The sequence below is a fragment of the Heptranchias perlo genome, unplaced genomic scaffold, assembly GCF_035084215.1.
Source record: "Heptranchias perlo isolate sHepPer1 unplaced genomic scaffold, sHepPer1.hap1 HAP1_SCAFFOLD_55, whole genome shotgun sequence".
Classification (NCBI taxonomy): Eukaryota; Metazoa; Chordata; class Chondrichthyes; order Hexanchiformes; family Hexanchidae; genus Heptranchias; species Heptranchias perlo.
The window spans coordinates 3,654,225-3,726,313 of NW_027139570.1; the positions used below are offsets into that span (position 1 = coordinate 3,654,225).

The following is a 72,089-nucleotide window of genomic DNA, read 5'->3' on the forward strand; positions in this document are numbered from 1 at the left end:
ATCTAACTCTTTCAGAATATCCTTCTGTTCCTCTCTCCCTCGTGTACTTATCCAGCTTCCCCTTAAATACATCTCTACTATTCGCCTCAACTACTCCAGGTTGGAGCAAGTTCCAAAATTCCATCCACTCTCATGGTTAAAAAGTTTCTCCTGAATTCCTTATTGGGTTTATTAGTGTCTATTTTATATTGATGACCCCAAGTTTTGGACTCCCCACAAGTGGAAACATCTTCCCGACCTCTAACATATCAAACCCCTTCCAAATTGTAAAGACCTCTATTAGGGCACTCCTCAGCCTTCTCTTCTCTAGAATAGAAATCCCCAGCCTGTTCAGTCTTTCCTGATATTTATAACCTCTCAGTTCTGGTATCATTCCAGTGAATCATTTTTTGCACCTTCTCCAGTGACCGTGTTTCGTTTTTATAATATGGAGACCAGAACTGTTCACAGACCTGAAATGTTAACACTGTTTCTCTCTCCACAGATGCTGCCTGACCTGTTATGTGTGTCCAGCATTATCTGATTTAATTACAGTTTACATAGACTGGTCTAACAAAGCTCCTGTACAAGTTCAACATAATATCTCTACTTTTCAATTCTATTCCTCGAGAAATGTTTGCATTTTTATGGCCTTCGCCCCTCAGCAGGATCGCCAGCTTGCCCCACAGTATGATGGCCACCTTGCCCCACAGTATGATGGCCGCATTGCCCCACAGTATGATGGCCACCTTGCCCCTCAGTAAGATGGCCGCCTTGCCCCACAGTATGATGGCCTCCTTGCCCCAAAGTAAGATGGCCACCTTGCCCCTCAGTAAGATGGCCGCCTTGCCCCTCAGTAAGATGGCCGCCTTGCCCCTCAGTGAGCCTTGCTGGCAGACAGTTTGTTTTCAGTTCAGGGCGGAAGTGAACGGTTCCCTGTTACCCACTGTGTACTGTACATGTCCAGGAGCTGTCACTGTTCCATACAAGGGCCGTAAAGTACAGAGAAGGAGAGACAAACTGAGAGAGGCATGTTGTTTAAATGTAAAGGCACTGATTTTTTTACAGGTGTATGTCTCAATTTTGTGTTTATTCAGGGCCACCATTTTGTGTCAACACACTGGGACATTTATTACAGAGTTCCTCTCCTCACTGGGAAAGAAACACACTGTACAGAGGGCAGGAAATATAAAGTGAAACATAGATACAGGTCTGAATGGAGATCAGAAATTGCACAGATAAAATACAGGTGCAGATCTCGTTGTTATGTTTAATAACTGTTTTTTTGATTCGTTCATAGGATGTGGGTGTCGTTTGCAAGGCTAGCCTTCATTGCCCATCCCTAATTGCCCTTCAGAAGTTGGTGCTGACCTGGCTTCTTGAACCGCTGCAGTCCGTGTGGTGACGGTTCTCCCACAGTGCTGTGAGGAAGGGAGATCCAGGATTTTGTCCCAGCGACGATGAAGTAAGATCGATATATTTCCAAGTCAGGATGGTGTGTGACTTGGAGGGGAACGTGCAGGTGGTATTGTTCCCATGTGCTTGCTGCTCTTGTCCTTCTAGTTGGAAGAGGTCGTGGGTTTGGGAGGTGCTGTCGAAGAAGCCTTGGCGAGTTGCTGCAGTGCATCCTGTGAATGGTACACACTGCAGCCACTGTGCGCCAGTGGTGAAGGGAGTGAATGTTAAGGGTGGTGGATGGGGTGCCAATCAAGCGGGCTGCTTTATCTTGGATGGTGTCGAGCTTCTTGAGTGTTTTGGAGCTGCACTCATCCAAGCAAGTGGAGAGTATTCCATCACACTCCTGACTTGTGCCTTGTAGATAGTGGAAAGGCTTTGGGGAGTCAGGAGGTGAGTCACTCGCCGCAGAATACCCAGCCTCTGACCTGCTCTCGTAGCCACAGTATTTATATGGCTGGTCCAGTTAAGTTTCTGGTCAATGGTGACCCCCAGGATGTTGATGGTGGGGGATTCGGCGATGGTAATGCCGTTGAATGTCAAGTGGAGGTGGTTAGACTCTCTCTTGTTGGAGATGGTCATTGCCTGGCACTTATCTGGCGCGAATGTTACTTGCCACTTATGAGCCCAAGCCTGGATATTGTCCATGTCTTGCTGCATGCGGGCTCGGACTTCTTCATTATTCGAGGGGTTGCGAATGGAACTGAACACTGTGCAATCATCAGCGAACATCCCCATTTCTGACCTTATAATGGAGGGAAGGTCATTGATGAAGCAGCTGAAGATGGTTGGGCCTCGGACACTGCCCTGAGGAACTCCTGCAGCAATGTCCTGGGGCTGAGATGATTGGCCTCCAACAACCACTACCATCTTCCTCTGTGCGAGGTATGACTTCAGCCACTGGAGAGTTTTCCCCCTGACTCCCATTGACTTCAATTTTACTTGGGCTCCTTGGTGCCACACTCGGTCAAATGCTGCTTTGATGTCAAGGGCAGTCACTCTCACCTCACCTCTGGAATTCAGCTCTTTTGTCCATGTTTGGACCAAGGCTGTAATGAGGTCTGGAGCCGAGTGGTCCTGGCGGAACCCAAACTGAGCATCGGTGAGCAGGTTATTGGTGAGTAAGTGCCACTTGATAGCACTGTCGACGACACCTTCCATCACTTTGCTGATGATTGAGAGTAGACTGATAGGGCGGTAATTGGCCGGATTGGATTTGTCCTGCTTTTTGTGTATGAGATTTTTGGACTGGTATGTAATGTGTATCTCAGTCTGCACTAATAGAATTAATACTCTATCTTTAAATCTCATTCTACGAGTACATTCTGAACAGGTATCTAATTTGTTTCTCAGGTTTACTATCATTCAATATTTCTCACTCTGATACTCTACCAGAGTTTTGGACTTGTATGCAATTTGTATCATATGATACACTTTTCGAATGGATATTGCATGTATTAAAGTCATGTGTGTGAGAGTTCTTGGCTAGTATTCAATTTGAATCTCGGAGTACATTATTGGGATTCATTCTGTCCCTTTGAATCGGGTACCATGTGTGATTTCTATCTGTATTTAATTCGTAGCTAATTTTGCCCTATTGTGAGATTGACACAGTGCCTTTCACTCTGAGAGTGTGATTTTGGACTGGGATTTTTGTATCTACCTGTCAGCGGGTCTGAGTTATGGGGAAATGGAACAGTGTCAGCCTCACCTACTCTGCTTGACTGTTGGATTGAAAATGTGTCTCTGGAAATTGTGATTAGTGTGGGACTGACTACTTCTGCTGTCTGAGACTGTGGAACTGATGACCTGTCTGTGTCTCTGTGCTCTGTGAGTGATAATATACTTACTGTGTGTGAGAAGGAGCTGGCTGCACTGTTCCTTCTGCCTCGGGTGGAGGAAGCATCACATTTATTCTGGATCGTTCAAGGGTTTGCCTGGAGAAAGAAAATTACCTCTTGTTACTCAGGAACATGTGAGGTCGAAAATACAGAAGTGATCAGTTTAATATCTCTGTTAATGATCATTTTGAATATCCACAAATGAAATCCAGTGATACAAACAGTGTCAGTGTCTGACTCCACTGCAGTACTGCAGCACTCAGCTTCTGCATACCAGGGGTGTTGGGCCGTTTTACAACAATTTAATGACATCCAGACACGGCCCAACCCCTGCACTGATCCATGAATGGGACTACCCGATGGAGCAGGGACCTTTGTACAGGTCAGGTTTCCAGTCCCCTCTCCCATGGGACTAACAGTTCAACCGAAACCAAACAGCCGCTGTTTAAAATGTGTCCTTCACACTTCTCACCTGATGCCTGCAATAGATGCTCTTTGTATAACTCCCCACATCCTTACTGTCCGGCTCTGTTTCCACTCTTCACTATCCAATAACAATAAACAGGGTGAGGCTGGAACTAAACCAGGACCATTCACTCCTGGTTTGGGGAGAGAAAGCAGCAATGATTTTAATAGCAGGTTCTTCCCATTCTCTCTCCCTTCCCCTGGACACACCCTGTACAAACACAGCCCGAGAATGACCTCTCCCTTCCCCCCTCTCACTCCATGTTCCGGGACCAGTTCCTGATCCACTCCGCCTCTTACAAACAGCCCCCGGACTCCCCCTGACCTTCCCCCTGACTCAATGCCGATGTCTGAGCCCATCTGCGGACACGGTCCCGAAGCGATGATCTGCTGTAACGAGGCTGCTCTTTGCTCCCTTCCCCCGGGGGCCGTGATCTCTCCATTCCCGGCTGTTTTAAACCATCTTCTTCCGCTCACTGAGGGAATGGCGCCCACAATTCCCAATCCAAAAATCGATGGAAACTTTCCCCAATTGGAATTTTTCCGAGTCTGAGCAAAGGAAGTGGGTCTGGGGGAAAGGTCAGAGGGAATAGGGTCCACAGGCAGTGCAGGAACAGGCACCAGAATGGGAAACAGATGGGATTCCACCAGTGCCTAACGCTGGAATCCAGACTGACTTTACAATCTCAAACTATGAAACTAGATGTTTCCATCCCTGCTGTTTCTCTCGGGGTCTTTTGATGGTAAAGAGCCTTTCAGAGATAAAGTGAGCGGCTGTGAAATCAGCCAATGATTCTCTTCATTAATGGCCCCTATAATGTGTGACTGAGAGAGGATTTCTCAAACCAATCCTGGAGAAACATGGGAGGAAAGTGGGAGTCGGTGTATTTGCTGGGACCGTGTAGGGTTAATATCAGGCAGCAACAGTCGCAGATTAATTTAACCGGAGTGAAACTGTAGGTCACTGAGAGTAATATCGAACAGCCCTGAGCTGTAAAACTGCAGATAGTACAACAGGCATTAGAGGGTTAAATGTGACCCATTGTTTCTGTCCCTCTCTGTACTGTCGCTGAGTGTGGGATTAATAGTGTTTCTGACCCTTGTACAATATCAGTGAGAGATGAGATTGCATCTTCTGTCTCTCCAACGCGATCTTTCTGGATAAAACGGCACTTTCCCGGTCAGTCTGGAACTAATACTGTTAACGTCTGTCTGTCACTGTGTCTCACCGCTCTCTCTGTCTCTCTCACAGTGTCTGCCTCCCTCTCTCTCTCTGGTGCTGTATATGAAGGTGGATACAGCTATTGAGCGTGATTTGGAGACAGATCGGAAGTGTAAGCCTCATACTGTCTCACTCTCTCTCTATTGCTGTACATGAAAGTGGGATACTGCCTGATATAAAATAGAGAGAATGAGATGTCCGGGCCGGGCCTCACTGTAACTGGGGATGTGTTCGGCTCCAGTCCCAGTTCATGGTCATAATCTTTTCACAGATTCAGGGCGAGAGTCTCTGTGAGACGGTAACACTGGCGGAGAAACTCCGCGTCATAACTCAAACCCCAACACATGAGATGCTCCAAATAAGCTGCAATAAGGTGTTTGTAAAACGCTGAACCCGTCTGGGAGGGGATGTGTGGGGAGATAGAACAGGGAAACAGACTGAAATGGAGGAGCCGAGTTGACTTGTTGTTGAATGGACTGTATTTAGGCAGGAATATTAACGATTTCTCATTGTAACGGGGCTTATTTGAAAGCTTCGGGTTTTGGGAACCCTTGAATATGAAGCCCGGGTCTGTCAGGGTTTGTGCGGAGCGCTGAGGTTCGGTTCTATTATCGATAAACGGTTTGAAACTGTCGGATAGAGAGAACTGGAGGTGGAGCTGGAAGATCAGAGGCCGCTCTCCGCTCTGTCACTCTGACTGTCTCCTCCCCTCCCGATTTCTCTGTTTAATCCCCCATATGGAACCAAAGCGGGTCGGTGGACTCTAAACACGGTTTACTCGTTAACAGGACGAAAGGCGAGTCATGTTCCTGATCTCCTGGGCACCAGGCAATTCACTGTTATTTGTTTCTGTACAGAGTTACATTTCAGTGATTCCCCAGTGAGTTTGATGCGTTATGTAAATAATCCAACAAAATAGAACAGAAACGGAGCGAAGCGCTGAATTCCACAGATGTGGAAAGTTTAGTCGAGCAGTTCTGCTGATTCTTTATGAGCACAGCATGGCAAGTAGTTTAAATAAATACAAGAAATCTGGTGATGTGTGGGTTGGGGTCTATAAGTCACCGTTCAAAGTCCCGGACTGTGGTCACTGCCCCGACTCCAGTCCCATTAATACCTCATCTCGTCCACAACGAGACAAAAGCAGCTCAAAACCACACTGGTAGCGTGATATCAGCGTCTCCCTTCAGACAGTAACCAGCCCTTTCACAGATACAGAGGTTGGCTCTGAAAAGAGCCTTTACATCGAGTTACATTGAAATTACAGTACAGAAACAGGCCATTCGGCTCAACTAGTCCATGCCGGCGTTTATGCTGCTCATGAGCCTCCTCCTTCCTTACTTCATCTAACCCTATCGGCATATCCTTCTATTCCTTTCTCCCTCATGTGCTGTTCTATCATCCCCTTAAATGCCCCGATGTTATTTGCCTCAGCTACTCCTCGTAGTTGCAAGTTCCACATTCTAACGACTCTCTGGGTAAAGCAATTTCTCCTGAATTCCCTATTTGATTAATTAGCGACTATTTTATATTTATTACCTGAAGTTTTGGACTCCCCACAAGTGGAAACATTTTCTCTACATCTATCCTAACAAACCCTATCATTATCTTAAAAACCTCGATCAGATCAACCCTCAGCCTTCTCTTTTCTAGTGAAACGAGACCCAGTCTGTTCAGTCTTTCCTGATAAGAATATCCTCTCATTTCTGGTATCATCCTTGTGAATCTTGTTTGCACCTTCTCCAATGCCCCTTTGTCTATAATATGGAGACGAGACCTGTTCACAGTATTCCAAGTCTGGTCTAAGCAAGGTTCTATACAAGTTTAACATAACTTCTTTGCTTTTCAACTCTATCCCTCTAGAAATGAATCCTAGTGTTTGATTTGTCTTTTTATGACCTGATTAACCTGGGTCGTTACTTTTAGTAATTTGTGTATCTGTACCACTAGATCCCTTTGCTCCTCTATCCCGTTTAGACTCTTATTATCCAAGCAGTGTGTGACCTCCTGATTCTTCATTCTGCAAGTTTATTAATGCATTCTTGCATTCTGATGCTTTCTTCCTTTGTATTAACTAAATCCCCCAAGTTGGTGTCGTCCACAAATTTTGGAATTGTACTTCCGATTCCCGAATCCAAATCGTTAATGTAAATTGTGAAGAACAGTGGTCCCAGCAACTGGAACTCCACTTCCCACCTTTTGCCAGTCTGAGTAGCGACTCTTCACCTCTATTCTCGGCTTTCAGTTTTGTAGCCAACTTACTATCCATTCTGCCACCTGATCCTGACTCCACGTGCTCTGAACTTTGCCATGAGTCTACAATGTGGTACATTATAGAAGGCCTTCGGAAAATCCAAATATATCACATCTACTGCATTAAACTTGTCTACACTTTCTGTTCCTTCTTCAAAGATTTCAATCAGGTTGGTCCTGTCCTTTGGGTTATCAGATTAAGCCTTGGCCGGTTTACTTGCTCTTGAAGCTCACAATGCTGGTTTTCTTCGGCATCAGCACGGCCTGGATATCAGACAACACCCTGAGCGATGGTCACCCGTCCCAGCAGCTTGTTGAGCTCCTCGTCGTTGCGGATGGCCAGCTGCAGGTGTCTGGGGATGATGCGGGTCTTCTTGTTTGTCCAGGGCCGCGTTGCCGGGCAGCTCGAGGATTTCAGCCGTCAGATACTTGATGCACAGCAGCCAGATAGACCGGGGCTCCGGCACCCACACGTTCAGCATAGTTCCCCTTTCTCAGGAGCCTGTGAACACGGGTAACAGGGAACTGCAGTCCGCCCCGGGATGAGCGAGACTTGGCCTTGGACAGAGCTTTACCGCCGGTTTTTCCTCTTCCAGACATTTCCACAATCTCACAAACACTTTCACAAAGAATGAAGAAATCCTCCCGCACTCGCCCTTCTTATACCTTCTGGAGGAGTGCAGTGGGGACACTTGTGATGGGTCTCTCTCAGAGTGTTTACACTGCCCGCTCACCCTCACTGATATTCTATCTTTGAATTGCTGTAATATTGACCTTTAGTCATATTGCTGCTCCTCCTCCTTTCCCTATTTCCCTGTTCTTTCTAAAGATCTGAAAGACTTGAATATTAAGCTGCCATTCCTGCCCAGTTGGTGGTCAGGTCTCTGTAATGATTTAATGTAATTATTTAACTTTACTCAAAGGCTGATGTGAGCTGTGGTAAAATGTATTTCCAGCTGGTCAAGTATTGCAGGGATCGACTGTCTCTTCAGTCCGATATCAGGTGAAGAATTACTGGCTGGTGTGGAATTTCCATTGATTGGGGGTTGGCGAAATCGACTGGGCGGAAACAGGAACTGCAACAGAGCGAGAAAGGATCCGTCAGAAACCAGTTCAAATGAAGAAAAAAATCCAACAGCCTGCAGTGTCTGTTCAGGATCTGATGTTTGGGAACTATTTTATTGTTGATTATTTTCAGCGGTGGTGGTATAGTGGTGAGCATAGCTGCCTTCCAAGCAGTTGACCCGGGTTCGATTCCCGGCCATCGCAATTAAGTGTTTTTATTAGTTTATTTCCATCAGAAACTCTTAAGTTTCCAATCGAATTTGATGCAGTTCAGTTGGATATTGTTTCCAAAACATAATCGGGTGTCATTATAGTAAAATGTTTTCAACCTTCATTTCTTTTCCCTATCGAAGGAAAAGAGGAAAAACATGCTGGAAATACTGAGTTACCAAGGGTCTAATGAGAGTGAGGAAGGGACATGATCTGTTAGCCTTTATTGGAAGGGTGTTGGAATATAAGAGTAAGGAGGTCTTGCTGCAATTGTAGTATGAGGAAATATTGTGCAAAATTGGCCAATATTGGTTGGAGTTTAGAAGAATGAGAGTTGATCGCATTGAAATGTATAAAATTCTTAGACGGCTTGACAGGGTCGATGCTGAGAGTCTGATTTCTCTGGCTGGAGAGTCAAGAACTAGAGCTCATAGTCTCAAGATAAGGGGTCGGCCATTTAGGACCGACATGAGGAAACATTTCTTCACTCAAAGGATTGTGAATCTTTGGAATTCTCTACACCCCAGAGGGCTGTGGATGCTCAGTCGTTGAGTTATATTCAAAGCTGAGATCGATAGATTGTTGGACTCGAGGGGAATCAAGGGATATGGGGATCGGCGGGAAAGTGGAGTTGAGATCGAAGATCAGCCATGATCATATTGAATGGCGGAGCAGGCTCGATGGGCCATATGGCCTATTCTGCTGCTATTTCTTATGTTCTTATGTAAAGAGCTTTATTTCCAAGTGTGCCGACGACAATAATTTAGGTAGCACAGTAAACATTGTAGATGGGAGCAGAAATTTGCAAAGGGACATTGATAGATTAAGTGAATGGGTGAAACTGTGGCAGATGGAGTTCAACGTGGGGAAGTGTGAGGTTATCCCTTTGGACCATAAAACGATAGATCAGTGTATTTTCTAAATGGCAAGAAGCTAGGAACTGTGGGGGAGGATAGAGATTTAGGGGGTCCAATACAGAAATCACTAAAAGTGATCACTAATTCACTAAAACAATGTTAAAATGGAGATTAAATTTTGATCTTTATCTCAATGGAATTGGAAAAAAAGCAGTGCTCTGGTTAGGCATCATTTAGAGTTCCGTGCTCAGTTCTGGGCACCGCACTCTCTCTAATGGCTTGGAATGAGAAGGGGTTTTTCATTAAAGGAAGCTCACTGAAATACAGGGTTTTTGAAGAGTTATGATCAGAAATGGGAGCGGAGCTCATTTCCTGCTTCACACTGTTACAACACATGGAGGAGAACAGCATCAATGAAGATAAAGGGAATGAAATGAAATGTGTCACACAGTTACATCTCGCTGCTCTGTCTGACCATTTTAGTCGCTACTTCCCTGTAGAGGGATTTGAAAATTTGAAGGAAAAGCGTTGGGTGAAAATCCTTTTGCTTTGGGAAATCCTGAATCAATAATGAGGCTAAACTTGATGCCTGAGCAAGAAAACGAGCCGGTGCGACTCACCTGTGAACACATTGAAAACACGCCACAAGTCATTCAGATTGTCATCTTTTTGGATCAGTGCTTTCAAAGAATATTCTCTGTTATGATTCGTGTTCTGTTGTTGCTGCCGTTCACAACAACCTACCTGTGCGAAATGGGATTTTCGACTTTGACAAGGTTAAAAACAAGAGAAAGAAACTCAACAGCGCACCTGAGATGCGTGAAGCACTTTCATCCTGTGATCCAGATTGGAACGAGATCATGACCAACTGACAGACCCACCCCTCACATTGAGGAAGTGAAACTCAACCTGATCTTCTTTTACTGTATTTATACTGTATTTAAAATGTTTTTCAAGCAACGTCGATGTCTAATTTTAATTATTACTTGAAGTGAATTGAAGAGCGAGCATGGACTCACCTTTATTGGGATTTGATGAAAACTCCAGTCTGAAGTTATTATTGTTTGAGGTCCCTGGGGGAAGTGTTTTTCTTCCACTGGGTCACGAGAAAAATAGTTTGATAAACTCTGTTCTACATTGTACGGTCAGTGTCTGTTCAGCAAACCCGCTCTGAATTCCTCAGTCTGTATTTCCAGAAACGGTCTGTGGGCGACGCGGACAATAGAACATTGACCCACAACCTGCGACTAATGGCGGCCGGAGAGCCCACAATCCAACGCGCCCCAGAAACCCCTTTATCTCTCCAAGGCGCTGATTTATCCGGCCGGCTGCCCCCTTCGAATGGAGATAGACCATATTCTACCGCGCGCGGCATAGTGGGTAAGGTCATCCGCCATTGTAAACCCATCTCGCTGATAATTCTGTGATGGGGTTGAGAAGGACGAGGTTCATCCAATCAAAAGCAAAATAATGCGGATGCTGGAAATGTGAAATATAAAGAGAAAATGCTGGAAATCCTCAGCAAGTGGAGAAAATCATCCTCAGGTTTCTGGTTGGAACTAGCAAACGTGCTTTTGGACGAAGCAGAAATTAGCTCAAGGCCGTTCTCCTAACTTTACAGACAGCCTACAGCTTAACATGTTGGTGCTGAGGCACAGGAAACCTCTTTTCCTTTCTCAAACCTAAAAGCTTTCTGTGTCTGCCCGAACACGGCTGTTTTGCTCGAGCACTTGCCTCTGCTCACCAGCAGGGAGTGCCTTTGAGTAACAACACGTCAAACCGCTTTCAGGACAAAAAGTCTTCCATCAGTCAACCAGACAGACAGGGCTCTCGCTGCTCCCTCAAGCTGGAGGCGGCTGTTCCTTCCCGGTGACCTCGTCTGCCTTCCGCAGGCTCGGGCTCTTCTCAGCATCATTCACGATTACTGTGGCTTCCCGTTCTGCTGTTGCTCACTTGCTGATGTACGATATCGCCGATTGGAGCAAAGTATTGATTGTATTCAGGGAGGGGCTAACCCAAGGCAAGATTTCTCTGCTGCCCATGGAGCTGCTTGGAGGCGAGTTCAAAGCAGCTACTGTGAAGGGCAGGGATCGAGTAAATCTCCGTCAGGCCCACGTGACTGCACGAGTCGGGGTGTTCAAAACGGTGAACAATCACGAAACAGAAGGATCTTTGCTGCTTCCCTTCGATCGCTCAGCTGGTAGAATAGAGGACTACAGTGGAAAACAAAGCAGAGTCACCCTTAGGTTGCTGGTTTAATTTCGGCTCCAAGCAGCGAATGTGATTTTGGAATAAGAAGCAGTGAGATCAAGGCCGCTCACTGTGGCTTCCCGTTCTGCTGTTGCTCACTTGCTGATGTTCGATACCGCCGATTGGAGCAAAGTATTGAATATATTCAGGGAGAGGGCAATTCGTGGCGCTGCTTGGAGGCGAGTGTGAGGCGATCATTGTGAAGGGCAATTTCCCCAACACAGGTGGGGAATTAGCTCCAATAGTAGAGAGTTCACTGAACATGCGAGAAGTAGCGGGATCGATACCCAATTCTCCACTCATTTTTTAACTTGGGGAATTGTCCCAAAACAAAAATGGTGTCAGTTTTCAGTAAATCCGCAACCCACGGAAATCCGAAGCTTCGATGAAGAGAGGTCAAGCGGCAGAAAATATTTTGGTGTGCTGCAGTCAGCAAAAGGTTTTGATTTTGGTGTTTAGCAAAGATGGAAAGATGAAGTGAGACATGGAAAAAAGCTTCACAGGTCCTGATATCATTTCTGTGGATTGAACTCAGGATTTACAAAGATAATAAAACTAATGGATTATTTGCTGTGTTCAGAGCGTACGAACCATGGAGACTGCCAGGCAGCAGTCACAGTTAGGACAGTTTGCAAGCTATCTAAAGTCATAAAGTAATGGGCAGTTTGCAAACACAATCCAGTCAGGCAGGAGTTGACCTGACAATCTTCTGATTTGTCATTAGACACGATATCCACTGCTCCACTGGTCTCGGGTGTGCAGAGATAGTAGCAGCTCACACTGCCACAGCGCTGCGGTCTGAGCAGGAAATGAGTCAGTCTCGGTCATGCACACGTGACTCCACGAGTCCTGGAGTGTCAAAAGGCGCACAGTGAATATTTACCAAAGAGAGCAATCTTGGCTGCTTCCCTTCGATCGTTCAACTGTTACAGCGGAGGACTGCAATACAATTAACAGATAAAAGTCATCCTTAGGTTTCTGTTTGGAACTAGCGAACGTGCTTTTGGAGTGAGCAGAAATTGGCTCAAGGCCGTTTTCTTTACTTCACAGACAGCCAAAAGCTTAACATGTTGGCGCTGAGGCACAGGAGACCTCCTTTCCTTTCTGAAACCAAAAGCTTTTTGTTTCCGCCCGAAAATGGCTGTTTTGCTTGAGCACTTGCCTCTGCTCAGCAGCAGGGCGTACCTTTGAGTAACAACACGTCAAACCGCACTCACTTTCAGGCAAATAAGCCTTCCATCAGTCAGTCAGACCGACAGACAGACAGAGCTCTTGCTGTTTCCTCAAGCTCGGGCTGCTGTTCTTGTCCGATGACCTCGTCTGCGTTCCGTAGGCTCGGGCTCTTCTCGGCATCATTCACGATTACTGTGCCTTCCCGTTCTGCGGTTGCTCACTTGCGATTACTCGATTGGAGCAAAGTGTTGAAAAAATTCAGTGAGGTGGCAATTCGTGGTGCTGTTTGGAGGCGAGTGTGAAGCGACTATTGTGAAGGGCAATTTGATTGGCCAAGCAGGGGAATTAGCTCAAATGGTAGAGTGCTCGCTTAGCATGTGAGAAGTAGCGGGATCGATGCCCGCATTCTCCACTCACTTTTTTGCCTTGGGGAATTGTGCCGAAACAAAAATGGTGTCAGTTTTCAGCAAATCCAGAAGCCACGTCAATCCGAAGCTTCGATAAAGAGAGGTCAAGGAGCAGCAAATCTTTTGGTGTGCTGCAGTAAGCAAAAGTTTGTGATTTTGGTGTTTAGCAAAGATGGAAAGATGAAGTGAGACATGGAAAAAAGCTTCACAGGTCCTGATATATTTTCTGTGGATTGAACTCAGGATTTACAAAGTTAACAAAACTAATGCACTCCCTGCTGTGTGAAAAGCACACGAACGGTGGAGACTGCCAGGCAGCACTGCCAATTAGGTTAGTTTGCAAGCTATCTAAAGTCATAAAGTAATGGACAGTTGGCAAAAACAATCCAGTCAGGTAGGAGTTGTCCAGACAATCTTCTGATTTGTCATTAGTCACGAAATCCACTGCTCCACTTGTCTCGGGTGTGCAGAGAAAGTAGCAGCTCACACTGCCACAGCGCTGCGGTCTGAGCAGCAAATGAGTCAGTCTCGGTCATGCACACGTGACTCCACGAGTCCGGGAGTGTCAAAAGGCGCACAGTGAATATTGACCAAAGAGAGCAATCTTGGCTGATTCCCTTCGATCCTTCAGCTGGTACAGCGGAGGACTGCAATACAATTAACAGAGAAAAGTCATCCTCAGGTTTCTGGTTGGAACAAGCGAACGTGCTTTTGGAGTGAGCAGAAATTAGCTCAAGGCCGTTTTCTTTACTTTACAGACAACCAAAAGCTTAACATGTTGGCGCTGAGGCACAGAAGACCTCCTTTCCTTTCTTAAACCTGAAAGTTTTTTGTGTCTGCCCGAAAACGGCTGTTTTGCTCGAGCACTTGCCTCTGCTCACCAGCAGGGCGTACCTTTGAATAACAATACGTCAAACCGCACTCACTTTCAGGCAAATAAGCCTTCCATCAGTCAGTCAGACCGACAGACAGACAGAGCTCTCGCTGTTTCCTCAAGCTCGGGCTGCTGTTCTTGTCCGATGACCTCGTCTGCGTTCCGCAGGCTCGGGCTCTTCTCGGCATCATTCACGATTACTGTGCCTTCCCGTTCTGCGGTTGCTCACTTGCGAATACTCGATACCGCGGATTGGAGCAAAGTATTGAGAAAATTCAGGGAGGTGGCAATTCGTGGCGCTGTTTGGAGGCGAGTGTGAAGCGACTATTGTGAAGGGCAATTGGTCCTGTTACGCAGGGGAATTAGCTCAAATGGTAGAGCGCTCGCTTAGCATGCGAGAAGTAGCGGGATCGATGCCCGTATTCTCCACTCACTTTTTTACCTTGGGGAATTGTCCAGAAATAAAAATGGTGTCAGTTTTCAGCAAATCCAGAACCCACGTCAATCCTCAGCTTCGATAAAGAGAGATCAAAGAGCAGCAAATCTTTTGGTGTGCTGCAGTAAGCAAAAGTTTTTGATTCTGGTATTTAGCAAAGATGGAAAGATGAAGTGAGACATGGAAAAAAGCTTCACAGGTCCTGGTATCTTTTCTGTGGATTGAACTCAGGATTTACAAAGTTAATAAAACTAATGCACCCCCTGCTGTGTGAAAAGCGCACGAACGGTGGAGACTGCCAGGCAACACTGCCAATTAGGTTAGTTTGCAAGCTAACTAAAGTCATAAACTAATGGACAGTTGGCAAAAACAATCCAGTCAGGTAGGAGTTGTCCAGACAATCTTCTGATTTTCATTGGACACGAAATCCACTGCTGCACTGGTCCAGGGTGTGCAGAGAGAGTTGCAGCTCACATTGCCACAGCGCTGCGGTTTGAGCAGGAAATGAGTCAGTGTCGGTCATGCACACGTGACTCCACGAGTCCGGGAGTGTCAAAAGGCGCACAGTGAATATTGACCAAAGAGAGCAATCTTGGCTGCTTCCCTTCGATCCTTCAGCTGGTACAGCGGAGGACTGCAATACAATTAATACATAAAAGTCTTCCTTAGTTTTCTGGTTGGAACTAGCGAACGTGCTTTTAGAGTAAGCAGAAATTAGCTCAAGGCCGTTTTCTTTACTTTACAGACAGCCAAAAGCTTAACATGTTGGCGCTGAGGCACAGGAGACCTCCTTTCCTTTCTGAAACCAAAAGCTTTTTGTGTCTGCCCGAAAACGGCTGTTTTGCTCCAGCACTTTCCTCTGCTCACCAGCAGGACGTACCTTTGAGTAACAACACGTCAAACCTCACTGACTTTCAGGCAAATAAGCCTTCCATCAGTCAGTCAGACAGACAGACAGACAGAGCTCTCGCTGTATCCTCCAACTCGGGCGGCTGTTCTTGTCCGATGACCTCGTCTGCGTTCCGCAGGCTCGGGCTCTTCTCAGCATCATTCACGATTCCTGTGCCTTCCCGTTCTGCGGTTGCTCACTTGCGAACACTCGATACCGCGGATTGGAGCATTGAATGCATTCAGGGAGGGGGCAATTCGTGGCACTGCCTCGAGACGACTGTTAAGCGATTATTGTGAAGGGCAATTGGCCCTGTTCCGCAGGGGAATTAGCTCAAATGGTAGAGTGCTCGCTTCGCATGCGAGAAGTAGCGGGATCGATGCCCGAATTTTCCACTCACTTTTTTACCTTGGGGAATTGTCCCGAAACAAAAATGGTTTCAGTTTTCAGCAAATCCATAACCCACGTGAATCCTGAGCTTCGATAAATCGAGGTCAAGGGGCAGTAAATCTTTTGGTGTGCTGCAGTCAGCAAAAGTTTTTGATTTTGGTGTTTCGCAAAGATGGAAAGATAAAGTGAGACATGGAAAAAAGCTTCACTGGTCCTGGTATCTTTTCTTTGGATTGAACTCAGGATTTACAAAGTGAATAAAACTAATGCATTTCCTGCTCTGTTAAGAGTGCACGAACGGTGGAGACTTCCAGGCAGCACTTCCAATTCGGGCAATTTGCAAGCTATTAAAAGTCATAAAGTAATGGACAGTTTGCAAAAACAATCCAGTCAGGTTGGAGTTGACCAGACAATCTTCTGATTTGTCATAAGACACGGTATCCACTGCTGCATTCGCCTCTCGGGTGTGCAGACAAAGTAACAGCTCACACTCCCACAACGATGCGGTATGAGCAGGAACCGAGTCAGTCTCGGTCATGCACATGTGACTCCACGAGTCGGGGAGTGTCAAAAGGCGCACAATGAACATTTACCAAAGAGAGCAATCTTTGCTGCTTCCCTTCGATCGTTCAGCTGGTACAGCGGAGGACTGTAATACAATTAACAGATAAAAGTCATCCTTAGGATTCTGGTTGGAACCAGCGAACGTGCTTTTGGAGTAAGCAGAAATTAGCTCAAAGCCGTTTTCTTTACTTTACAGACAGCCTACAGCTTAACATGTTGGCGCTGAGGCAGGAGACCTCCGTTCCTTTCTTCAACCTGAAAGCTTTGTGCATCTGCCCGAAAACGTCTGTTTTGCTCGAGCACTTGCCTCTGCTCACCAGCAGGGCAAGTGCACCTTTGAGTCACAACACGTCAAACCGCACTGACTTTATTACGAACAGAAGACAAACACACGTCTTCGTTCAAAAAACACCCTGCAGGTGGACACGGAGTGAGATAAACACAGGGCAGAGATGCAGACAGTTTCCGGAAACATCGGGAAGTAGACAAGAGAAATAGATTGAGCGCTTTGTTATCAGAAAAATGTCTGAACCTCCACGGTCAATGAAAGGGCTTTTGTTGGTCGGTTTCCCATTGAACCGGATAATTCGGGAGAACATGGTGGATGTTTGGTTAGGTTCCCTTGACCCCACCAGCGGAAAAGGTTTGTCGATCCCACCCGACAACTCATTTCAAAAGCCACTCTGTCCAAAGCAAATGTATCCTTCCAGATTAAAAGGGAATAAAACTTGAAAAGAGCGTCACTGTGGATCAGTTTTCTCTCACTCAAAGTAAACTGTTTAATGAAGTAAAAGATGCAGCTTCCAAAGAATCAGGGAACAGCCACTGTCTCCCTTTTTGGCAGGAGAAGAAAATCGATGTGGATGTTTATGGAGACCAAGTTCCAACATAATGTTCCTGCCCGGAATCGAACTGGGGACTTTTTGCGTACAAAGCAGACGTGATAACCGCTACACTACGGAAATGGATAATATTTCACTAAACAATGGGCAACTGAATGGTGTTCTCTCTCTGCTCGCAGTTGGAATGTGTTGTTTCAAGTGCAGCAAGAGATGCAGACAGTGGCTGTTCCCCCTTTGCTTTAAAAACTATCAGGGTGGTGGGTTTGAGCCCACGTTGGGCGAGTACCGTTTTAAACTTTTGTGCTGCTTCCACCGGTGAGCCCCAGCTCTGACACTTCCCCCACCCCCCTCTGTCTCACCGCTCACGATGGGGCCGCGCCCGGGCTGAATCTCTCCAATTAGGTTTCCGCCCCTGTCGCAGCATGAAATGTTCCTTATCAAAGTCACAAATGATACCGTATGTGACGACCACCATGATAAACTATCCCTCCTCATCCTTCTCAAATACAATATCTCACCGTGCTGTTATGCTGTTAGACGAGTTTCCTCTCTCTGCTCTTATTTGGAATGTGTTGCTTTTCCGTCTGACAACACTGAGTATCATCGTATTATGTTAGTCCACAAGAGGAGATCATTCGGCCCGTCGTGCCTGTGCCGGGTCAAACGCACATTTTCGTTCAAAATTCGTTCAGGAATAGATTGAGTGCTTTGTTATCAGAAAATTGCCTGAACCCCGACAGTCTGCAGCTTTCCACCTCTATATCAACCACACGGCCTATTTTTGTGTCACCCGCAAATTTCTTCATCATGCCCCCTACGTTTAAGTCCAAATCGTTAATGTGTACCACAAAAAGCAAAGGACCAAGTACCGAGCCCTGCGGCACCCCACTGGAAACAGCCTTCCAGCCGCAAAAACACCCATCGACCATTACCCTTTGCTTCCTGCCACTGAGCTGATTTTGGATCCAACAAGCCACATTCCCTTGGATCCCATGGGCCTTTAATTTTTCGACCAATCTGCCATTTGGGAATTTTTCAAAAGCCTTGCTAAAATCCATGTAGACTACATCAATTGCGCTATCCTCATCGATCCTCCTTGTCACCTCCTCGAAAAATTAAATCAGGTTAGTCAGACACGACCTCCCCTGAACAAATCCATGCTGACTGTCCTTGATGAGTCCGTGCCTTTCGAAGTGACAGTTTATCCGAGCCCTCAGAAATTATTCCAATAATTTGAAATGGAGTCTTTCTCCTGGTTGCTGCAATAACAGACAAGGCGATTAAAATAACCATGCCCGGCTAGCTCAGTCGGTAGAGCATGATATTCTTAATCTCAGGGTCGTGGGTTCGAGCCCCACGTTGGGCGAGTGCGATTTTCAACTTTTATGCTCAATTCACTGACCAACAGTGCAGAAATAATGCAGAATGGAACATGCATTCGTTAGTCAGGATGGCCGAGCGGTCTAAGGTGCTGCGTTCAGGTCGCAGTCTCTTCTGGAGGCGTGGGTTCGAATCCCACTTCTGACATTGCTTACTTTTACTAAGACGTGAAAATATTTTATTGGTGGATTGGGATGCAGCTGATTTTTCGACCAAGTTGAGTTGCTCCTCCCACAAAAGCAACTGGCTTTGTGATGGAAATGTGACTTGAGAAGTTTCAAACGGTGAAATGTTTGACATATTAATGACCTGGACAAAGAAATAGAACAGCAGTGTGAAACATTTAAAACGGTGATCAATAGAGTCCAGGAGAAATATATCCCACTGAAAAGCAAGAACAAACTGGCCAGAAATGACACACCAGGGATGAATAAAGAAATCAGGGTAAAATTGAAACTAAAGAAAAAGGCACACACTGGACAATAAAGGAGAGAGGGGAATGTGAAAAGACTGGGAAAGAAGTCTAAAGAACTATTAGAAAGGCAAAAAGGAATATAAAAAAAAGCAAAGTATTCGAGACACAACAACAGCCAAAGAAAATTTAGGATAGGAATAGGCTCACTTAGCGATACACACGACAAACTCACAGGCAATGACAGCGAAATGGCAGAAATATTAAATAATCACTTTGCTTCAGTATTTACCAGGGAGACTGGTATTGTCGGCATGGCAGCAGAAGAAGAGATCAAAAAATATGTAAAGACATTTAAGATGGAAAGTGGGGAGATAATTGATAAACTAATCAAACTCAGAGAGGAAATTTCCTGTTCGGAGACTAACCAGAGTTTCAAACCGCTCAGACACGCTAATTTCCGTATTACTGTTCAGGAGCTCATTTCACAGGGACGCGATTACTGCGCTCCATTTAGGGAGGATAAGTGAAAGGCGGAAATTGATCTATTAATCGAATCATAGAATAAGACAGCGCTATTCGGATACCATTCGGCCCATCGTGCCTGTGCCTGCTCTCTGAAAGAGCTGTCCAGTTAGTCCCACTGGCCTGCTGTTTCTCCATTGCCCTGAAAATGTTTCCATCCAAGCGTTTATCCAATTCCCTTTTGAAAACTGTGAGTTAAGAAAAACAATATTGAAAGGGGTGATGGGGTCTCTGCAGCGTCGATGTAGAGTGTGTGATGATTGAAGTTATCAAGATGGTTGCTTTACACATGGTATGTTGTGCAATCATCCTGAAATATCTTCAATATCCAATACAAATTGAATTGCAAACCTGACGGACAAACACTGGAAAACAAGTCACGAGTGAACGCAAATAATCTGGGACCCGTTTTCAGCCTCACGGCACTTTAAATAAAGTGAAATAACTTTGCATTGAAAATATTTGGAACTTGCATCTGTGCCTTCACCTGTTCCATTTGTAAAAGTTGCTGGCGTCTGAAGATGTGCACGCCTCTGCTCCCTCTATTGAACAAGAAAGGAGGTGTTTGACGTTGACGGGACCTGTTCCTTATGAGCTCATCCTTGACATTGAGTGGGTTCGCGTTTTTTAAACGGCGTCAGCTTTAGCCCAGCGGTGAACTTCGCAGTAAACAAGTTCATCACCGTCTCACCGCGGGCACTGACTGACATGTTTATTGTTATTTCTTTCAGACCAAAATGAATAGTGACCGTGGTTTTAAATTTGCACTAAGTGATTTTTAGATAGTCGCCTTTCAATGTTTCAAAGGTGACTCCTAATTTATGATTGTCCGGCCATTTCACCAGCCGTGTTGAAAACAAAACATGTCTCTGCTTTTCGCGTCTTTTTTCGAAAGGCAAAAGATATATTTCCCGTGGCCTCTGAAGGATGGACAAGTACATTTCAGAAAGCTGAAGCAAGTTCACCGAGCTTAAATCGTCTGACCACGTTAAAGGCAATGAAATAGAATCATAGAATCATAGAAGTTACAACATGGAAACAGGCCCTTCGGCCCAACATGTCCATGTCGCCCAGTTTATACCACTAAGCTAGTCCCAATTGCCTGCACTTGGCCCACATCCCTCGATACCCATCTTACCCATGTAACTGTCCAAATGCTTTGTAAAAGACAAAATTGTACCCGCCTCTACTACTGCCTCTGGCAGCTCGTTCCAGACACTCACCACCCTTTGAGTGAAAAAATTGCCCCTCTGGATCCTTTTGTATCTCTCCCCTCTCACCTTAAATCTGTGCCCCCTCGTTATAGACTCCCCTACCTTTGGGAAAAGATTTTGACTATCGACCTTATCTATGCCCCTCATTATTTTATAGACTTCTATAAGATCAACCCTTAACCTCCTACTCTCCAGGGAAAAAAGTCCCAGTCTGTCTAACCTCTCCCTGTAAGTCAAACCATCAAGTCGCGGTAGCATCCTCGTAAATCTTTTCTGCACTCTTTCTAGTTTAATAATATCCTTTCTATAATAGGGTGACCAGAACTGTACACAGTACTCCAAGTGTGGCCTCACCAATGCCCTGTGCAACTTCAACAAGACATCCCAACTCCTGCATTCAATGTTCTGACCAATGAAACCAAGCATGCTGAATGCCTTCTTCACCACCCTATCCACCTGTGACTCCACTTTCAAGGAGCTATGAATCTGTACTCCTCGATCTCTTTGTTCTATAACTCTCCCCAACGCCCTACCATTAACGGAGTAGGTCCTGGCCCGATTCGATCTACCAAAATGCATCACCTCACATTTATCTAAATTAAACTCCATCTGCCATTCATCGGCCCACTGGCCCAATTTATCAAGATCCCGTTGCAATCCTAGATAACCTTCTTCACTGTCCACAATGCCACCAATCTTGGTGTCATCTGCAAACTTACTAACCATGCCTCCTAAATTCTCATCCAAATCATTAATATAAATAACAAATAACAGCGGACCCAGCACCGATCCCTGAGGCACACCGCTGGACACAGGCATCCAGTTTGAAAAACAACCCTCGACAACCACCCTCTGTCTTCTGTCGTCAAGCCAATTTTGTATCCAATTGGCTACCTCACCTTGGATCCCATGAGATTTAACCTTATGTAACAACCTACCATGCGGTACCTTTTCAAATGCTTTGCTGAAGTCCATGTAGACCACGTCTACTGCACAGCCCTCATCTATCTTCTTGGTTACCCCTTCAAAAAACTCAATCAAATTCGTGAGACATGATTTTCCTCTCACAAAACCATGCTGACTGTTCCTAATTAGTCCCTGCCTCTCCAAATGCCTGTAGATCCTGTCCCTCAGAATACCCTCTAACAACTTACCCACTGTAGATGTCAGGCTCACTGGTCTGTAGTTCCCAGGCTTTTCCCTGCCGCCCTTCTTAAACAAAGGCACAACATTTGCTACCCTCCAATCTTCAGGCACCTCACCTGTAGCGGTGGATGATTCAAATATCTCTGCTAGGGGACCCGCAATTTCCTCCCTAACCTCCGATAACGTCCTGGGATACATTTCATCAGGTCCCGGAGATTTATCTACCTTGATGCGCGTTAAGACTTCCAGCACCTCCCTCTCTGTAATATGTACACTCCTCAACACATCACTATTTATTTCCCCAAGTTCCCTAACATCCTTGCCTTTCTCATATATATGTTTTCAGATATATATGCAAGTCGTTGCTGTCTGTTTCTGTGGTTCTCTTTCTTCTGTGCGTCCATCTGCAGGTCGATTTTGAATCAATACCAGTGTTCGTGTCAGTTTGTTGCATGAAATAAATGAGGGTATCAGGCGCTCCCCTCCCTGGCACTGGGTCGGTACTGAGTCAGGTTTTAGGCCAAACACCTGTTGCTTTTCTGTGAAAAAGCAATTAAAACCTTCATTCGGGAATTATCCAGTCTCATGTGAGCGGTGAAAGAAACTGTGACCCCGATGTGATGTGAACACCCAGACTTTTGATCTGGAGTCAGACCTTTGCGCCACGCACTCTGAAGACAGGATCCAGGATGTTATTATAAACATGAATGTTTCTCAAACACCGTTTCATTTATCCCACCTTGGTTGAATAGACAGGACTGACCAAATTTCCACCAGGTCCCACCGGGTGTGGGACAGTATTGGAAGCAGCCTTCACCCCCAATATCACAGGTCTTTCATCGCCTGCTCTCAGCGGGCTGCAAGTTATGGACTTTGTTCACATTTAATCAGCAGTGTGAATCGTTAAATATTTACTCATTTTTAATGGGAACAAGGTTTCTGCCCGGTTTCGAACTGGGGACTTTTCGCGTGTTCGGCGAACGTGATAACCACGACACGACGGAAACCTGAAGCTTGCAGTCCCGTGTTCGGGACATAACGCCTCAGCCAAGCTGATTTCACAGGGATACATTCACTGCGCTGTATTTCGGAAGGCTGCAGAGAAGGATCGGTGGCGATGGTCAGGCAGGGAATCCCAGAGCATCGCGCCCACACAAACATTTCACTGTTTTTTTCATGTGCCTGATATCCGACCGCAGTTTGAACTATAGCGAATCAGGCATGCTCAGACGACATTGTTCACAGAGTGTTTTCTTGTCGCCAAATCACACATTCGAAAACTTGAAATGAGATTACGAGATCGGAGCCAATTAAAGTGCTCCCAGTTACTGCAGATCAGGAATTAAAACCTGGCACCGGCTTCAGGACTATCAGAATGAGGCAATGAATCCGAAAGTGGGAAGAAAAAGGTGCAACTTTCGTCCCTGGGTGGGCTCAAACCACCAAAGCTTTTGATTAACATCCGAACGCGCTAACCGATTGCGCCACAGAGATCTCCCAATGCATGTGTTTGCAAGATACACTAAAGCAGCGTGTCACCTAGCCAAAGTTACAAGTTGCAGCCACAGAAATGCAATTGACAACTATCAGTGTTACTTTTCCAGAAACAACGGATGGGACATTGTTTGTGGAAACATGGAAACGGTCTGGTCTCGCTCACAGCATCGATATCACCGACAACCAGCTCTCCTGCAACCGGCGCGCCCACCGGTGCTTTGTCTGTCACTCAGTAGCACTGTGGGAGAACCTTCACCACACGGACTGCAGCGGTTCAAGAAGGCGGCTCACCACCACCTTCTCAAGGGCAATTCGGGATGGACAATAAATGCCGGCCTCGCCAGCGACGCCCACATCCCATGAACAAATAAAGAAAAAGTATTCTAAGCGTCCTGACGCTGATGTCAGGTTTTGATCCCTGATCTGCAGTAACTGGGAGCGCTTTAAATGGCTCCGACCTCTTAATTTCATCCACAACATCAGAGTAACTGTTCCAGGGGGACATGCCCGACTCAGCTGCGTCTTGGCCGCCTGTCTGGTCAGTCTTTTATTCGCCTCCAATTCCGTTTCCCAAAGCGTATCTATAGATTCACAAAGCTGTTTGTCATTTCGGTTCCTTTCGATTTGTCCAGCTCCCGACTGGCAATAATTTGCAAACCTGGTTGCAGCCCTCCGCCTTCCATCGTGTCCAGGGATGGGTTATGTGGAGAGACTGGACAATCTGGGATTGTTCTCCTTCGAGCAAAAAAAAAAGGTTAAGGGGAGATTTAATAGAGGTGTTCAAAATTATGAGGGGATTTTGATAGAATGGATGGGGAGAAGCTATTTCCATTGGCAGGAGGGTCGATAACCAGAGGACACAACCTGCATTTATATAGCACCTTTAATGCAGTAAAACCTCACAAAGTGCTTCACAGGAAGAGTTTTTGAACAAAACTTGACACTAAGCCACACAAGGAGATATTGGGACAGGTGACCAAAAGCTTAGTCGAAGAGGTAGGTTTTAAGCTATGTGTTAAAGGAGAGAGAGGCGGAGAGGTTTAAGGATGGAATTCCAGAGCTTAGGGCCTCGGCAGCTTAAGACACAGCCGCAAATGGTGGAGCGATTGAAATCGGGGATGCGCAAGAGGCAAGAATTGGAGGAGCACAGAGATTTTTTTTATTCGTTCATGGGATTTGGGCGTCGCTGGCGAGGCCGGCATTTATTACCCATCCCTAATTGCCCTTGAGAAGGTGGTGGTGAGCCGCCTTCTTGAAACGCTGCAGTCCGTGTGGTGAAGGTTCTCCCACAGTGCCGTTAGGAAGGGAGTTCCAGGATTTTGACCCAGCGACGATGAAGGAACGGCAATATATTTCCAAGTCTGGATGGTGTGTGACTTGGAGTGGAACGTGGAGGTGGTGTTGTTCCCATGTGCCTGCTGCCCTTGTCCTTCTAGGTGGTAGAGGTCGCGGATTTGGGAGGTGCTGTCGAAGAAGCATTGGCGAGTTGCTGCAGCTGCAGTGCATCCTGTGGATGGTGCACACTGCAACCACATTGTGCCAGTGGTGAAGGGAGTGAATGTTTAGGGTGGTGGATGGGGTGACAATCAAGCGGGCTGCTTTGTCCTGGATGGTGTCGAGCTTCTTGAGTGTTTTTGGAGCTGCACTCAACAAGGCAAGTGGAGAGTATTCCATCACACTCCTGACTTGTGCCTTGCAGATGGTGGAAAGGCTTTGGGGAGTCAGGAGGTGAGTCACTCGCCGCAGAATACCCAGCCTCTGACCTGCTCTTGTAGCTACATGATAGGGTGGGGTAGCGAGGTTCTGGTGGGATTTGAAAGCAAGGATGAGAATTTTAAAATCAAGGCGTTCCCCGACAGGCGGTTTGACTGGAGCGTCACACCGTCCCCTCCCGTCTTTACTTCCACATACGTACATTGGGACAGGGCTTGGGCGGATTTTTTTTCTGTGTCTCACTCGGGGCCGCTGAGTCTCCTGCAGTCCCCCCGATCACCAACTCACCCAGTTTGTAAATTTAAACGGGAACAAGTGCCTCGCAAAGGGCAAGAGATGAAGGCAAGGCTGGAACCTCTGACAAAAAAATCACTTGCCCACCAGCGAGGTTTGTGTATCTGAATCGCTAACTCTTCTTTTAAAGTTTTGACATTCATTGGACGCCACGCGGCACCTACAGACTTGTCTCTTGCACTCACAGTATAGCTGAGGGCCGTTTTCACTCGCACGCCAGCAATTGTGATATCAAGAAACAGGTGGCGGAGAAATTCTCCATTTCAGCGAAAATGGAGCGCTGGGGACTGTAAAAGTGCAGCGTAAAAGTTGAAACTCGCACCCACGATCATGAGGTGAATGCCTCTCCCGACTGAGCTGGCCAAACCTGAGGAAACTGCTACTTCCTTGTCCGTTGTTGCAGCGAGCCGGCTGTTGGCTCCGCTCCAAGGGTTCAGTGCAAACCATGAAACAGGTTCTCCTGAATTCCATGGTGTCGAAGGCAATCGAGTAACAAGTCGAGCAATGTATTCCGCTCAATCATTGATAATTCCATTCAGATCTTCTGCTTTTGCGCTGCACTTCCCCCAAACATTGCAATTAATTTTGCTCAGTATTTGTTTCGCTTGTTTAATATTTTGTTCGCCGGCTTTGCCAGATTAACATTTCATTTCAATTATCAATGACAGGGAGCAATGAACATCACTTGTAAAATTCCCTCGGGCCCATCAATGTGTCAGAATCAAGCACCCGGGCGTTCAAGCACCAACCAACAGAACGAAGACGGTTCACTCACTTGTCCCAACACCTGCTGTGCCTTAACTTGCTCACCGCTACCAGTAGTTTATTTTTAAATGACGCTTCCCTCCCTGACACCGCAGAACTTATGACCAAAGTTCCGTTTATTGTTAAAAAGCATTAATTCCGAAATTATCCAGGCTTACATGCATGGTAATGTTAATAGTGACTTCCACGTGATTTGACACCGCATATTCTTATTGATTTGGAATCAGATGCGCTACTATTGCGCTATGAGTTCGATTGAGAGCATAGATTATGCATGTATATAGAATTATTATATACTTAAATATATATGTTTGCTGCAGTGTTCCTTGGTGGTTGGGAATAGTTCATTGCACAAAAATAATTCAAGTCTGTGAGACACTGAATGTTTTTTTTATCACCATTAATACGTTCTGTTGCACACTGAAGAAAATGCTAACTTGTTTGCCATGTGACAATTAAAACGTTAATAAATCTTTGTGCTTTGCATGTCATGAACTTTTATCTCTTCCCATTTTACAAACTGTATTATAGGAGTCTGCTTAAAAATGTTTAGTGCTTATTATACCAGGAATCTGGTGCAGCCGCTCTTATATTTAAAAAGGTTTGTAGCCCCTTTCACGCATGAAGAAGCTCGTCTCTGGAGGTTTATGGGGAGCAAGTCCCAACAACATGCTTCCCTCCGAGGTCAAATCGGGAACATTCTGCGTGTAACTGGTGAACATGATAACCGCTTCACTACGGAAACGACAAACTTTTCGGTCTCAGGTCTGAAGGAAGTGTCTCGGGAAAACATGAACTGCTGACTCTCTTTGCACTGACTCTTTTCACGAACATTTCATCGATCGAAACCATACAAGTCACAGGGAAAAAATGTCAAAGTCATTAAACTCCCGAATTAGCCCCAAAATCTATCAATCTCTGTTTTGAAATTTTCAATTGACCCCTAGCCTCAACAGCTTTTTAGGGGAGAGAGTTCCAGATTTCCACTCCCCTTTATGTGAAGAAGTGCTTCCTGACATCACCCCTGAATGGCCCAGCTCTAATTTGAAGGTTATGCCCCCTTGTTCTGGACTCTCCCCACCAGAGGAAATAGTCTCTATCTGCCCTGGCAAATCCTTTAATCATCTTAAACAACTCAATTAATCTTCTATACTCAAGGGAATGAAAGTCTCGTCCATGCAACCTGTCCTCATAATTGCTGATCAAGGATAGCCACCAAAAAGGGTTTTACGATGGCTGGATCTTAAGTGCATTGCTCGTTGTTTTTGGTCTCGTTGGTCTCGGGGTATGATTCTCGTTTAGGGGTTTTTAGTCCAAATATGCGAGAGGTCCCGGATTGAAATCCCGGACGAGCCCTTATTTCACTTTTGATCTTGAACTTCCAAAGACAGAAAAGTACCCAAATCAGCCCACATGAGTGAAACAATACCTATGTTTCATACTATTACCTAACACAACTGCCCAACTTGGTTCTGATGAAAGGTCATTGACCTGAAACATTAACTCTGTTTCTCTCTCCACAGATGCTGCCTGACCTGCTGAGGGTTTCCAGCATTTTCCATGTTATCAGAGTATCACTTCCCTCATCACCTAACTACACTCCTCCACTAGATGTCGCCTTGTGGTGCAAACAGGCTCCTTCCACACAGCCAGGTGTTCTGCTTTAGGCATTAATTATAACTATAACTTTTGAACTTGTGAGTTAAAACATATGGCCTTGCCCATTGACCAGTGAGCAGAATGGTGTTTATCTCTCACCAGTGCAGCCCTTTCCCGCTGCGTCAGCTTGGAATGATACGGAGCAATCATACAGATGTCACACCTCTCCTGCTTCCCTGTGAAGCTGTTAAGACGAATAGCACACAATGCTGTCTGACACACAAACACACCAGCTGTGAATGATTTAAAGGCCTTGTTATGATTGTCAGAGAATTGTTTATATCAAAAGGATAATTAAACTTATGAGTATTATGATATCAGCTCCGATCGAAGAGTTGCTGGACTTCAGAATCTACTAGTCTCTATATTAAACATATGCATGCATATAAAATGAAGCAAATCTGTCTTATGATTGTAGTTTCATTCTCCCAACAGAGATTTATACTTCCTTACTTAAGAGGCAAAAGGTAAAGGTTAATATTAATTCAATATAAAGACTAACTCTTTCCTTACAATACAGATACCCCAAACTAATATAACACCTCAAACTGATAGAGCTTCTCAAATTAAAACAATACCTCAAACTAATACGGTACCTCAAGCTAATACAATACCTGAAACGGATAGAGAACCTGAAACTAATATAATACCTCAAGCTAATACATCATCTCAAACTAATAAAGTACCTCAAACTAATACAGTACCTCAATCAAATACAACACCTTAAACTAATACAGTACCTCAAACCGATACAGAACCTGAAACATAAATGAATACCTCAAACTAATACAGCATCTCAATCTAATACAGTATCTCAAAGCAATAAAGTACCTCAAACAAATACAACAGCTTAATCCAATACAGCACCTCAAACTGATGCAGAATCTGAAATTAATATTTTTTTTTATTCGTGAATGGGATGTGGGTGTCGCTGGCGAGGCCGGTATTTATTGCCCATCCCTAATTACCCTGGAGAAGGTGGTGGTGAGCCGCCTTGTTGAACCGCTGCAATCCGTGTGACGAATGCTCTCCCGCAGTGCTAATAAGTAACAGACAAAGCAGCGATTAGAGCGCCGGTTGCAGGAGAGCTGGTTGGCGGTGATATCGATGCTGTGAACGAGATCAGACCGTTTCCATGTTTCCACAAACAATGTTCCTTCCTTTATTTCTGGAAAAGTAACACTGATAATGGACAACTACATTTCTGTGGCTGCAACATGAAACTTTGGCCAGGTGACACGCTGCTTTCGTGTATCTTGCAAGAAACCACACCGGTTGGTCTCTGTGGCGCAATCGGTTATCGCGTTCGGCTGTTGAACCGTAAAGGCTGATGGTTCGAGCAAGAAAACACTCAATGAACAATATCATCTGAGCATGCCATTCGCAATAGTTTAAACTGCGGTCGGATAACAGGTACATGAAAAAAACAGTGAAATGTTTGTGTGGGCGCGATGCTCTGGGATTCCCTGCCTGACCATCGCTACCTGTCCTTCTCTGCAGCCTTCCGAAATACAGCGCAGTAAATGTATCCCTGTGAAATGAGCTCCTGGACAGTAATACGGAAATTAGTTTGGCTGAGGGGTGATATCCATATCACAGAGCTTGAAGCATCAGTTTTCCGTAGTGTAGTGGTTATCACGTTTGCCGAGAAAGCGAAAGGTCCCCGGTTCGAAACCGGGCGGAAGCATTTTGAAACCTTGTCCCCATTAAAAATGATTAAATATTTAACGATTCACATTGCTGAATGATGTGAACAAAGTCCATATCTCCCAGCCCTGTTCATGCAGTCCGCTGGGAGCAGGCGATGAATGCCAGCGTGATATTGGGGGTGAAGGCTGCTTCCAAGACTGTCTCACACCCGGTGGGATCTGGCGGAGATTTGATAAGCCAGATCCATTTAACCAATATATGAAACGGTGTTTGAGAAACATTCAAAAAATATAATAACATCCAGGATCCTGTCTTCAGAGCGCGTGGCGCAAAGGTCTGACTCCAGATCAAAAGGCTGCGTGTTCACATCACATCGGGGTCACTGTTTCTTTCACCGCTCACATGAGACTGGATAATTCCCGAATGAAGGTTTCAATTGCTTTTTCACACAAAACAAAACAGAAGTTTGGTCTGAACCCTGACTCAGTACCTACCCAGTGGCAGGGAGGGGAGCGCCTGATACCCTCATTTATTTCATGCAACAAACTGACACGAACACTGGTATTGATTCAAAATCGACCTGCAGATGGACACACACAGAAAAAAGACAACCACAGAAACAGACAGCAACTGCTTGTACATATATATATATATATATATGTATATATCGCCTTTAACGTGGTCAGACGATTTAAGCTCGGTGAACTTGCTTCTGGTTTCTGAACTGTACTTGTCCATCCTTCAGAGGTCACGGGAAATATATTTTTTGCCTTTCGAAAAAAGACGCGAAAAGCAGAGACATGTTTTGTTTTCAACACGGCTGGTGAAATGGCCGGACTATCATAAATTAGGGGTCGCCTTTGAAACACTGAAAGGAGACTGCCTAAAAATCACTGAGTGCAAATATAAAATCACGGTCACTATTTATTTAGGTCTGAAAGAAATAACAATAAACATGGCATGATGTGGAGATGGACTGGGGTTGACAATTGTAAACAATTTTACAACACCAAGTTATAGTCCAGCAATTTTATTTTAAATTCACAAGCTTTCGGAGGCTTCCTCCTTCCTCAGGTGAACGTTTGTTGGAAACGTTTGTCATTCGAACCCACGCCTACCAGAAGAGACTGCAACCTGAACGCAGCGCCTTAGACCGCTCGGCTATTCTGACTACCGATACCATGCTTTATTCTGCATTATTTCTGCACTGTTGGCCAGTGATAGCAGCATGAAACTTAAAAATGGTCCTCGCCTAATGTGGGGCTCGAACCCACGATTCTGAGATTAATAGTCTCATGTTCTACCAACTGAGTTCGCCAGGCCTGAGTGCTAATAACCGCCTTATCTGTTATTGCAGCAAGCAGGAGAAAGACTCAATTTCAAATGAGGGACAGGATCAACTGTTACTTCGAAAGGCACGGACCAATCAAGGGCAGTCAGCATGGATTTGTTGAGGGGAGGTCGTGTCCAACTCACCGAATTGAATTTTTCGAGGAGATGACAAGGAGGATCGATGAGGGTAGCGCAATTGATGTCGTCGACATGGATTGTAGCAAGGCTTTTGAAAAATTCCCACATTGCAGATTGGTCGAAAAAGTAAAGGCCCATGGGATCCAAGGGAATGTGGCTTATTGGATCCAAAATTAGCTGAGTGGTAGAAAGCAAAGGGTAATGGAGAACGGGTGTTTTTGCGGCTGGAAGGCTGTTTCCAGTGGGGTGTCGCAGGGCTCGGTACTTGGTCCTTTGCTTTTTGTGGTATACATTAACGATTTGGACTTTAGCGTAGGGGGCATGATTGAGAAATTTGCGGTTGACATAAAAGTGGGCCGTGTGGTTGATAGCGAGGAGGAAAGCTGTGGACTGTGGGGGTTCAGGCATTTTTCTGATAACAAAGCACTCAATCCATCTCTGAACGAATTTTGAACGAATACGTGTGTTTGACCGGGCACAGGCACGAGGGGCCGAATGATCTCCTCTGGCGGACGAACATAATACAATGATACTCAGTGTTATCAGACGGAAAAGCAACACATTCCAAATAAGAGCAGAGAGAGGAAACTAGTCTAACAGCATAACAGCACGGTGAGATATTGTATTTGAGAAGGATGAGGAGGGATAGTTTATCATGGTGGTAGTAACATAGGGCATCATTTGTGACTTTGATAAGGACCATTTCTTGCTGCGACAGGGGCGTAAACCTAATTGGAGAGATTCAGCCCGGGCGTGGCCCCATCGTGTGCGGTGAGACGGAGGGGGGCGGGTGGAAGCAGCACAAAAGTTTAAAACGGTACTCGCCCAACGTGGGGCTCAAACCCAGTACCCTGAGAGTTTTTAAAGATAAGGGGGAGCAGCCACTGTCTGTGTCTCCAGCTGCAATGGAAAGAACACATTCCAAGTACGAGCAGAGAGAGCACACCATTCAACTACCCATTGTGTTACATACCATGCCATCGGTTTCCGTAGTGTAGCGGTTATCACGTTCGCTTTACACGCGAAAGGTCCCCGGTTCGATCCCGGGCAGAAACATTATGTTGGAACTTGGTCTCAACAAACATCCAGACCGATTTTCTTCTCCTTCCATAAAGGGAGACAGTGGCTGTTGCCGTATTCTTTGTCACCTGCATATTTTACTTCATTAAACAGATAATTTTGAGTGAGAGAAAACTGATCCACAGTGACGCTCTTTTCAAGTTTTATTCTCTTTTAATCTGGAAGGATATATTGGCTTTGGACAGAGTGGCTTTTGAAAGTAGTTAGTCGGGTGGGATGGGCAAACCTTTTCCAATGGTGGGGGACAATGGAATACGAACCAACCATCTCCCAAGTTCTCCCGAATTCTCCGGTGCAATGGGAAACCGGCCAACAAAAGCCCTTTCATTGACCGTGGAGGTTCAGACAATTTTCGGCTAACAAAGCGCTCAATCTATTTCTCTTGTCTCTTTCCCGATGTTTCCGGATACTGTCTGCATCTCTGCCCTGTGTTTATCTCACTATGTGTCCACCTGCAGGGTGGTTTTTGAACGAAGATGTGTGTTTGTCTTCTGTTATTTGCATTAAATAAATGAGGTCATCAGGTGATTCCCTCCCGGCCAGAGGCAGACTTTCGAGCAGGGTTCTGTTAATTGTGAAGACGCAAAGAAAACTTGAATTGCAGAATTGTTCAAACCGGCTCTCAGGGAAAACACTGTGACCCCGACGTGATTTGAACACGCAACCTTCTGATCTGGAGTCAGACGCGCTATCGTTGCTCTACGAGGCCTGGATGCTACATTGTGTATTTGTTTCAATCAATGTTTGTCAAGCACCGCTTCAGAGCTCCGAGATTGGTGGAATGGGTTGGCTTTCAAATCCCCGCCCACCCCCACCGGATGTCAGGCAGCATCAGAAGTCGCCGTCACCTGTCAGCGGCAGCATGGCGCTCGCTTCCATCGCCTGCTGTCAGCGGACTGCAGCAAATCCAATTATATTCATCCAGCACCCAGAATTATCACATCACAGGAAATGGATGTGGGAAACTGCTCAAGGTACATAACAGGAGGGGATCTTCTGAAAAACACTTAGACTTTCGGTGTTTAGACTTCGATTAGAACTGCAAAAAAGAACGTGTGAAAATATAAACTATGGGTGTGATGTTTATACATGTAGGAAACTGCTCAAAATACATAACAGGAGTGGAAACTTCTGAAAAACACGTGGACTTTCGATGTTTGGACTTTGGTGAGAACTGCAAAAATGAACGTGTGAAAATATAAATTGTGGGTGTGATGCTTCTATTTAAAGTGAATGTTTGTTTGCGGATTTCTCCCGTTACTGTCGCAACTATGGGTTGTTAATCCATCAACAATAACTTCCGCTTGATTTTAGCCCGAGTGGTTACAAAATAGCAATTTTAATAGACTGATTACAACAGAGTTGCACTACAGGTGTCTTCAACATTACATTCAACAGTATTATTATTATAATACAACTGTCTACAGGTTACATTAATGACAAGCAATCAACACAAACTGACCTGTCTGCGAATCCAGGTAGATCAGACCTGACCTTTGCGGACTGCCTGTGGCGATGGGCTTCTGACTGTCCCCTATTGAGAGCTCTAACATTTGAGAAGGGAGCATGCCCTATCTTTATACGATTCGGCTGCATTGTTCTGTACGTAAGCACCACTGATCTTAACTCATGGTCGTAAACCATCCCACTTTGCTGACTCTCAGAAACCACCAAGGGTTGATTATTGTCATAGTTTTTTTTAGACTTTCTCCGTCATCAGGTTTTGGATGATTATACTAGGTTAGCACAACCTGGAGTTCAGGTGTCCAGGCACTCAAGTTTCTCTGGACATCAACATTTCATAGTTTCTCACCATTTCAAAAATATTCAGTTCTCTGTTCTTCCTACCAAAGTGAATAACCTCACATTTCCCCACATTATACTCCATCTGCCACATTCTTGCCCACACACTTAACCTGTCTGTATCCCTTTGTCGACTCTTTGTGTCCTCTTCACAGCTTACTTTCCCACCTAGATTTGTATCTTCAACAAACTTGGATACATCACACTCGATCCCTTCATCAAGTCATTACAAGTCGTCTATAGGCATATAAATAGTAAACTGGTAGTGAGAGGAGGGGTAAGACCGATTAGGGACCAAAAGGGAGATCTACACATGAAGGCACAGGGCATAGCTGAGGTTCTAAATGAGTATTTTGAATCTGTCTTTACTGAGGTAGAAAATGCTGCCTAAATCACTGTAAATCACATTAAATGGGGAGGTAGTTGAGATACTGGATGGGGTGAAAATTGATAAAGAGGAGATCGTAGAAAGGCTGGCTGTACTTAAAGTAGATAAGTCACCTGGTCCGAATGGGATGCATGCTAGGTTGCTGAGGGAAGTGAGGGTGTAAATTGCAGAGGTCCTGGCCATAATCTTTCAATCCTCCTTAGATACAGGGTTTGCTGCCACAGAACTGGAGAATTGCAGATGTTACACCCTTGTTCAAAAAAGGGTGTAAGGATAAACCCAACAACGAGAGGCCAGTCAGTTTCAGCACGATGGTGGGAAGGTTTTAGAAATGATAATCTGGGACAAAATTAATAGTCATTTGGACAGGAAAGCCACTTTGGATTTGTTAAAGGCAAATCGTGATTGAGTTTCGTGATGAATTGACAGAGAGGGCTGATGAGGGCAATGTGGTTGATGTTGTGTAAATGGCCTTTCAAAAGACGGTTGATAAAGTGCCACAAAATAGACTTGTCAAAATGGGCGATAGTGGATGCTTCCTTATTCTTTAAAAGCACTTTCTTTTATTTCACTCAACAGATAACTTTGAATGAGCGAAAACTGATCCACAGTGAGGCTTATTTCAAGTTTATACCCTTTTAATCTGAAAGGATATATTGGCCTTGGAAGGATGGCAGCAAAAATTCACCAGATTGTTATCAGGGTGCAATAAGTTAAATTATGAGAAGATGTTGTATAAATTAGGTTTAAAATCACATAAGTCACACTGCAAAACGTTTTCATTTTTGATACATACATTAATGACCTGGACATGAGTATACACGGTATAATTTGAAAGATTGCAGATGACACGAATCTCGGGAATGTAGTAAACAATGTGGTGGATCGTATCAGACTTCAGGAGGACATAGAAAGCCTGGTGAAATGGACTTTAATAATAGAGGCATAGAGTACAAAAGCAGCACAGTTATGCTAAACGTTTATAAAACACTGGTTAGACTGCAGCTGGAGCATTGTATTCAATTCTGAGCACCGCACTTTAGGAAAGATGTCAAGGCCTTGTAGAGGGTGCAGAGGAAATTTACTGGAATGGTAACAGGGATGAGGCACTTTAGTTATGTGGTGAGACTGGAGAATCTGCGATTATCCCCTGAAAGCGCAGAAGATTAAGGGGAGATTTGAAAGAGTTGTTCAAAATAATGAAAGGTTTTGACAGAGCAAATAAGGAGAAACTGTTTTCAGTTGCAGAAGGGTCGGTAACCAGAGGACACAGATTTAAGGTAATTGGCAAAAGAGCCTGTGGCGACATGGGAGAACATAATTTACACAGCGAGTTGTTATGATCTGGAATGCGCTGCCTGAAAGGCCGGTGGAAGCAGATTCAATAGTTATTTTCAAAACAATTTGCAGGGCTTATGAGGAAAAAGCTTATGGTGGTGAGACATCTTGGATAGCTCTTTCAAAGAACTAGCACAGGCACGATGGGCCGAATGATCTACTTCTGTGTTGTAACATATTAAGTTTTGCTGGACGGAGAAGCAACGCATTCCAAGTCAGAACAGAGACAGGTGACTAAGTCAGTTCCCCATTGTTTTTAATGGGATAGCAGCGCTTTCCGTAGTGTCGTGGTTATCGCGTTTGCTTCACATGCGAAAAGCTCCCGAGTGTAAACATTGTTTTGAAACTTGCTCTCCATAAACATCCACGGAGGAGATTTTTTCTCGTGCCAAAAAGGGCGACAGTGGCTGCTCCCTTATTCTTGAAAAGCTGCATCTTTTAATTCACGAAACAGATAACTTTGAGTGAGAGAAAACTGATCCTCAGTGACGCTCATTTCAAGTTTTATTCCCTTTTACTCTAAAAGGGTACATTGGTCTTGGAAGGAGCGCAGCTCAGATTCAACAGAATGTTAGCAGAGCACGAAGGGTTAAATTATGAGGAGCGGTTACATACTTGTATCCCCTGGAATATAGAAGTCTTTTTATGATTTTGAAAGGTAGATAGACAAACCCTTTCCGCTGGTGAGGGAGTCAAAGACAATATCACAATATGACAATAGCTGTTTTACGAGTGAAAACGGCCCGACGCATCACTGTGAGTGTAAGAGACGAGCCCCTTGGTGCCGCGTCCTGTACAGTGAATGTCAAAACTTTTAAAAGGTGAAGAAAGTGTTTGGGGTTCAGATACACAAATCTCTAATGGGAATGAGATTTTGTCAGAGGTTGCAGCCTTCCCCACTTCTCTTGCCCTTTGCGAGACACCTGTTCCGGTTTAAATTTACAAACTGGGTGAGTTGGTGATCACGGTACAGCAGACTCAGCGGTCCCAGGTGAGAGAGAGAAATCAGCCCGGGCGCGGCCACAATGTGCGCGGTGACACTGCACGGGAGGTCGGGTGGAGTCAGAGCTTGGGTTCACCCCTGAAAGCAACATTAAAAGTTTAAAAGCGAATTCGCCCAACGGGGAGCTCGAATCCACGATTCTGAGATTAAGAGTGTTATGTTCCACCGACTGAGCGAGCCGGGCCTGAGAAACCCAACCACTCTTGTCTGTCATTGCAGTAAACTCGCCCCTGGGTGTCCATGTGCATCAATCCCAAAATAACGTCCATTTCATTGGCTGTGTTTATCTATGTGTGTGTGTGTCCACCTGCAGGTTGATTTTGAACGAATACGAGTGTTTGTCTTCTGTTGGGAACATTAAATAAAAGAGGGCATCAGACACTTCCCTCCCCGACACTGGGGAACCAGTGAAAACGCAACTAAAGCATGAATTGCGGAATTATACAGACTCTTATCAGCGCCAAAAGTAGCTTTAGTATATATACACCCCAATAAATAAATAAATAATACAGGTGTATGTAAATACATTTGCAACGAAAAGAGTCACAAAACCAGAAATATTATTTGAACCTAATACAAACACTCCCAGATATATTTAGAAACCTGACATGTGTTTTCTGGTGGTGTCGTGGTTAGGATTCGGCATTCTCACTGTTATAGCCTTGGTTCGATTCCTGATCAGAGGACTTGCTGTTACAAAAAACAAATGCCAATTTTGGAGAATCACAGCAAATGTTCGACACAGAAGGAGGCCATTCGGACTATCATGTCCGCGCCGGCCGAAAATGCGCCACTCAGCCGAATCCTACTTTCCATCGCTCGGTCCGTAGCCTTTTTGGTTACGCCACTTCAGGTGCATATCCAAGTATTATTTAAATGTAACGAGGGATTCTGCCTCGAACACCCTTTCAGGCAGTCAGTTCCAGACTCCTACCACTCTCTGGGTAAAAATAATTCTCCTCAGCTCCCCTCTAATCCTTCCACCAATCACTTTAAATCTATGCCGCCTGGTTGTTGACCTCCCTGCTAAGGTAAATAGGTCCATCCCATCCACTCTATCTCGGCCCTTCATAATTTTGTACACCTCAATTAAATCACACAACACCCTCTGAATACCAACATATATTGGACTCTCACCTTTTAAAAAGTATTCTGCTTTTCTATTATTCCTACCAAACTGGACAATTTCACATTTTCCCACCTTATACTCCAACTGCCACATTCTTACCCAATCGCTTAACCTGTCCACCTCCCTTTGCGTCCTCCTCACGGCTCACTTTCCCACCGACCTTTGTATCATCAGCAAACTTGGATACATTACACTCGGTCCCCTCATCTCAGTCATTAATATAGAATGTAAACAGCAATTGCAACATAAATTGCAAGGGCCGTTCGCGTGTAAAGCGAACTGGTAACCACGACACCACAAAAAACCGCTGGTGATTTATACTAGACAGAGGGGAACTGACCAGTCACCTCTCTCTGCTCTGATTGGGACAGTTTCACTTCTCTTTAAACAACATCTCTCCTGTCCCACATTAAAATCATGGAATAGAATCATGGACTATTACAGCACAGAAGGAGGCCATTCGGCCGTATTGCCCTGCCTACTCTTTGAAAGAGCTGTCCAATTTGATCCAAAAAACCCAGCCTTTTCCCCGTAACCTTGCAAATCAGTCCTCTTCAAGTGCCTGTCCAACTGCCTTTTGAAAGTTCCTTTGAAAGCTGCTTCCATCACCCTTTCAGGGAGTGGCCACCAGATCGTAACAACCCTCTGTGTGAAAAAAAATCTTCTCATTTCCACTCTAGTCCTAAAAGCTCTCAATCCTTCTCCACGGATGCCTTTTTACAAACATTTCATTCATCAAAACTACACAAGTTACACAGGAAGAAGACTTCATTTTCAATTAATTAACGTTCCGAAGGAGCTCCCTAATCTCCCTCTCCTAACCTTATGAATCAGATCATTCGCTCGGGATCCTTTTCCACATGAAACGGCCACCCCCCACCTCAGGAGTAGCCATTCAGATTCTGTGACTGTGGCCAGCTTTGTTCGGGCAGTTGGTTTGACAGGGACCTCACACCGCACCCGCCTCCCGTGTTTTCTTCCACATCCGCAGATTGGGGACGGGCCGAGACTGATTTATTTTCTCTGTCTCACCCGGGGCCGCTGAGTCTCCGATTCAGATCACAAACCAGCTCTCCCACACCGATCACCAACTCACCCAGTTTGTAAATTGAAACCGGAGCAAGTGCCTCCTCAGAGAGCAAGAGATGTAAGGGAGGAAGCAACCTCTGACAAAATCTCAGGCTCATCAGAGAGGTTTGTGTATCTGAACCCCAAATAACTTTCTGCTCCTATTAAAGTTTTGACCATTGCACACTCCGCGGCACTTACAGACTCGTCTCTGACACTGACAGTCAAGCATGCGGAGGGTTCACTCGCGAAAGCAGCGGAAAAGTTTAAAACACATTTCGCCCAACGTGGGGCTTGAACGCACGACCCTAAAATTTAGAGTCTCATGTTCTACCGATTGAGCTATCCAGGCCGTTACCAAATCCTCAGCCACTCCCACCAGGTGTCAGGCAGCCTCAGAAGCAGCCTTCACCTGTCCGCGGCAGCATGACTGCAGCAAATCCAATTACACACACCCGGCACCCAAATTACCACATCACAGAAAAGGAACTGCTCAAAATGCAGAGAGACCTTAGGGTATACGTACACAAATCTTTGAAAGTGGCAGGACAAGTTGAATAGATTGTAAAAAAAAAGTATTCGGAATCGTTGGTTTTATTAACAGAGGCATAGAGTGCAAAAGCAAGGAACTTATGTTAAACCTTTATAAATCACTGGTTCGGCCCCAGCTGGCCACCACACAATTCTGCCCACCACACTTTTGGAAGGATGTCTAGGTCTTGGAGAGGGTGCAGAGGTGATTTACTAGAATGGTGCCAGGGATGAGGGACTTCAGTGAGGTGGAGAGACTGGAGAAGCTGGGGTTGTTCTCCTTTGAGCAGAGACGGTTCAGGGGAGATTTAAAAGAGGTGTTCAAAATCATGAACGGTTTTGATAGAATAAATAAGGAGAAACTATTTCCAGTGCCAGAAAGGATGGTAACCAGAGGACACAGATTTAAGGTCATTGGCAACAGAGGTGAGACGGGGAGAATGTTTTTATGGAGCGAGTAAGGGTGGTGGAAACAGATTCAATAATAACATTCAAAGGGGAACTGGATAAATACTTGAAGGGGGAAATTTTGCAGGGCTATGGGGAAAGGGAAAATGAGTGGGTCTAATTGGATAGCTCTTTCAAAGAGTTGGCACAGGCACGATGGGCCGAATGGCCTCCTTCTATGATGTTTCCATGCTGTGATTCTATGTTATGGAGGATTTTCTGAAGCAGTAGATATTCGGGCAGAGGACCAAGTGGGGATTGAGCTCGACGGCAAGTGTATACAGTTCGTTCAAAGGACTGAAGCCGATGGTTTCATTCTTCCCGTCATTTAGCAGCAGGAAATTACTCGGCCATGCAGGCGACATTTTTTGTCTTCATTCATGGGATGTGGGTGTCAATGGCAAGGTCAGCATTTATTGCCCATCACTAATTGCTCTTGAGAAGGTGCTCGTGAGTCGCCTTCGTGAACTGCACCTTTCATTGACTGTGTCATTGACATTTTATGGACAGACATAAACTATTTCCGCTGGTTGGAGATTCCAGGACGAGGGGGCACAGTCTAAAAATTAGAGCCAGATCTTTCAGGAGTGAGATTAGAAAACATTTCTACACACAAAGGGTGATAGAAGTTTGAAACTCTCTTCCGCAAATGGCAATTGATGCTAGCTTCATTGCTAAATTTAAATCTGAGATAGATAGCTTTTTGTCAACCGAAGGTATTAAGGGATATGGGCTGAAGGCAAGTATATGGAGTCAGATCACAGATCAGCCATGATCTTATCAAATGGCGGAGCGTGCTCGAGGGGCTGAATGGCATTCTTCTGTTCCTATGGTATATTTCCCCAAGTGTCTGTTCTCTCCATCGTTGTTGAATTATCGCCTTGTTTTTCCAGCATATTTTCGTTTAAAGCTCGGTTTAGGGATGAGCCGGTGGGCGTCAAAACGTGCCGTGGACGGAGACCGGGTTGGTTATTGCGGGAAAAGTAAATCAACTGGGCCGAAAAATCAACTGCAGCTCAAGCAACAAATAAAATAGGAGTCAAAATAACCGATGTCAGAAGTGGGATTTGAGCCCACACCTCCAAAGGAAACTACGACTCGAACGCAGCGCCTTCGTCCGCTCGGCCATCCTGACTGATAAATAACTTTTTCACTGGTCACCCTTTCCACATTGAGACCCCCCTGGAGAAAGTTCCACTCACTCCAGTGCTTGGTAAGATAAATGCTGCTTTTGAGGCTCGGTGAGCGGGATGCCACCTCTTTGGGTTTTCCTGAGCCTATTGTACTTTATTCCTATTTAATCACGGGAATATCCGCAATCAGGAGCTAAAAAAAATTAAAAACTGAATCACAGAGAAAGGGAAATCCATATTACATCTGATAAACTAACCAACAGCGCTCCCTGGTGGTCTAGTGGTTAGGATTCGGCGCTTTCACCGCCGTTGCCCGGGTTCGATTCCCGGTCAGGGAAGCAACTTTTGAACACTTGTTATATTCGTCGCATGAACTGACTCAAAGTCTGTGGGAAGAGAAAAAACAATCATTGTTTTAATCACCATTAATTAACCGATAACGTTATTTTGTGCGATGAACTTTTTATCCCTTCTCATTTTACACACTGTATTTTGAAGGGCTCGGTTTTAAATGTTCAATGCTCGTGAGACCACGAATTTGTGTTAAATTTAACAGACCGGCTATTTCACAGAGAAAAAATAAATTTGCCCCAACATAATGTTTCTGCTCAGGATTGAACCAGGGACTTTCCATGTATAAAGCAAACGTGATAACTGCTACATTGCAGAAACCTCTGTTTGGGTTATCAGCCAGAAGTTCGAATGACTGCATTGATTCTCTTTCATAACGATTCAATTGATCGAAGTTGCACAAGTCACAAAAGAAAAATGTTCATTTCAAAGTTATTAAACTCCCAAATGTGACCTGCCTTGTTTGGACAGGGGTTGACCCTGACGTCACAGCCTCAACAAAACATATTCTCAACATTTACATTGGGAACAGGAGGAGGCCATTCAGCCCCTTGAACATGTTCCGCCCTTCAATTAGATCAGAGATGATCTGTACCTCAAATCCATTTCCCCACCTTTGCTCCAGATCCCTCGATACCGTTACCCAACAAAAATCTACCGATCTCAGTCTTGAAAGCTTCAATTGACCCCCAGCATCCGCAGTCTTTTGGGGGACAGAGTTCCAGACTTCTACTGCCCTTTGTGTAAAAAAGTGCTTCCTGATTTCGAACCTGAATGGCATGGTTCTAATTTTCAGGCTCTGTCCCCCTCGTTCTTGATTCCCCAGAGGAAATTGATTCGATCTCTGTTTATTCTATCGAATCATTTAAACATGTCAAACACATCGCTCAGGCCGCCCCTCAATCTTCGAAACTCGAGGGAATACGAGCCGAGTCTTTGCAGCCTGTCCTCATAATTTAACCTTTTTAGCCCCGGTAACATTCTGGTGAATCTGCTCTGCACCCCCTCCAAGGCCAATCTATCCTTCCTGAGGTGCAGTGTCCAAAACTGAACGCAGTTACTCCAGACTCAGTCGAACCAGAGCTTTATATAACTGGAACATAACTTCCACTTCTTTATATTCCAGCCCCCTGAGATAAAGGCTAACAGTCCGTTAGCCCCTTAAATTATTTTTGGACCCGTCCGTTAGCTTTTACTGATTTATGGAAATGAACCCTTAATTCTCTCTGCTTCTCCACAGTTCCAAGCTTCTTACCATTTGTAAAATACCCTGACCAAAGGTCCAAAGTGGATTACCCCATATTGAACTCCATCTGCCATAGTTTTGCCCACTCACTTAATCTATCAATGTCCCTTTGCAACTTTACACTCGCATCCACACTACATACTGTACCACCTAACTTAGTGTCATCAGCAAACTTGGATCCTCTGTTCCTTCATCTAAGTCATTGATAAATATGGTGGCAAGCTGAGACCCCAGTTACAGATCCCTGGGGGACACCACTATTCACATGCTGCCAATTGGAGTAAGTACCCATTATCCCTACTCTCTGACTCCTATCTCCTAACCAATTCTCTCCCCATGTCAATACATTGCCTCAAGTTCCATGCGCTTTCATTTTTGCCAACAGTCTCTTGTGTGGAACCTTATCAAATGCCTGTCGGAATTCGATATGAATAATATCATAGGGACATCGGAACAGGAGTAGGCCATTCAGCCCCTCGTTCCTGCTCAAACATTTGATAAGATCATGGCTGATCTGTGATCTAACTCCATATACCCGCCTTTGGCCCAAATCCATTAATACCTTTGGTTGCCAAAAAGCTATCTATCTCAGATTTAAATTTAGCAATTGAGCTAGCATCAATTGCCGTTTGCGGAAGAGAGTTCCAAACTTCCACCACCCTTTGTGTGTAGAAATGTTTTCCAATGTCGCTCCTGCAAGGTCCGGCTCTAATTTTTAGACAAAATGGTGGCAAGTACGGCGGCCAACTTTGACAAAATGGCGGCAAGTCCTTCACGGCTGTTCGACAGGAACAGAAGGAGGCCATTGAGCTCCTCAAGCCTCTTATATGGGAACTGAAGGCCATTCAGCCTCTGAAGGCTGTTACACAGGAAAAGAAGGAGGACATTCAGCCCCAAAAGCCCGTTACATCGTTACTGGAGGCCGATCATCCCCTCAAGCCTGTTACATAGAATCACGAGAGGTCATTCAGCCCTTCGAGCCTGTTATAAAGGAATTTGAGGCCAATCAACCCCTCAAGCCTGTCAAATAGCAACAGGAGGAGGCCATTCAGCCCCTCGAGCTTGTTATCTGGGAACTGAAGACCATTCAGCCCTTCGAGCCTGTTGTACAGGAACAAGACGCCAATCAACCCTTCAAGCCTGTCAGATAGCAACAGGAGGAGGCCATTCAGCCCCTCGAGCCCCTTACACCAGATCTGGTGGCCAATCAGCCCCTCAAGCCTGTTACATAGAAGCAGGAGGAGGACACTCAGCCCCTCGAGCGTGTTATACGTGAACTGAAGGCCATTCAGCCCCTCGAACCCATTACACCGGAACTGGAGGCCAGACAGACCTTCAAGCCTGTTACAGAGGAATAGGAGGAGGCCATTCAGACCTTCAAGCCTGTAATACAGGATCTAGACGCCAATCAACCCTTCAAGCCTGTCAGATAGCAACAGGAGGAGGCCATTCAGCCCCCGAGCCCGTTACACCAAACCTGGAGGCCAATCAGCCCCTCAAGCCTGTTACATAGGAACAGGAGTAGGCCATTCAGCCCCTCGAGCGTGTTATACTGGAACTGAAGGCCATTCAGCACCTCGAGCCTATTACACTGGAATAGGACTCGGCCATTAAAACCCTCGAGCTTTTTGCATTGGAACGGAGGAGGCCATTCAGCCCTTCGAGACTGTTAGACAGGATCTGGACGCCAGTCAGCCCCTCGCGCATGTTACATAGGAACATGATGAGTCCATTCAGCCCCTCGAGCATGTTACATAGGAACAAGAGGAGTCCACTCAGCAACACGAGCCTTTTAATTAGGAACAGGAGTAGACAATTCAGCTACTCAACCTGTTCCGCCATTCAATTAGATCATAGCTGATCTGTATCTTAACTCCATCTGCCAGCCTTTGTTCCAGAATCCTTAATACCAAAGCCTAACAAAAGTTTATCAATCTCCGTTTTGAAATTTCGGATAGACCCCCAGCCTCAACAGACTTTTGCGGGAGAGAGTTCCAGATTTCCATTACCCTTTTGTGAAGAAGTGCTTCCTGACATCACCCCTGAACGGCCGAGCTCTAATTTTAAGGTTATGCCCCCTTGTTCCAGACTCCCCCAACGGAGGAAGTAGTTTCTCTCTATCTACCCTATCAACTCCTTTCATCATCTTAAAAACCTCAATTCAATCACGTCTTAATCTTCTATATTCAGGGGAATACAAGCCTTGTCTGTTCAACCTGTCCTCATAATTTAACCCTTTTAGCCCCGATATCATTTTGGTGAATCTGCGCTGCAGCCCTTCCAAGGCCAATATATCCTTCCTGAGGTGCAGTGCCCAGAACTGAATGCAGTCCTCCAGATGGGCTCTAACCAGAGCTCTGTACAGCTGGAACATAACTTCCACCCCTTGATATTCCAGCCCTCTTGAAATACAGGCCGACATTCCATTAGCCTTTTAAATTATTTTTGTAACTGTCCACTAGCTTTTAATGATTTCTGTACTTGGACCCTAAATCTCTCTGCTCCTCCACAGTTCCGAGCTCCTCACCATTTAGAAAACTCTCTGATCTATCTTTCTTAGATCCGAAGTGGATGACCTCACATTTCCCCACATTGAACTCCATTTGCCACAGTTTTACCCGTTCACATAATCTCTCAATGTCCTGGGAATGCTTGGTGCTTTTGTTTGGTTGGAGAATGCTTCATATCAGATCGTTATCATAAAATGATTACAATTGATTTTTATTTTGTACAGTTTGAACAAGATCATTATTCTCCGATCAGTAAAATGTCTGTGTTTCTCAGATAGTGGCGACAGTTCAGATATCGTTGCCTTTTTGCCGACTTTAATCAAATTTTGCTGATATAAAATCAGCTGTATTTCTAAGCTTGAAAAAGCAGCTCCTCTGTTAGGTGAGGCTTCACTCCCAATGTCTCAGTGTTTCCGCTTGTCCTGATATCAATGTAACATTTGAAGGGCTCCAGGTAATGAACAGTGAAACCCCTTCAGATTATCTCAGCCCACTCGTTCTATCCAGTGCCTAATAGTGCCTGCTCTTCAGAGAGTGACAGAGTCAAACTACACTGGACCTTGTTTTAGACTTTAACTGCCAAACAAATTGATGAAATAGTAAGAGAACAAACAAATAGTAGCAGTAAGACAACAGTTTTACTGTAAAGCTCAACCAGATCCTTATTGGAAAAAAAATTATAAATAATTCACAAATACTATACGAAACTGTGACCGAACTTTCGAACATCCTGGTTCTTTGTTGTCTTTTTCTCACAAACTATGGAAGCTGTCGACTTGATTAACATTCTCAGAGATTCCAAACAGACTCACCAGTTTGAAAAAGGCAGGCTGATAAATGCCTTCAATTCAGTGACTGGGAGCCAGTCATTTTAAGCAATGGTCTGTTTAATTCAAAAGAAACTGCCAATCAAAATTGTACGAGAAGAAATGACCCCGGAGGATTGTATCTGAATCAAATGTTTGACTTTGTGAGGTGCAGGTTGCCTTTCAGAGGTGCTGACCACTCACACAATATCGACCCCCTGCTGGTGAGAAGCCGCTGAACAGCGCAGGCAGGCCTGACTGCTCGCAGGAATCAGGTGAATCACCAGGCAGCACCAATCTCACGGACTGTCTGCATCTCAATGACCGGGTTCAGGTTAATCACGTGGGGGTTAATCGACCCCGTACATATCTTTACATATATTTTACATAGAACAGCACAGCACAGAAACAGGCCATTCAGCCCATCTGGGTAAAGAAGTTCCCCTGAATTTCTTATTTGACAACAACTTCTGGAGTAGAAAATATAATACAATATATAATCTAATAATATATTTATATATATATATATTTAACATCGAATGTACAGTACAGCACAGTACAGTGTCCATTCGGTCCGACTACTATTTCTGTTTTCCAACAGCTACTTCTTTATATAAAATACAATAAAATATATATTATACAAATATTACATAGAATTCAGCACGTCACAGAAACAGGCCATTCGGCCCATTTGGGTAATTAAATATCCCACAGTGTTCCTACAATGACCAAGTGATCCCACAGTGCACTCAGTGAGAGTGCCCCATTGATCCAAAGTGTCCCAGTGATCTAAAGTGCACCCAGTGATCCCACAGTGATTGCAGAGTGACCCATTGATACCACAGTGCATTCGTGATATTGCCTCAGTCATGCACAGTGTCCCAATGATCTACAGTGCACCCAGTGATCCCACAGTGAACGCAACGTGACCCACTGATCCAACAGTGCACGCAGTGATATTGCCGCAGTGATCCAAAGTGTCTCAGTGACCCCAAAGTGCCCCAGTTCTCTCAAAGTGATCCCACTGATCCCACAGTGTCCCAGTGATCCCAAAATTACCCCAGTGAACCTGCAGTGTCCCAGTGATCCCACAGCAACCTGTGACCCCACAGTGCTCCCATTGATCCCACAGTGACCCAAACAAATCTCACGTGAGTCTCATTGGGTGCAGCCTGTGTTGAAGGCCTCGGTCAGTGCCCTGTGGAGAGAAAGCCTGTAGTTTGTGGTCAACTTACAGTTTGTGGCTTTTTCCTATCATCCAAAGAGTTCAAACACATTCATAACATTTAAAAGAGCCAAAGCAAAAAGTTTTTTTTTAAAAAACCTAACACACAGCATGATCCCTCAGTCAGTTACAGGGACAATCTCTCAGCAACATTCAATTACACAGAAACAAAGCCCAGTTTATAAAGGAGAAGAATCTAAGTAGTAAAAGATTGAGAGACAATGTTTATCGACAACAACTTGTATTTATATCTCACAGCAACGACTACAACATCAATATGCATTATCACATATATATGTATTTGCATAATACAATTACTATTACAAAGCCTCCATAAAGGATGTGGGGAAAAAGCAAAGGGGGAAATAGGACGAATTCGACAGCCCTTTCAAAGAGCTGGCACAGGCACAGTGGGGCGAAAGGCCTCCTCTTGTGCCGTAGTTACCATGAAACCTTAAATCTATGAAAAACAACTTCAATGTCATGAACCTGAAACAAAATGGACACCAGTAAGGCAGTCATCTTACTGAGAGGCAAGGCTGCCATTTAACTGAGGGGCAAGGCGGTCAAATTACTGGGGGACAAGATGGTCATATTGAACAAATTGGCCGCCATGAAGCTTAAACAAAATGGCCGCCTTGATCCTGAAACCGAATGGCCACCAAATTGGCAGTCATCTTACTGAGGGGCAAGATGAAGCTTGTTCTGGTGTGAGATACGGAGAGTGTTCATTTGCTGTTCCTGTTAAATCACTGTTGAACTACAGTTAAAGATACAAACGGAGTGTGACTGGCACTAGCTGGTGTTTAACACAAAGACAGCAGAGCAGTGATGAAATCAAGGACCAAAATGTGAACTTCTGCAAAAAAATGGATTAACATTTGATTATTTGGACCTAATGCTTATGGAGAAGGAAAGACCAAGCATTCGGAAGAAAGGTCAAATGAGCCATTTTGTGTAGAGTTTGCAATTCTAGCTTCTATTAAATAAATCAGAGTAGAATTGGACTCAATCTGAATGCAGGATTTGGTTCATTTCTCTATTATTCATATTTTTCTTTAATCTGAAACAATAACAGTATTTGTAAGAGTAACAGAACAGGAGAGTGCTGCGGGACACTGTCCAGTTTAGTAAGATAGCAGAAGGGGTAAGAGTACATTGTGATTTATTACAGAATCCAGCAGCTCACTGGGAAAGTTACACATGGTCCAGATGGAGGAGCAAAAAGGTGCCAAGTGATTTTACACTTTAATTTGGGGCAGTGCCTTTTTATCTCCAAAAGGTTAAAATTTATATTTAAATAATGGGCTCTTTATCCTAAAGAAACTTTAGGCACAAACCATGGCTTTCTGAAGAAAGCAATCATTTATTATTCTTAATACACTAGAAAGATTTACATTCGAATTTAATCAACATCTTGGGATTATACCCGATTTAGAATTGCTTTTACACCAATAAAACAACACATTCTGAATTCCCAAAATGCATAACCGTTTGGAAATCCAATGTCTATCTTCGACGAAGCTGATAACGAAAGTTATATCCTCATGGTTGACTCAAACTTGTCTGGAAGATTCCAGGCGTTTTGATGGATACCGTTGTAGTGTAGCCTGTCTTTCTCTTGTATCCAGGTCATCTGCTTCACAGGCAATCTGTAAACCAGCATCGAGGCATCAAGTTGGGAGGTAGCGAGCAGTCAGGAAGATTCCAGGTGAGGTGGTGCTGCCAGGAAGCGAAATGTGAGTTTGGAGCAGCAGTGGTGGATCTGTGTCTCTCCCCACTCAACTTCTGCCCAGCTTCTTTGTAACATAGAACCACACCTCTGGGGACAGTACGTTATCAAAAATAGGTTCCTACAAATACAACCCATGATTGATTGACACTTCACTTGTTTTCTCTCAGTGTCCACAACGTAACCAACTCAAGCCGGCAGGAGTTCAAACCACCTCTCGCCCTCCTGGAATCGTTATTATTGCTATGGTGATCTATCCTCTGCTGTGTGGTCTTTCACAACGTGTCATTAACAATCCTTCTAACAGCCCTTCCTCCATTTAATCGTTCTGTTCCTTCAGACATGCTGAAGCCGATTTAGTGTCAGGCTTTCGTTTATCAGATGAATTTTTACTGCACAGAGCAGCTGGGAAACTCCTGCAGTAAGTAATGGTCAGGGTCAGGTACACATGGCTGAGTGACTTTATTGTGCAGCCTCCTGACATCACCTCTCTCTTTGTTTCTCTCTGTGGATCTACTTTTCCATTTTCCTTCTTTCTATCTGTCTCTCCCTCCTTCCCTTTCCATCTGTCTTAATTTCATTCTCTTTGCTTCTCACTCTCTCGAGTTTTACTTCTGTCTACTTCTTTCTCTCTGTTTCTATTTGACTTCTCGAACTCTTCTTTGCATCTGTTTCTGTATTTCATTCCATCTCTCTCAGTCTCTTTTTTAATATTTGCATTTCTCCTCCTCTCTCCTGTTTTCTATTTTCTCCCTGTTTTCTGTTCCTCTTTTTCTTTTTCTCTTTGTCGTTTTATGTCTGACACCCTCCTGCTCTGACTCTCCCTCAGTCTCTAGTGACTTTGAATTGATTTCTGTCTATTTACCTCTCCTCTCCAATCACTTTGTAATTATTTGGCAGTGTCTCTCTCTCTCTCATTATATATAAATATATGCTTTCTTTCTCTCTTTATGTTTCTCTCTTGTATTAATAATTTACTCTTTATTTCTCTCCGTCTCTGAGTAACTCTGCCTCCGTCCCTCTTTCTTTCTGGTACATAATTTGTACATTTATTTTGTCCTTGTATTCTCTGTCTGTCCCTCTCTCTGTCTCTCGTCTCTCTCCCTCTGCATCTCTATCTATCTCTATATCTCCATCTCTCTGCCCTCTCTGTCTCTCCCTCCCTCTGTGTCTGTCTCTCCCTGCCTCTCTTTTTGTCTTTCTCCTGGTCTCTCTCTCTGTCTCTCTCTCGGCCTCTCTCTGTGCCACTCTCTCTGTCTCTCTCTCTCTTTTCCTCGCTTCCCTCTCTCTATATCTCCCTCTCTGTCTCTCTGCCTCTCCTTCTTTCTCTCCCTCTCTCTCTCCCACTCTCTCTCCCTCTCTCGCCTTTTCCCTCTCTCGTCCCCTTTGTCTCTCTTTCTCTGTCTCTCTCTACCTGTCTCTCTCCAACTCTCTCTTTGTCTCTGCCTCTCCCTCTCTCATTCTCTCTGTCTCCCTCTCTCTGTCTCTGTCTCTCTCTAATTGCTTCGCCCTTTCTCTCCCTCTTTCTCGCTCCATCACTCCCTCTTTCTCACTCTCTCTCTGTCTCCCGTTCTCCCCCTCCCTCTCTCTCTCTCTGTCCCGCTCTCTCCCTGCCTCTTTCTCTCTCCCTCTCCCCTTTCCTCTCTCACTCTCTCTCAACATTTATGTGAAGTACACACATCCTGATCAGGTCCACAGAAGAGACTTTGATTTCCAGCTTTGCCCATTTTGTCCTGCGGTCAGTTAATTAAAGTCCAGTTAATTAGTGCCCTCATTTTGAACAACAATTCACGTGTTGTCTGCAAAGCAAATCCCGCCTCAATACGTCAGATTATCAATAAAATATAATCTCAGAATCAGATTTAAGATCATTTCAGGACTCCGTGCTGCTAATATAATATGTACTTTCCGTCGCCTGGGAAGTGTAGTGGATGGAGAATGAAATGGGATTTGGTTCTAGTGCTTGAAACCCTTCAGCTCTTTCTATGATTTCACTAATTTAACAATTAGATTGAGTGGGTATTTCACCGCGTTCTTCAGCTCCTCTCTGAATTTAGTCTGGGTCAGGACATAAATACACGTGTTTGTGCAGGAACTGAGAAGCTGCAGCATCTTTGCTGTGTGATCTGTGAGGTAAACAGGGTCAGTGAAGGAGTAATAAGACCGAATGTCTGCAATTCGCACATAAATGTAAAATACAACATATGTCAGCCACAACAGTACAAAACTGCCCGATATACTGAAGAGTAAAATGATGGATTTCTTTCGGTTCTCCATCTCTGGGTCCTTGTGATTCACTCCATTGCTGCGGCTCCGGAGTCCTCCGCGGACTCGACTGGACACTAAAATACTCCTGACAGTCAGAACATTGAGCAGCAAAATCAGACAGAACGGGACACAAGGGGTTAAAATGAGGTGAAACATGTCAAATGCGGCCCACGCGGGGGAAATACGGAAGCTCGGTTTAGTCTCACAACCCCAGGGAACATTATCAATTATATATTCAGGTTCAAATGCAAAGTTCCAGGGGACATTCACCAAACAGCCCAGCACACTCACTGTTCCCAGAACCACAGCCGCCGTTCTCTCGGTGCAATATTTAGTTTTCAGCTTCTCACAACAAATAGCCACAAATCGATCAAAGGTGAAAGCGACCGTGAACCAAACAGAAACCACGATGGCTGCATTACTCAAGAAGATAATAGAACTACACACAGGGGTAATGCTCAGGAATGACCATGGGCTATACATCGCATTAATTGCCACTAATATCACACGAATGATAACGACCATCAGATCGGCCACTGCCATTCCCACCAGGTCGACACTGATACATTTGGAGAGACCGCACTTTCCTCGGGACAGGATCACAATCGCCACCAAGTTGACTATATGAGAGAGAAAAAAAGTCAGGGAAATTACTGATCAGACCTGGAGCCAAAGCAGCAGTTTGAGAGGATCTGGGGTGAAATTTCCAGCTTCGTTGCTGCATCGAAGGGTGGAAAGTGATTGATTGACCTGGGCAGCGCTTTCGGGCAGAGAGATGTTTTTAAACACAATGATCAATAATGAATTGGGAGATGGATACAGAAAGTGAATAAAGTGAGCACCGGATCCACTGGAAGGGCTGAGTGAGGGCGCAGTGCCGGTGGGGAAGGGAGAAGGGGTTTAACAGACCGGGAATCCAGCGGATTAAAGCCGGATTTGGGCTCCAGACGGACGGGGAAAGAGAGCGTAGGGTCAGGAAGTTGAGGGGACGGGGGAGGTACAGCTGGTTTATTTTGCTGGGTTAAGAGAGCCGACAGTGGCTGGCACGAAACGGGAAAGGCAGCTGGAGACCGAGCGAGTGAGTGAGATTGGGAGGGAGACAAGGAAAAGGACATGTAAGAGCTGGAGGGGAGTCAGGAGCAGATGGTTTGGGAAAGTGGACAAACTGAAGCAAGGGATGAGGAGACAGAGGATTGAATGCAATGGGAGGAGAGGCTGGGATTCACAGGGAGAGACTGCAGCAGAGTGTGAGAGGAAATCTAATCTATCGGTCCCACTAAAACAATCCAACTAATACATTCAACAGTTCATTTCTGTGGTTATTGATATCAGGAAACCAGTGCAGTTATAAAATGTGTTCAATAAATTTACTTTGTAATTCACTTGAAATTAAATTTATTGAATTCAGCCTAACTTTAATGTACTGTATCCGAACAATTCATCACGATCAAGACATTTCTGATTCTATTTTATTCAGCAAATTTGAATTATGTTTAGTGTTAAGTTGGAAAACAAGGAACATTCACAAAAACAGACTGAGGACCTGACAGGGATATAAACATGAGGAGCGAGTCCCCCAATAAAAACTCACCCAATCTGAAAATACCATAATAACACATTCAATTCATTTTTTCTCCGTTTAATTGTACTGGAAGTTTCAATAGTTCGTTCTGATGAATTATTCACACCACAGCCTCTCGCTTTCCCTCTCAGTCTCCCTCTCTATCACTCACTCTACTCTCTTTCTCAAGTCCATTTTCATATCCGATTAAATCCTATCATCCTGTGTCTGCATTCTGTTCACCAGCCCCGTGTTCCACCGATCCTATTCTCAGTGTCAGTTTGCTAAATAGTGAAGCCTCTGTGGAATAGTTTAATATTTCTACAGATCACCCAATTCTCCACCTGTTCAGCTACACTGTTCACTTCATCTGCAAGTCATGGAATAAACAGAATCGAATCCCTCTCCCAGACAGATCTCACAATAATTGAGATTCCTTCTCCTGTAATTATAGGGTACAGGGATAGATGGCGGGATTGTTCAATTAACAAAACACCAACATCATACTTATAATCTACAGGTACATAGAAGGGCTGCTGATTTCAACAGGGACAGTGCAAATTGAGACCACAAAACATCAAAACATTTCATTTTACAGTGATGTCCAGTGACAGTCAGTGAATTCATCCACAGTGAAGCAGAGAAGGAGATGTGAAAGAGTCAGCAGAAAACTCAGTTCAATATCCAGACATCTGAAGCGGCGTCAGATACACACATAATGAAATAATATTTCATAACAGTGATCACCAATAAATACATTGAAACCCCAGTTAAACTGAAGCATGTTATTGGGGAGGGAGGACATTCCGCTGCCTCCTTTTAAAACTGAGACCTTCAGCTGTCTCATTATCAATCACTGAAAACACATTGATGAAAACATATTCCAGGACAGGTTAGTTCCACAACAAGAAACTGTTATCAGCTCCTGATGGTCTGATACCAACTCTTAGCCCAATACATTCAGTACAGCGAATAATGCAGTAACAATGCCAGTGTTGGATAGACAAATTCATGACAGATATAATGCAGCGCCTCAATACCGAAAGAGCAGAGACTTAACACATTCCATCATTCAACCAATAGAACAGAACAAGTGACTGTGTAAAATATGTAGGGACAAAAAACAATTTGCCAAGTACAGCAGCAGAGTTAACACCGATTTACACCATTAACAGATGAAATAACGGCTTACCGGGAACTCCAATTGCTGCAAGAACTGGATAATAAATTAGCATTATCTGATTGATCACTGGATATTCCATTTCTGTGAGAAGCACTGACTTCTGTTGGCCCGGAAACCACAGCTCCAGCAGGCACTCTGAGCTGATCCATTCCAACAAGCCCTGATTTATACAGGGGAGAAGTCTCCACTGACACGGTTTTACCCCTGACCATTGCTATTAGTAACAGTCAGTTTAACAAACACATTACATCAGCAGCTTTGACTCCGATGGAAATAATGTGGTGAATAAAACACAAACATCTCAAAGTCCACGATATTACTTAATCAGACCTCTCTCAGGAATTAAGTTTAAATCTGTTCTCAAAGAGGGCTGATCCAACATTAATGCGCGGGTCCACTTACAGTTTTTTTACAATTGTATTGACCATGTTCAATCCTGGTAGTTCATTTACAAATGTTACAGGTTCCCTGCAGTGTGGACTGAATCCAGGGACACAAGCAGACCTGTTTCACTCTGTTCCTGCAGTTTCCCAGTTAAAATATGAATTGTGAGTCTCTGATACGAGGACAGTTAAAGGGCAGGTTGAGGATTGCAGCCTGGAAATGACTGTGGGTGATATTAGGGGACGGACACCTTGGACAAAATGGAGGACAGCGCGGCCAACCTTTTGGAAAAAGGCGGCTGCGCCGCTGCCATCTTGTTCAGATGGCGGTAGGTCGCCAACAGAGTGTCCCCAGTGATCCCGCAGTGAACCCAGAATGATGCCAGGGTGCAGCCAGGGTGCCCAGCTTGCACCCAGTCATGCCAGAGTGGCGGTCTTTATCATCAGACCACCACCACCAACAACAACGACATGTGTTTAACATATATATATATTACCTGTATATTTATGATGTGTTTATATATTTTGAAGTGTATTTGCACAGGGGCAGCCGGGCTGGGACCGAATGGAGGCCAGCGGGGAGTCCGTCCCGGACAAAATGGGGGCGAGCGCGACCACCACTTTGGAAAGAAAGGCCACTGGCGCGGCTTCCAAGCCAAAATAGAATCCAGCTTGGCCTCCAACTTGGACAAAATGGAAGTCAGCTTGGCCACAACCTTGGACAAAATGGAGGACAGTGCGGCCAACCTTTTGGAAAAAAGGCGGCCGCGCCGCCGCCAACTTGGTCAGATGGCGGCAAGTAGCCAACAGAGTGTCCCCGGTGATCCCGCAGTCAACCCAGAATGATGCCAACAAGCCCTGATTTATACAGGGGATAAGTCTCCACTGACATGGAAATATTCCTCACCATTGCTATTAGTTACAGTGCCTTTAACAAATACATTACATCAGCAGCTTTGACTCCGATGTATATAATGTGGTGAATAAACAGATCTCAAAGTCCAGGTTATTATCTTAATCAAACCTCTCTCAGGAAAAAAGTTTAAATCTGTTCTCATACAGGACTGATCCAATAATAATGAGCTGGTCCATTTACAGTTTTTATATAATTTTGTTGACCAAGTTCACTCCTGGTGATTCATTTATAAATGTTACCGATTTCTCCGCAGTGTAAATTGAATCCAGGGACACAAGCAGACCCGTTTCACTCTGTTCCTGCAGTTTCCCAGTTAAAATATGAATTGTGAGTCTCTGACACGAGGACAGTTAAAGGGCAGGTTGAGGATTGCAGCCTAGAAATGACTGTGGTGATATTAGGGGACGGACACTGAACGTGTCCCATTGACATTCCTCTCTCCGCTATTTTACTGCAGAAGTTTATCCGTTTATTCCACATTGGTTAACGGCTCCAGTAACACTGGTCCCGTGTAACACCGAGCTGAGCTCATGACCTGATTTGACCTACATCGCAAAGGCCCCGTGATTCCCTCACCCGCCTGCATTCCTTCCTCAGCCCATTGCCATTGAAACCCTCATCAATGCCTCTGTCCCCTCCAGACTCCATTCCTCCAATGCACTCCTGGCCGGCCACCCAACCTCCACCTTCCATAAACGTGAGCTCGTCCAAAACTCTGTAGTCTGTGTCCAACCAGCACCAGGTCGTGCTCGGCCTCACTGACCCTCACTGGCTCCCAGTTCCATATCCCTTAAATTTGAAATCCTCATCCTTGGATTTAAAACTCTCCATGGACCACCCCTCCCCGTCTCCATACCGACAGACAACTCACCCGTCGCCTTTTCATTCATCAGACACTGGCCTCTTTTGGCGGGACTTCCCTCATTTGGTTCCACTCACCTCTGTCTGTGGAATTTGCTGCCCGAGGAAGATGTGTAAGCTACATCATTAAACAAATTAAAAACAGAAATAGACAGTTTCCTAGAAGTAAAGGGAATTAGGGGTTACGGGGAGTGGGCAGGAAATTGGACATGAATTTAGATTTGAGGTGAGGATCAGATCAGCCATGATCTTATTGAATGGCGGAGCAGGCTCGAGGGGCCGATTGGCCTACTCCTGCTCCTATTTCTTATGTTCTTATGTTCTTATTTGATCATAGCCAGGAGAAGCTTCTCTTCCCACCCTATCACCGTTATCTCTGATGTTTCTAAAGGTTCAATCTTTGACTCCCTCCTCTTCCTCGTCTGCATGCTGCCCTTTGGTGACACAGTCCACAGACATGGACCAGCTTTCAGATGGACGCTGACAAATCCACCGCCTCTCTTGACCCTTCCAATGTCTTTGTGCTGTCAGACCCACATTCTGTTTTAAATGAGCCCCCAGTTCCTCCAGTTAAAAATTGGGAAGTCATGATATTTGGCCCCAAAATCTCCACATCCTTGCCAGGGATTCCATCCCCATCCCTGGCTTTTTGTTGCTCACCAACCACCGAAGCCCTTACTGACCTTCTTTTGATTCCAGTCTCCAAAGCCTGTAATTTATTTTTATTCTTTCTTACACTTAATTGAATCAGAGTCTCAACCCTCCCTATCTCTGTAAACTCCCCAGTCCGACAGCCCCTCCCAAACATTCTACTCCTCCACCTCTGGCCACTTGTGCATCCGCAGTCCATTTGTCCTATTTTTGACAGCCGTGCCTTCAGCCATGGCCACGCTACTGAATGCCCTCCAGAAGCCCCTCCATCTCCCTCTCCTCCTTTCAGGTGTCAGACGTGGATCATTGGTAGCAGTCTTATCTGTGAGTTAGAAAGCTGTGCATTGAAGTCCAATTCCAGAGGCTTGAACACATAATCCAGGCTGACACTGCAGTGCAGTACTGAGGGGCCACCAGTACAGGTTAGTAGTGAGGTAGTGGTGCACTGTCGGAAAGTCACGACTGAGGGAGTGTAATACTGTCAGAGGCTCAGTACTGAAGGAGTGCTGCATTGTCGGGCGGTCAGTACCGAGGGAATGTTGCAATGTCGGATGGTCAGGACTGAGGGAGTGCTGCATTGTCGGAGGGTCAGTAATGTGGGAGTTTTGAACTGTGGGGAGAGTCAGTACTGAGGGAGTGTTACACTGTCGGAGGGTCAGTACTGAGGGAGTGCTGCACTGTCGGAGAGTCAGTACGAAGGAAGTACTGCACTGTCGGAGGGTCAGTACTGAGGGAGTGCTGCACTGTCGGATAGTAAGTACTAAGGAAGTGCTGCACTGTCGGAGAGTCAGTACTGAGGGACTGGCACTCTGTTGGATGGTCAGAGCTGCGGGAGCTCAGTACTGTTGAGGATCAGTACTGAGGGAGTGCTACACTGTCGGAGGGTTAGTACTGAGGGAGTGCTGCACTGTCGGAGGGTTAGTACTGAAGGAGTGCTGCACTGTCGGAGGGTTAGTACTGATTTAGTGCTACACTATCGGAGGCTCAGCACTGAGGGAGTTTTGCACTGTCGGAGAGTCAGTACTGAGGAAGTGTTGCACTGTCGGGTGGTCAGTACTGAGGGAGAGGCACTGTGTTGGATGGTCAGTGCTGCGGGAGCTCGGTACTGTTGGTGGGGCAGTACTGTGGGAGCGCTGTACTGTCGGAGGTGCCAACAGTAGGATACGTTAAATCGAGGGCCCATCTACCCTCTCAGGTCGATGTAAAAGTTCCCATAGCATGATTCGAAAATGTGCAGGGGAGTTCTTTCCGGTGTCCTGGCAAATATTTATCCCTCAACCAACATTACTGTAGCTGATTTTCTGGCCATTTATCTCATTGCAGTATGTGGGATGTTGCTGGGTGCCAATTGGCTGTCACGTTTCCTACATTACTACAGTGACTACACTTCACAATGTTCTTCATTGCCTGTTTTGGGATGTCCTGAGGCCTTGAAAGGCGCTATATGAAGGCAAGTTCTTTCCTTCTTTCAGACTTTTCATGAAACCTATTTCTTGCTTCAAGCTTTTGTCATCCCTCCTAATATCTCCTTCTTTCGCTTAGGGTCCATTTTTATCCTTCAGACATCGAAATTCTACACTTGAAAACCAATCTTATCCCCTCCGACACTCCATTTACTTCTCCTCCTTTTACACCCTCCTTAATCCCACTCTTTGACCAAGGTTTTCACCAGTCCTCCTGATATCTTCTTACTCCTTTTACTTCACCGTGAAACCACTTGGGAATGTTTATTAAATGAAAGGCGGACTGTGAATTATTTTTTTTGTATTCGTTCGTGGGATGTGGGCGTCGCTGGAAAGGCCAGCATTTATTGCCCATCTCTAATTGCCCTTGAGAAAGTGGTGGTGAGCCGCCTTCTTGAACCGCTGCAGTCCGTGTGGTGAAAGTTCTCACTCCCACAGTGCTATTCGTTTGGGAGTTTCAGGATTTTGACCCAGCGACGATGAAGGAACGGCGATACATTTCCAAGTCGGGATGGTGTGTGACTTGGAGGGGAACGTGCAGGTGGTGTTGTTCCCATGTGCCTGCTGCTCTTGTCCTTCTAGGTGGTAGAGGTCGTGGGTTTGGGAGGTGCTGTTGAAGAAGCCTTGGCGAGTTGCTGCAGTGCATCCTGTGGATGGTACACACTGCAGCCACAGTGCGCCGATGGTGAAGGGAGTGAATGTTTAGGGTGGTGGATGGGGTGCCAATCAAGCGGGCTGCTTTATCTTGGATGGTGTCGAGCTTCTTGAGTGTTTTGGAGATGCACTCATCCAAGCAAGTGGAGAGTATTCCATCACACTCCTGACTTGTGCCTTGTAGATGGTGGAATGGCTTTGGGGAGTCAGGAGGTGAGTCACTCGACGCAGAATACCCAGCCTCTGACCTGCTCTCGTAGCCATTGTATTTATATGGCTGGTCCAGTTAAGTTTCTGGTCAATGGTGACCCCCAGGATGTTGATGGTGGGGGATTCGGCGATGGTAATGCCGTTGAATTTCAAGGAGAGGTGGTTAGACTCTCTCTTGTTGGAGATGATCATTGCCTGGCACTTATCTGGCGCGAATGTTACTTGCCACTTATGAGCCCAAGCCTGGATGTTGTCCAGGTCTTGCTGCATGCGGGCTCGGACTGCTTCATTATTTGAGGGGTTGCGACGGGAACTGAACACTGTGCAATCTTCAGCGAACATCCCCATTTCTGACCTTATGATGGAGGGAAGGTCATTGATGAAGCAGCTGAAGATGGTTGGGCCGAGGACACTGCCCTGAGGAACTCCTGCAGCAATGTCTTTGGGCTGAGGTGATTGGCCTCCAACAACCACTACCATCTTCCTTTGTGCTAGGTATGACACCAGCCACTGGAGAGTTTTCCCCCTGACTCCCATTGACTTCAATTTTACTCGGGTTCCTTGGTGCCACACTCGGTCAAATGCTGCCTTGATGTCAAGGGCAGTCACTCTCACCTCACCTCTGGATTTCAGCTCTTTTGTCCATGTTTGGACCAAGGCTGTAATGTGGTCTGGAGCCGAGTGGTCCTGGCGGAACCCAAACTGAGCATCGGTGAGCAGGTTATTGGTGAGTAAGTGCCACTTGATAGCACTGTCGACGACACCTTCCATCACTTTGCTGATGATTGAGAGCAGACTGATCGGGCGGTAATTGGCCGGATTGGATTTGTCCTGCTCTTTGTGTATGAGATTTTTGGACTGGTATATAATGTGTATCTCAGTCTGCACTAAAAGAATTGATACTCTATCTTTAAATCTCATTCTACGAGTACATTCTGAACAGATATCTAATTTCTTTCTCTGGTTTACTATCTTTCAATATTTCTCACTCTGATACTCTACCTGAGTTTTGGACTTTTGTGCAATTTGTGTCATATGATACACATTTCTAATGGATATTGCATGTATTAAAGTCATGTGTGTGAGAGTTCTGGGCCAGTATTCAGTTTGAATCTCGGGGTACATTATTGGGATTCATTCTGTACCTTTGAATCGGGTACCATGTGTGATTTCTATCTGGTATTTAATTCGTAGCTAATGTTGCTCTATTGTGAGATTGACACAGTGCCTTTCACTCTGAGAGTGTGATTTTGGACTGGGATTTTTGTATCTTCCTGTCAGCGGGACTGAGTTAGGGGGAAATGGAACAGTGTCTGCCTCACCTACTCTGCTTGACTGTTGGATTGAAAATGTGTCTCTGGAAATTGTGATCAGTGTGGGACTGACTACTTCTGCTGTCTGAGACTGTGGAACTGATGACCTGTCTGTGTCTCTGTGCTCTGTGAGTGATAATATACTTACTGTGTGTGAGAAGGAGCTGGCTGCACTGTTCCTTCTGCCTCGGGTGGAGGAAGCATCACATTTATTCTGGATCGTTCAAGGGTTTGCCTGTAGAAAGAAAATTATCTCTTGTTACTCAGGAACATGTGAGGTAGAAAATACAGAAGTGATCAGTTTAATATCTCTGTTCATGATCATTTTGAATATCCACAAATGAAATCCAGTGATACAAACAGTGTCAGTGTCTGACTCCACTGCAGTACTTCAGCACTCAGCTTCTGCATACCAGGTGTGTTGAGCTGTTTTACAACAATTTAATGACATCCAGACACGGCCCAACCCCTGCACTGATCCATGAATGGGACTACCCGATGGGGCAGGGACCTTTGTACAGGTCAGGTTTCTAATCCCCTCTCCCATGGGACTAACCGTTCAACCGAAACCAAACAGCCGCTGTTTAAAATGTGTCCTTGACACTTCTCACCTGATGCCTGCAATAGATGCTCTTTGTATAACTCCCCACATCCTTACTGTCCGGCTCTGTTTCCACTCTTCACTGTCCAATAACAATAAACAGGGTGAGACTGGAACTAAACCATGACCATTCACTCCTGGTTTGGGGAGAGAAAGCAGCAATGATTTTAATAGCAGGTTCTTCCCATTCTCTCTCCCTTCCCCTGGACACACCCTGTACACACACAGTCCGAGAATGACCTCTCCCTTCCCCCCTCTCACTCCGTGTTCCGGGACCAGTTCCTGATCCACTCCACCTCTTACAAACAGCCCCCGGACTCCCCCTGACCTTCCCCCGGACTCAATGCCGATGTCTGAGCCCATCTGCGGACACGGTCCCGAAGCGATGATCTGCTGTAACGAGGCTGCTCTTTGCTCCCTTCCCCCGGGGGCCGTGATCTCTCCATTCCCGGCTGTTTTAAACCATCTTCTTCCGCTCACTGAGGGAATGGCGCCCACAATTCCCAATCCAAAAATCGATGGAAACTTTCCCCAATTGGAATTTTTCCGAGTCTGATCAAAGGAAGTGGGTCTGGGGGAAAGGTCAGAGGGAATGGAGTCCACAGGCAGTGCAGGAACAGGCACCAGAATGGGAAACAGATGGGATTCCACCAGTGCCTAACGCTGGAATCCAGACTGACTTTACAATCTCCAACTATGAAACTAGATGTTTCCATCCCTGCTGTTTCTCTAGGGGTCTTTTGATGGTAAAGGGCCTTTCAGAGATAAAGTGAGCGGCTGTGAAATCAGCCAATGGATTCTCTTCATTAATGGCCCCTATAATGTGTGACTGAGAGAGGATTTCTCAAACCAATCCTGGAGAAACATGGGAGGAAAGTGGGAGTCGGTGTATTTGCTGGGACCGTGAAGGGTTAATATCAGGCAGCAACAGTCGCAGATTAATTTAACCGGAGTGAAACTGTAGGTCACTGAGAGTAATATCGAACAGCCCTGAGCTGTAAAACTGCAGATAGTACAACAGGCATCAGAGGGTTAAATGTGACCCATTGTTTCTGTCCCTCTCTGTCCTGTCGCTGAGTGTGGGATTAATAGTGTGTCTGACCCTTGTACAATATCAGTGAGAGATCAGATTGCATCTTCTGTCTCTCCAACGCAATCTTTCTGGATAAAACGGCACTTTACCGGTCAGTCTGGAACTAATACTGTTAACGTCTGTCTGTCACTGTGTCTCACCTCTCTCTCTGTCTCTCTCACCATGTCTGCCTCCCTCTCTCTCTCTCTGGTGCTGCATATGAAGGTGGATACTGCTATTGAGCGTGATTTGGACACAGATCGGGAGTGTAAGACTGATACTGTCTCTCTCTCTCCCTCTCTCTATTGCTGGACATGAAAGTGGGATACTGTCTGATATAAAATAGAGAGAATGAGATGTCCGGGCCGGGCCTCACTGTAACTGGGGATGTGTTCGGCTCCAGTCCCAGTTCATGGTCATAATCTTTTCACAGATTCAGGGCGAGAGTCTCTGTGAGATAGTAACACTGGCGGAGAAACTCCACGTCATAACTCAAACCCCAACACATGAGACTCCAAATAAACTGGAGTAAGGTGTTTGTAAAACGCTGAACCCGTCTGGGAGGGGATGTGTGGGGAGATCGAACAAGGAAACAGACTGAAATGGAGGAGCCGAGTTGAGTTGTTATTGAATGGACTGTATTTAGGCAGGAATATTAACGATTTCTCATTGTAACGGGGCTTATTTGAAAGCTTCGGGTTTTGGGAATCCTTGAATATGAAGCCCGGGTCTGTCAGGGTTTGTGCGGAGCGCTGAGGTTCGGTTCTATTATCGATAAACGGTTTGAAACTGTCGGATGGAGAGAACTGGAGGTGGAGCTGGAAGATCAGAGGCCGCTCTCCGCTCTGTCACTCTGACTGTCTCCTCCCCTCCCGATTTCTCTGTTTGATCCCCCATATGGAACCAAAGCGGGTCGGTGGACTCTAAACACGGTTTACTCGTTAACAGGACGAAAGGCGAGTAATGTTCCTGATCTCCTGGGCACCAGGCAATTCACTGTTATTTGTTTCTGTACAGAGTTACATCTCAGTGATTCCCCAGTGAGTTTGATGCGTTATGTAAATAATCCAACAAAATAGAACAGAAACGGAGCGAAGCGCTGAATTCCACAGATGTGGAAAGGTTAGTCGAGCAGTTCTGGTGATTCTTTATGAGCCCAGCATGGCAAGGAGTTTAAATAAATACAAGAAACCTGGTGATGTGTGGGCTGGTGTCCATAAGTCACCGTTTAAAGTACCGGACTGTGGTCACTGCCCCGACTCCAGTCCCATTAATACCTCATCTCGTCCACAACGATGCAAAAGCAGCTCAAAGCCACACTGATAGCATGATATCAGCGTCTCCCTTCAGACAGTCACCAGTCCTTTCACAGATACAGAGGGTGGCTCTGAAAAGAGCCTTTACATCGAGTTACATTGAAACTACAGCACAGAAACAGGCCATTCGGCCCAACTGGTCTATGCTGGCGTTTATGCTGCTCGTGAGCCTCCTCCTTCCTTACTTCATCGAACCCTATCGGCATATCCTTCTATTCCTTTCTCCCTCATGTGCTGATCTATCTTCCCCTGAAATGCCCCCTATGTTATTTGCCTCAGCTACTCCTCGTAGTTGCAAGTTCCACATTCTAACCACTCTCTGGGTAAAGCAATTTCTCCTGAATTCCCTATTTGATTTATTAGCGACTATTTTATATTTATTACCTGAAGTTTTGGACTCCCCACAAGTGGAAACATTTTCTCTACATCTATCCTATCAAACCCTGTCATTATCTTGAAAACCTCGATCAGATCAACCCTCAGCCTTCTCTTTTCCAGTGAAACGAGACCCAGTCTGTTCAGTCTTTCCTGATAAGAATATCCTCTCATTTCTGGTATCATCCTTGTGAATCTTGTCTGCACCTTCTCCAATGCACCTATGTCTATAATATGGAGACGAGACCTGTTCGCAGTATTCCAAGTCTGGTCTAAACAAGGTTCTATACAAGTTTAACATAACTTCTTTGCTTTTCAACTCTATCCCTCTAGAAATGAATCCTTGTGTTTGATTTGTCTTTTTATGACCTGATTAACCTGGGTCACTACTTTTAGTAATTTGTGTATCCATGCCACTAGATCCCTTTGCTCCTCTGTCCCGTTTCGACTCTTATTATCCAAGCAGTGTGTGACCTCCTGATTCTTCATTCTGCAAGTTTATTAATGCCGTCTGGCGTTTTGATGCATTCTTCGTTTGTATTAACTAAATCCCCCAATTTGGTGTCGTCCACAAATTTTGGAATTGTACTTCCGATTCCCGAATCCAAATCGTTAATGTAAATTGTGAAGAACAGTGGTCCCAGCAACTCGAACTCCACCTCCCACCTTTTGCCAGTCTGAGAAGCGACCCTTAACCTCTATTCTCGGCATTCAGTTTTGTCGCCAACTTATTATCCATTCTGCCACCTGATCCTGATTCCACGTGCTCTGAACTTAGCCATGAGTCTACAACGTGGTACATTATAGAAGGCCTTCGGAAAATCCAAATATATCACATCTACTGCATTAAACGTGTCGACACTTTCTGTTCCTTCTTCAAAGATTTCAATCAGGTTGGTCCTGTCCTTTGGGTTATCAGATTAAGCCTTGGCCGGTTTACTTGCTCTTGGAGCTCACAATGCTGGTTTTCTTCGGCAGCAACAAGGCCTGGATATCAGACAACACCCTGAGCGATGGTCACCCGTCCCAGCAGCTTGTTGAGCTCCTCGTCGTTGCGGATGGCGAGCTGCAGGTGTCTGGGGATAGAGTCATAGAGTCATCGAGTTATACAGCAAGGATAGAGGCCCTTCGGCCCATCGAGTCCGCGCCGGCCATCAAGCCCTGTCTACTCTAATCCCATATTCCAGCATTTGGTCCGTAGCCTTGTATGCTGTGGCATTTCAATGCTCATCCAAATGCTTCTTGAATGTTGTGAGGGTTCCTGCCTCCACAACCCTTTCAGGCAGTGAGTTCCAGACTCCAACCACCCTCTGGGTGAAAAAGTTCTTTCTCAAATCCCCTCTAACTCTCCCGCCTTTTACCTTGAATCTATGTCCCCTTGTTATAGAACCCTCAACGAAGGGAAAAAGCTCCTTAGTATCCATCCTATCTGTGCCCCTCATAATTTTGTACACCTCAATCATGTCCCCCCTCAGCCTCCTCTGCTCAAAGTAAAACAAACCCAATCTTCCCAGTCTCTCTTCATAGCTGAAGCGCTCCAGCCCTGGTAACATCCTGGTGAATCTCCTCTGCACCCTCTCCAAAGCGATCACATCCTTCCTGTAGTGTGGCGACCAGAAATGCACACAGTACTCCAGCTGTGGCCTGACAAGTGTTTTATACAGCTCCATCATAACCTCGTTGCTCTTATATTCTATGCCTCGGCTAATAAAGGCAAGTATCCCATATGCCTTCTTTACCATCTTATCTACCTGTTCCGCCGCCTTCAGGGATCTGTGAACTTGCACACCAAGATCCCTCTGACCCTCTGTCTTGCCTACGGTCCTCCCATTCATTGTGTATTCCCTTGCCTTGTTAGTCCCTCCAAAGTGCATCACCTCGCACTTTTCCGGGTTAAATTCCATTTGCCACTGTTCCGCCCATCTGACCAACCCATCTATATCGTCCTGCAGACTGAGGCTATCCTCCTCGCTATTTACCACCCTACCAATCTTTGTATCATCAGCGAACTTACTGATCGTACCTTTTACATTCATATCCAATTCATTAATGTAGACCACAAACAGCAAGGGACCCAGCACCGATCCCTGTGGTACCCCACTGGCCACAGGCTTCCAGTCACAAAAACAACCTTCGACCATCACCCTCTGCCTTCTGCCACTAAGCCAGTTTTGTATCCAAAGTGCCAAGGCACCCTGGATTCCATGGGCTCGTACCTTCTTGACCAGTCTCCTGTGGGGGACTTTATCGAAGGCCTTACTGAAATCCATGTATACCACATCCACTGCGTTACCCTCATCCACACGCCTCGTCAACCCCTCAAAAAATTCAATCAAATTAGTCAGACATGATATTCCCTTGACAAAGCCATGTTGACTATCCCTGATTGATCCTTGCTTCTCCAAGTGGAGACTAATTTTGTCTTTCAGAATTTTCCCCAATAATTTTCCTACCACTAATGTTAGGCTCACTGGCCTGTAGTTCCCCGGTTTTTCCCTACTCCCCTTCTTGAATAATGGTACTACATTATCTGTTCTCCAGTCCTCTGGTACATCCCCTGTGGCCCGAGAGGTTCTGAATATATGTGTTATAGCCCCCGCAATCTCCTCCTTTGCCTCACACAGTAGCCTGGGATACATTTCGTCCGGGCCTGGGGATTTATCCATTTTTAGGCCTGCTAAAACCGCCAATACCTCCTCCCGCTCGATGTTAATATGTTCGAGTATATCACAGTCTCCCTGCCGTATTTCTATGTCTACATCGTCCTTCTCCAGAGTGAAAACAGATGCAAAAAAATCATTTAGAACCCCTCCTACATCTTCCGGCTCCACACACAGATTGCCATTTTTGTCCCTAATGAGCCCGATTTTTTCCCTATTCATCCTCTTAGCCTTAATATACTGATAAAATATCTTAGGATTTTCCTTTATTTTGCTCGCCAGTGTTATTTCATGGCCCCTCCTTGATCTCCTAATTTCTTTTTTAAGTATCCCTCTGCACTTTTTGTACTTCTCCAGGGCTTCCTCCGTCTTTAGCCTTTTGTATCTGCCAAAAGCCCTCCTTTTTTTCCTAATCCATTCTCGTATATCCCCTGACATCCAAGGTTCCCTGGAATTCTTGGAACCACCCTTGACCTTTACGGGAACATGTTGCCATTGTATGGTCTCAATGTCCCTTCTGAAAGACTCCCATTGCTCCGATGCGGATTTTCCTACAAGCAGCTGATCCCAGTCCATTTTGGCAAGATCCTGCCTTATCCTATTAAAATCGGCCTTCCCCCAATTTAGAACCTTTATTTCCGGCCCCTCCCTATCCTTTTCCATGACCACCTTAAATCTCACCGAATTATGGTCACTGTCACCAAAGTGCTCACCGACGAGCACTTCTTCCACTTGGCCAGCCACATTCCCTAGAATGAGGTCCAGTACCGCCCCCTCTCTTGTTGGACTTTCTACATGCTGGCTCAAAAAGCTCTCCTGGATGCACGTTAAGAATTTTGTACCCTCTAAGCCTTTTACACTCTGAGTATCCCAGTTAATATTGGGGAAGTTGAATTCCCCCACTATTATTACCCTGTTATTTGCACAATTTTCTGAGATTTGCCTGCAAATCTGTTCCTCTATCTCCCCCTGACTGTTTGGGGGCCTATAGTACACTCCCATCGAAGTGCTTGCCCCCTTTTTGTTTTTATGCTCCACCCATATGGCATCATTAGAGGAACCTGCTCATATATCATCCCTCCTTATGGCAGTAATTGATTCTTTAATAAATATTGCGACCCCCCTCCTCTTATACCTCCCCCTCTGTCTCGCCTGAAGATTCTGTCCCCCGGAATATTGAGCTGCCAGTCTTGCCCCTCCCTCAACCATGTCTCTGTGACAGCAACAATATCATACTCCCATGTGTTTATCAACACCTTCAGTTCATCCACCTTATTCGCAAGACTCCTTGCATTAAAATAGATGCCATCCAGCCTTGCCCTCACATATTTGCCCTGTCTTCCAATGATGCGGGTCTTCTTGTTTGTCCCGGGCCGCGATGCCGGCCAGCTCGAGGATTTCAGCCGTCAGATACTCGATGCACAGCGGTCAGATAGACCGGGGCTCCGACACCCACACGTTCAGCATAGTTCCCCTTTCGCAGGAGCCTGTGAACACAGGGAACAGGGAAAAGCAGTCCGCCCCGGGATGAGCGAGACTTGGCCTTGGACCGAGCTTTACCGCCGGTTTTTCCTCTTCCAGACATTTCCACAATCTCACAAACACTTTCACAAAGAATGAAGAAATCCTCCCGCACTCGCCCTTCTTATACCTTCTGGAGGAGTACAGTGGGGGCACTTGTGATCTGTCTCTCTCAGAGTGTTTACACTGCCCGCTCACCCTCTCTGATATTCTATCTTTGAACTGTTGTAATATTGACCTTTAGTAATATTGCTGCTCCTCCTTCTTTCCCTATTTCCCTGTCCTTTCTAAAGATCTTATAGACTTGAATATTAAGGTGCCATTCCTGCCCAGTTGGTAGTCAGGTCTCTGTAATGATTTAATGGAATTATTTAACTTTACTCAATGGCTGATGTGAGCTGTGGTAAAATGTATTTCCAGCTGGTCAAGTATTGCAGGTATCGACTGTCTCTTCAGTCCGATATCAGGTGAAGAATTACTGGCTGGTGTGGAATTTCCATTGATTGGCAGTTGGCGAAATCTACTGGGCGGAAACAGGAACTGCAACAGAGCGAGAAAGGATCCGTCAGAAACCAGTGAAAATGAAGAACAAAATCCAACAGCCTGCAGTGTCTGTTCAGGATCTGATGTTTGGGAACTATTTTAATGTTGATCATTTTCAGCGATGGTGGTGTAGCGGTGAGCAGAGCTGCCTTCCAAGCAGTTGACCCGGGTTCGATTCCCGGCCATCGCAATTCAGTGTTCTTATTAGTTTATTTCCATCAGAAACTCTTAAGTTTACAATCGAATTTGATGCAGTTCAGTTGGAAATTGTTTCCAAAACAGAATCGAGTGTAATTGCAGTAAAATGTTATCAACCTTCATTTATTTTCCCTATCGAAGGAAAAGAGGAAAAACATGCTGGAAATACTGATTTGCCAAGGGTCGAATGAGAGTGAGGAAGGGAAATGATATGTTAGCCTTTTTTGGAAGGGTGTTGGAATATAAGAGTGAGGAGGTCTTGCTGCAATTGTAGTATGAGGAAATATTGTGCAAAATTGGACAATATTGGTTGGAGTTTAGAAGAATGAGAGTTGATCGCATTGAAATGTATAAAATTCTTAGACGGCTTGACAGTGTGGATGCTGAGAGTCTGATTCCCCTGGCGGGAGAGTCAAGAACGAGAGCTCATACTCTCAAGATGAGGGGTCGGCCATTTAGGACCAACATGAGGAAACATTTCTTCACTCGAAGGATTGTGAATCTTTGGAATTCTCTACAACCCAGAGGGCTGTGGATGCTCAGTCGTTGAGTTATATTCAAAGCTGAGATCGATAGATTTTAAGAGAGCAACATGCATTATAAAAGTGAGAGCACCATGCATTATAAAAGTGAGAGCACCATGCATTGTTATCAGTGAGAGCACCATGCATTTAAAAAAGTGAGAGCACCATGCGTGACAAACAGTGAGAGCAGCATTGATTATGAACAGTGAGACCAATATGCATTTTAAACAGTTAGAGCACCGTGCATTATAAACAGTGAGAGCACCGTACATTATAAACAGTGAGAGCAACATGCATTATAAACAGTGAGAGCACCATGCATTATAATCAGTGAGAGCAGCATTGATTATGAACAGTGAGACCAATATGCATTATAAACAGTGAGAGCACCATGCATTATAAACAGTAAGAGCACTGTGCATTATAAACAGTGAGAGCACCATGCACTATAAACAGTGAGAGAACCATGCATTGCAAACAGTGAGAGCAGCATTGATTATGAACAGTGAGACCACGATGCATTTAAAACAGTGAGAGCACCGTGCATTATAAACAGAGAGAGCACCATGCATTATAAGCAGAGAGAGCACCATACATTGTAAACAGTGAGAGCACCATGCATTATAAACAGTGAGAGCACTATGCATTTTAAACAGTGAGAGCACCATGCATTTTAAACAGTGAGAGCACCACGCATGATAAACAGTGAGAGCACCGTGCACGATAAACAGTGAGAGCACCGTGCACGATAAACAGTGAGAGCACCATGCATTATATACAGTGAGTGCACCATGCATTACAAGCAGTGAGAGCACTATGCACATTAAACAGTGAGAGCACCATGCATTATAAACTGTCAGAACACCATGCATTATAAACAGTAGGAGCACAATGCATTATAAACAGTGAGAGCACCATGCATTATAAACAGTGAGAGCACCGTGCATTATAAGCAGTGAGAGCACAAAGCATTATAAACAGTGAGAGCACAATGCATTGAATGCAGTGAGAGCAACATGCATGATAAACAGTGAGAGCAACGTGCATTATAAACAGTGAGAGCACCATGCATTATAAACAATGAGAGCAACGTGCATTATAAACAGTGAGAGCACCATGCACATTAAACAGTGAGAGCACCATGCATTATAAACTGTCAGAACACCATGCATTATAAACAGTAGGAGCACAATGCATTATAAACAGTGAGAGCACCATGCATTATAAACAGTGAGAGCACTGTGCATTATAAGCAGTGAGAGCACAAAGCATTATAAACAGTGAGAGCACAATGCATTGAATGCAGTGAGAGCAACATGCATGATAAACAGTGAGAGCAACGTGTATTATAAACAGTGAGAGCACCATGCATTATAAACAATGAGAGCAACGTGCATTATAAACAGTGAGAGCACCATGCATTATAAACAGTGAGAGCACCATGCATTATAAACAGTGAGAGCAACATACATTATAAACAGTGAGAGCACCATGCATTATAACCAGTGAGAGCACCATGCATTATAATCAGTGAGAGCAGCATTGATTATGAACAGTGAGACCAATATGCATTATAAACAGTGAGAGCACCATGCATTATAAACAGTAAGAGCACCATGCATTATAAACAGTGAGAGAACCATGCATTATACACAGAGAGATACCAAGCATTATATACAGTGAGAGCACGATGCATTATAAACAGTGAAAGCACCATGCATGATAAACAGTGAGCGCACCATGCATTATAAACAGTGAGAGCACGATGCATTATATACAGTGAGTGCACCGTGCATTACAAGCAGTGAGAGCACTATGCACATTAAACAGTGAGAGCACCATGCATTATAAACTGTCAGAACACCATGCATTATAAACAGTAGGAGCACAATGCATTATAAACAGTGAGAGCACCATGCATTATAAACAGTGAGAGCACTGTGCATTATAAGCAGTGAGAGCAACATGCATGATAAACAGTGAGAGCACAATGCATTGAATGCAGTGAGAGCAACATGCATGATAAACAGTGAGAGCAACGTGTATTATAAACAGTGAGAGCACCATGCATTATAAACAGTGAGAGCAACGTGCATTATAAACAGTGAGAGCACCATGCATTATAAACAGTGAGAGCACCATGCATTATATACAGTGAGTGCACCATGCCTTATAAGCAGTGAGAGCACTATGCACATTAAACAGTGAGAGCACCATGCATTATAAACAGTGAGATACCAAGCATTATAGACAGTGAGAGCACGATGCATTTTAAACAGTGAGAGGACCATGCATTTCAACCAGTGAGAGCACCATGCATTATAAACAGTGAGAGCGCCATGCATTATAAACAGTGAGAGCGCCATGCATTATAAACAGTGAGAGCGCCATGCATTATAAACAGTGAGAGCGCCATGCATTATAAGCAGTGAGAGCACCATGTATTTTAAACAGTGAGAGGACCATGCATTATCAACAGTGAGAGACCAATGCATTTTAAACAGTGAGAGCACCATGCATTACAAACAGTGAGAGGAGCATTGATTATGAACAGTGAGACCAATATGCATTATAAACAGTGAGAGCACCTTGCATTAGAAACAGTGGGAGCACCATGCTTTATAAAGAGTGAGAGCAACATGCATTATAAACATTGAGAGCACCATGCATTGTAAGCAGTGAGAACACCATGCATTTAAAACAGTGTGAGCACCATGCATTATAAAGAGTGAGAGCCCCATGCATTTTAAACAGTGAGAGCACCGTGCATTTTAAACAGTGAGAGCACCGTGCATTATAAAAAGTGAGAGCACCGTGCATTTTAAACAGTGAGAGCACCTTGTATTTTAAACTGTGAGTGCACCTTGTATTTTAAACTGTGAGTGCACCTTGTATTTTGAACTGTGAGAGCACCGTGCATTTTAAACAGTGCACCTTGTATTTTAAACTGTGAGAGCACCATGCATTATAAATTGTGAGAGCAACATGCATTAAAAACAGTGAGAGCACCATGCATTGTAAACAGTGAGATACCAAGCATTATATACAGTGAGAGCACCATGCATTTTAAACAATGAGAGCACACTGCATGACAAACTGTGGGAGCACCATGCTTTATAAGCAGTGAGA

The 72,089-nt window shown here is 45.1% G+C and overlaps 8 non-coding genes across 8 annotated transcripts; 7 read left to right on the forward strand and 1 right to left on the reverse strand.

Annotated features, from left to right (window-relative positions):
* Positions 1-8,412: 8,412 nt before the first annotated feature.
* On the forward strand, positions 8,413-8,484 carry trnag-ucc (transfer RNA glycine (anticodon UCC)). The gene has a single exon. It is a non-coding gene; the product is annotated as a tRNA-Gly (tRNA).
* A 9,981-nt stretch (positions 8,485-18,465) lies between these two features.
* On the forward strand, positions 18,466-18,538 carry trnak-cuu (transfer RNA lysine (anticodon CUU)). The gene has a single exon. It is a non-coding gene; the product is annotated as a tRNA-Lys (tRNA).
* A 78-nt stretch (positions 18,539-18,616) lies between these two features.
* Positions 18,617-18,699, forward strand: trnal-cag (transfer RNA leucine (anticodon CAG)). The gene has a single exon. It is a non-coding gene; the product is annotated as a tRNA-Leu (tRNA).
* Positions 18,700-29,390: 10,691 nt separating this feature from the next.
* Positions 29,391-29,464, forward strand: trnas-aga (transfer RNA serine (anticodon AGA)). The gene has a single exon. It is a non-coding gene; the product is annotated as a tRNA-Ser (tRNA).
* Positions 29,465-31,880: 2,416 nt separating this feature from the next.
* Positions 31,881-31,953, forward strand: trnav-uac (transfer RNA valine (anticodon UAC)). The gene has a single exon. It is a non-coding gene; the product is annotated as a tRNA-Val (tRNA).
* A 661-nt stretch (positions 31,954-32,614) lies between these two features.
* Positions 32,615-32,686, reverse strand: trnaw-cca (transfer RNA tryptophan (anticodon CCA)). The gene has a single exon. It is a non-coding gene; the product is annotated as a tRNA-Trp (tRNA).
* Positions 32,687-41,083: 8,397 nt separating this feature from the next.
* Positions 41,084-41,155, forward strand: trnae-uuc (transfer RNA glutamic acid (anticodon UUC)). Its single transcript has one exon. It is a non-coding gene; the product is annotated as a tRNA-Glu (tRNA).
* Positions 41,156-68,356: 27,201 nt separating this feature from the next.
* Positions 68,357-68,428, forward strand: trnag-ucc (transfer RNA glycine (anticodon UCC)). The gene has a single exon. It is a non-coding gene; the product is annotated as a tRNA-Gly (tRNA).
* The last annotated feature ends 3,661 nt before the right edge of the window (positions 68,429-72,089 follow it).